At 39.2% G+C, this 72,089-nt stretch overlaps 1 pseudogene; it reads right to left on the bottom strand.

Annotated features, from left to right (window-relative positions):
- Window positions 1-20,886: 20,886 nt before the first annotated feature.
- LOC120234247 lies at window positions 20,887-51,121 on the bottom strand (annotated as a pseudogene).
- Window positions 51,122-72,089: the final 20,968 nt, after the last annotated feature.

Genomic DNA, 72,089 nt, shown 5'->3' with positions numbered 1-72,089 from the left:
CTCCTGACTCCTCTGGAAAAGCCTAGTTAGGCCTCTGGTAAAATCACCCAGGACAACCTTACCTATTTGGAACATGATGCCCTGCACCAGGGCCTGTCTGCTGGAAGCACATCGCTGCAGTGGGCTCTCTGTCTACCCAGTTTCAAGTGTTTCTTATTCATAATAGCTCTCTGCTGAGGCAAGTCCTTCAATTAGCCACCCTTCTTCCAGTCTCCTTTGGACTGTAACTGTTCCCAAAATTCAGCTCTAAAGCCATAGATTAGTAGACCCAGAAAGGTTCTCGGGCATATTTTGCCTCCGATCCTCCTTCTACAGGTGAGGCCCTGAGAAAGATGGTCACTTGCCGAAGTAACAACAAAGCCCTGACGAGGGTGGAACTAGAACTCAGGCCTGCCGAGTCCCAGTCCAGGGCTCTTCGTACTGAAATTCTGCTCTCCTCTCTCTCACTGCCTCCCCTGCAGGTGGGAAAGAGAAGTGGCACCTTTGAGGGAAAGGAGCCAGCATCTTTATTACCTATACACTATCGTGCTCACAGTTTAGATACCCCAATCCATGAGAATGTCAAGGGGCCCCTCTGCCCAGGTATCAATGAATGGACAGAGATTTCACGGATTTTAATTTGTGATATAACTATTCTTTTTAATTGGCTGAGTTATTTTTTAAATGTTTTATTTCTTTTCAAGAAAATGCAAGCTAGCCTGATGGGGGGCTTGAACTCATGAACCATGAGATCATAACCTGAGCTGAAGTTGGATGCTCAACATACTGAGCCACCCAGGTGCCCCGGATTGAGTCATTTTTAAAAACCTTTTGATGGCTCCCCCAAATAATAACTGAGTTACAAAGCCACAAAGGAGAATTTATTTAAAATATTTGGGTGTCTCCTATTAGAAATAATTCAAGGACAAATAAATAAAAAGCCTTACTTCATTCACCTAATTGAAAAAAAAAACCTCTCAATAGATCCTTCCTTGATGCCAATAACAGAAAACAGAATCCTCCATTCAATTTTTCAATCTGAAAAATAGTTCCTAAGCAATACAGACCTTAAGAAATCCTTTTAGCCTCAATCTAGGTTTTTAAAAAATGTTACATTACTTAATGTTTTTGCAAATTCCTTTTAGAGCACAGTCATAAATTTTAAGAATAGATTTTCATGGGTGGCAACACAAACATTTCAAAGGAAGACTACTGGGTCTTAGTTTTTAGTTATTTATTACCTGACTTGCATTTGGAGGATTCCCACTGCCTGCATGGGATAAGCTACTTCATTTTTATATCATGGAGAGAATTGCCAAGTTACAAGGTTAAACAGTATATGCATCAGCGTCTTAGAGACTGGCTCCCTCACCTTGTAGACCAGAGAAGTGAGACACAGGGAGGTCCTCAGACACACCCAGCGTGGAAGAGCTAATTAGCCTCAGAGCCAGAAATAGAACCCACATCTCCTGACTCCCCAGAATGTATGCTGTGACTCATTCTCAGTTTAGAAAGCCTCTTTTATTACCAATTTCCATGAGTTTTCATTTATACATGAAAATTATAATAGTGTTATTTCTAACAAATGTTTCCTCATTGTTACATATTCAATGTATACATATGTAACAGCAGAATATATATACTTTGTCAATGACTCTCCCCATAGGTCCTTAAAATTTCACAATTATCGTAGGGGGTGGGGGAAAGAGGCCCGGTTTAGGACTCAGACAGATGCAGTGTTTGAGCCCCAATTCTGTTGTGTGTAAGATAGTAAAGCTGGTTATTTGATCTACTTAAGCTTTTGAACCTCAATTTCCTCATCTAAAAATGGAGCAATTAATGCCTACTTTAGTAAGATTACTGCAAAGCCCCTACGATACTGTCTGGATTTAAAGGAGCTGAGGAGAGAATTTCTTTTGACATTTGAAATCTACTACATTTGAAATATTTCTGGTCTGTTTAAATTTATTCATTCATTCATAAGATATTCATTAGGCACCTTCTGTAACTGAACATTATTCTAGAGGCTGAAGATACAAGAGTGAACCGGATGGACAATACTCCGGGGGCATCAGGCAGGATCTCTGAGGGGACACACGATGAAGATGGTTTTACACGCGTTAGAGTAAGTACCAAATGGACTCAGCTGCTACGACGGGAATAACTGGGCCACCAGTGTAAAGAAACTGCCCAGATAGTGCTCTCAGAATCAGAGGGCAAGCAGAAAGGAAGTCCTTCTCCCGCCTCCGACCTCCAGGCTCCCTCTAGCGCCCCCTACCGACAGAATCTAGTGGAGAGCCACTAGCAAAGCAGAACCGCAGTTTGCAGTCTCCGCCCCAACATCACAAAGCAAAGTATCAAAGGTAGGTAAGGCCAATATTTTAATAACTGATACAGATACATCCTAAAGAAGCTAATCATTTGGCTTTCTTTAATCACAAGCCAAGCTGACTGGGTCTTAGTCTTTGCAAATTTGAAAAGGACACTTGCCAACTACTGCTCAGAATTCTAAACCCCATGTTGTGATACCAGTTACCTAGTGCACACCTGTGTGACTTATTTCTCTCAAGGAAACATCTCATATGAGTTTGTGTATTCTGAAGTATTTTAATATTGTAGTAAACTTAATCAAATGACATGTGGGAAAGGGGGAGGTAAGTGAAAGATTCAGAAGGTAGGAGCCACAGGGAAAGAACTGGAAAAAATATTGTAAAATAACAACTGAGACAAACTTTGGTAGGAAAACTGAAGTCTCTATGGAGAACTTAAGTTTTGCCAAGAGGTACAAAAACACTAGTCTAATCCATCTCCCTACAAAGTCTGCAGTACAATTTTCTTCCCTCACAAGGTTTGTGAGCTTGGATTTTAGTAGTAGTAGGAATACATACATTGCTAAAAGGTAAAAAGACAAAAGAGCATTATAATAATTAAGACTTCCTTACACCCCTATCTGCCACTTGATAGAGAATAAATATAATGGCAGGTGTATTGTGTCAGGGCTCATTTCAGAAAACAAAATCTATCTAATTAGCACAAGGAGAATCCTTCTAGATATTCAGTGCTGTAGCAGATCCACCGGGAAGGTGAACAAAACCCAAGCTAGGCTGCGTTCCCAGGAACACCTCCCAAAGGCTCAATACAGAATTAGGCCACCAATAGAGCTGCTTCACAGGGTCATAAAGTTACTAACCGCATAATGCCCCACATTTGACACAATCTATACCAGAATGTGGGGTTAGACAATGGCACTCTGCTATAATCACTGGAGAAAAACCAAAAGTGCCCCCTCTGTGTTCACCAGTAAAGACGGTAAAGAATAGCCTCCAGAATACTGTATTCCTCTTTTGCCTTCTAAATAGTAAATTTCAGGGGCACCTGGGTGGCTCAATCAGTTAAGCATCTGACTCTTGATTTCAGCTCAGGTCATGGTCTCACAGTTCATGAGTACTAGCCCCACGACGGGCTCTGTGCTAACAGTGCGGAGCCTGCTTAGGATTCTCTGTCTCCCTGTCTCTCTGCCTCTACCCTACTCACTCACTCTCTGAAAAATAAATAAACTTAAAAAAATAAAGTAAAAACTAAATAATAAATTTCAAACAGAACTGTAACTGTAAGAAAATCTAGGCAATGTGACCTTTAGCCTACTTTTGGAAAAGATTGAAATGGAAGTTGAGTCAAGCCTCTCCACTGGACTGCCATAGTAGAATTCCTCTATGAGATGGCAAAACATACGAAATTCCCTAGAAAAAAAACCATGTGGTACTAGGGGCCTCTGGGTGGAGCGGTTGGTTAAGCATCTGGCTTCTGCTCAGGTCATGATCTCACAGTTGGTGAGTTCAAGCCCCACTTTGGGCTCCGGAGACTCTCTTTTCCTCTCTCTCTCCCTCTCTTTCTGCCCCTCACTCACTTATGCTCTCTCTCTCTTTCTCAAAAATCAATCAATAAATAAATCAATAAATCATATGGTACTAGCAAAAATTTAGAAAAATAGGGCAAAGGGACAAAAATACAAATCCAGAAAGACACCCATTAACATATGAACATTCGTTGATATGAACACACTTAGTAAAAGACAGAGATGGCATTTCAAGGTGGTGGAGAAAATATAAGATATTCAATTAAATGACTGTTGGGACCACTGGTTAACCATCTAAACAACTATAAAGCTACACCCTTCTGACACCACACAGAAAGAAAAAAAAATCCAGATGGATTATAAAGAGCTAAATGTAAAAAGTAAAACTATAAAAATGTCAGAATAAATTATAAAATATTTGTATTGTCTTGGAATGGAAAAGCCCTTGTAAGCGACCTACAAACTCAGAAATCATAAAAGGATAAAAAGCCTGACACATGAGGGGCGCCTGGGTGGCTTAGTCAGTTAAGTGTCCGACTTTCGCTTAAGTCATGATCTCGCGGTTCGTGGGTTCGGGCCCCGCGTCGGGCTCTGTGCTGACTGCCAGCTCAGAGCCTGGAGCCTGTTTCAGTCTGTGACTCCCTCTCTCTCTGACCCTCCCCTGCTCGCGCTGTCTCTCTCTCTCTCCTAGAAATAAATAAAAATATTAAAAAAAAAAAGTGTTAAAAAAAAAAAAAAAAGCCTGACACATGTGACTCCATAACATTTAAGACTTCTATGTCCCAAAGCCAACCATAGTAAGTTAAGCTGAGCAACATCCTGGGAGAAAATAGTTGCAACATCCACAACATTAATAACCAGAATGCATCAGAAATATGTACAAATCAAATAAGAGAAGCTTAACAAGTGAAGGGGAAATTTACAAAGGATATACGGAAGCAATTCTCAAAAAAACTGACAAATAGCCAGTAAATATATTAAAAGGCATTCAACTTCAGTAGTAGTCAGGGAATGCAAATTTTAAAAATGATACACCATATCCATCTATAAGGTGACAATAATTCAAAAGATTGAAAATATTCATACAAGGATGTCTGCATTTACTACTCTATTAAATATTGTACTGGAAGGCTTAGTCTATGTGAAACAGCAAAAACAATGTAACATAAGAAGATTGGAAATAAAGAAAGAAAGCTGTCTATAAGGCAAATCTCAAAAATTTACAAAAATGCTAATAGAATTATAAGTGTGTTTAGCAAAGCTGCAAAATGCAAGGTCAGTATACAAATGTCAATTTCATCTCTATAAATGAAAAATTTTAAATTGAAATCTTAAGTAAAAAGCTGACATTTAAAATAGCATCAAAAATCATAAAATACTTAGGGATAGATCTAACAACGCATGTGCTCAATTTGTATGCTAAAGCTACAAAACAATGATGAGATAGATCAAAAAAGATCTAAGTGAATAAACATATATACTGTTTTCATAGATGGGAAGACTTCGTATTGTTAAACTATTAATTCTTCCCAATATGACCTATCAATTCAATGCAATCCCAATAAAAATTCCAGCCTACTTTTCTTGTAGAAATTAACTAGCTGAATATTTATATTTATATAGAAAAGCAAAGGACTTAGAATAGCCAAAATAATTTTGGAGAAACAAAGCTGGGGGATTTATACTACCTGATTTCAAGACATCCTATAAAACCACAATAATCAAGAGAGTATGGTGTTAGTATAATGAAAGGCATGTGGATTAACAGAACAGAACAAAGTCCAGAAGTAAGCTTATAGGTATATGGCCAAATGATTTCTGACAAAGGTATCAAGGTAATACAATGGAGAAAGGATAGTTTTTTCAATTAATGGTGCTGGAACAAATGGAAAAATGTAAACCTTAACATACACCATGTACAAAATATTAACTCAAAATGGATCATACACCAAAATGTAAACCCTAAAACCATAAAACTTTCTAAGAAAACATAGAAAAAAATTATTTGCAATCTTGGGTTAGACAAAGATTTCTGAGGTATTACACAAAAAACACAAGCTGTATAAGAAAAAATCAATGAACTGGACCTCATCAAAACTGAGAATTAGTGTTCATCAAAAGATATTACAAACTACAGACCGGAAAAAAAAATATTCTGTGATAGAAGTCTTGCACTCAAGGCTAAAATGAGCAAATCAGAGAACTCTAGATGCTGGCGAGGATGTGGAGAAACGGGCACCGTCCTACACTGTTGGTGGGAATGTAAACTGGTACAGCCCCTCTGGAAAACAGTGTGGAGGTTCCTCAGGAAACTAACAATAGAACTCCCTTATGACCCAGCAATAGCACTGCTAGGAATTTACCCAAGGGATACAGAAATGCTGAGGCATAGGAGCACATGGACCCCAATGTTCATAGCAGCACTCTCCACAATAGCTAAAACATGGAAAGAGCCTAAGTGTCCATCAACAGATGAATGGATCAAGAAGATGTGGTTTATCTATACCATGGAATACTACATGGCAATGAGAAACAATGAAATCTGGCCATGTGTAGCAACGTGGATGGACCTTGAGGGTGTTATGCTGAGCGAAACAAGTCAGGCAGAGAAGGACAAATATCATATGTTTGCACGTATAGGAGGATTAGGAGGAACTTGACGGAGGAACAAGGGGGAGAAGAAGGGCGGAAATGGTGGGGGAAAGGGAGAGAGGCAAACCATGAGAGACTCTTGAATGCTGACAAAAACTGAGGACTGATGGATGTGGGGGGGAGGGGGGGTGGGCATGGAGGAGGGCACTTTGGGGATGAGCACTGAGTGTTATGTGGAAACTAATTTGACAATAAAATATTTGTAAAAAAAATAAAAAAAAAAGAAGTCTTGCACTCAAAATATATAAAGAGCTCCTTCAATTCAATAATTAAAAAATCCGTTTTTTAAAGTGGGCAAATTGTTTGAACAGATGCTTCACCAAAGAAGAGATACCAGTATTAGATAAATACCCAAAATAATGCTAGACATCATTAAAAATTAGAGAAACACAAACTGAGGCCACAGTGAGATTCTACTCTATACCTACTAGAAAAGCTAAGATTTAAAAAAAAGGAAAAAGAAAGAAATATGCCTGACAATAGCAAGTGTTATTACAGATGTGGAGCAATTGGAACTCTCAAACTTTGCTGGTGGTAATACAAAATGGTACAGCCACTTTGGAAAACATTTTCACATTTCATTTAAAGTTAATCATATATACATACTACCTAGCAACCCCACTTCTAGATATTTAATGAAGAGAAATGAAAATAGATGTCCACAGAAAGAACTATATGTGAATGTTTATATAGTAGTTTTGTTCATAATTATCAAAAGACTAGAAACAACTGGCCAGCTGGTAAATGGATAAATTATTCTATATCCATACAATGTAATGCTGCCTTGCAATAAAAGATTGAACTACTCAAGTACGACACTGATAAATATCAAAAGCATTATGCTAAGTAAAAGAAGCCATTACCTACTGTAATTTATATCACTTTATAGAAAAGGCAAAAGCTATAGGTCACATCAATGGCTGCCAGAGGCTGAGGGGTGAGACAAGAGGTTGATTACAAAGGGACATGAAGAAACTGTTGGGAGTGATGAAAATGTTCCACATCTTGGTTGTGGTCTTGGTTACACGATTTTGTATGACCTTGACAAAGACCATTGATTGTACACCTAAAAAGGATGAGTTTACTATGTAAATCTGACCTTAAAAAATCTATATGTACAGTATAACCTTTTTTAACTCTAGGCTTTGAAAGGAAAAATTTTTTAAATATGTTTCTGTGCTCTTTTTTACCCACTTCCTTGTATGTGAATTCCTTCCAATTCAACAAGAAACTGAAGACTGTTTCAGCAAAAATACAAAATGAAAGAATGATTTGGTGTTAGCAGAGGACTTATAAATAAGAAAGCTTTTGTCCATAGCAAGAAGAGAGGAAAGAAGGGGATGAGGGAAGGGTAGGAGAAGAGAAAGTCTTGAAAGCCAAAATATATTAAGAATGAAAGCCATTACTCTAAAGATTCCCTTATAAACCAAGGCTTGGCCAGCTGAGCTTAAAAATTTCAAAATCCAAACATAAAGAAAATTCAAGAGTTAATACCCACCTAAGGAGGAAGTGACACCATTTTTTATAGACAGAGAAGGAGGAGAGAAGAAAAGGATACAATATCAGATGCCCTCGGGGTTGGAAGAGTGGAAGGGAGGGTCATGAGGAATTCCTAGGGAAATCCTGTTCCCTTGGCAAAGCCAGGGGACCCAGAAAGCTCAGAGAAGCCTCACATTAATCAGAACACTGCAACCAGAAGAGCCCAGAAAAAAATGGTTGAAAAAAAGTGGCCACTCTATGGCTTGCAATCTGTAGAAGGGTTGTGGTGTTCCTGACCGCCCTCCAGAAAGGGTTCTGGAGAGATCCCCCAAAAATGTAACTAGTGAGCATCAATCAGTATTTGTGGCACTTGGAGGAAAGGCAATGGAAATCAGACTTTCACTTTTTACTCTAAACTTCTATATTGTTTGGCTATTTTATTACAGTGAAAATATGTGTGTTATCACTTGTATAATTAAAACTAAATTTGAATTGTTCTCATTTTTACATTTTAAAAGAAAATCAGTAAATACAGGAAAACATAAATGGTGAGTTTAAAATTATACATGATCCCAGCTTCCAGAAATAATCATTGTTCACATCTGATTTGTAGAGTTCCAATGTCATCTAGAAATATACTTTAAAAAGTTTTTTTAAGCTTATTTAAAAAAAATTTTTTTAGGGGCACCTGGGTGGCTCAGTCAGTTGGGCATCTGGCTTCGGCTCAGGTCATGAACTCACAGTCTGTGGGTTCAAGCCCCACGTTGGGCTCTGTGCTGACAGCTCAGAGCCTGGAGCCTGCTTCGGATTCTGTGTCTCCCTTTCTCTCTGCGTCTCCCCTGCTCGTTCTCTGTCTCTCAAAATAAAGACATTTAAAATTTTTTTTTAAAAATGTTTAATGTTTTATTTCTTTATTCCAGAAAGTTTTGTTATTCCAGAAAACTTGAACTAATTTTCACCTCTGTTAGTATGTAAAAGCTCATTTTGCATTTTATACTAAGAATGTGAACTCAATAAACCTCTTCTGCAGGAACCAGAGAAAACACCATCCAGGCACATTGCTTTACAATAGTTTAATGGCTATTAGACAGGTGGCACCTAGCCACCAGTCTAGCATGCAGTATTTTAAAGCTGGCATCACAAGCACCTTATAAGCATCATCTCATATAATCTTCTCAATTCTCTGAGATAGGTACTATTCGGGACACCCTTACGACAAATGAAGAAATTTAGACACAGAAAGGATAAAGTTCTCAGGGATAGTAAGTGATATGACCAAAGTATTTTACAGGCCCTTAAACTGTCTCTTTCAACTGACCAAACTTCTTGCACTCTTTGAATGGCTGTGCACATCTGTTTGTTTCCCTGGCTGGAATGTAAGACCCCAAGGCGATGCCCGTGTGTTCATTCTTCCACAGCTCACCTCTCCATTTTCCTTTTCCCTCACTGGCAAATGGACTTCCCTGTTGGGATCACCACAAGAAATGAGCAAAACTATGGTGAGTTTTCAAACTGACGAATGGAATCCTAACTCTTGTCATTACCTTCTATAAAAAAAAAAAAAAAAAAAGAAATTGTAAGTCACCTACTCCAACCCAGATCCTACAGCCCACTCTACCAGCAAAATAGCCACTGGACATCAATGGGCAAATAGAAGCACACCACTTCTTTTTCACCACCCCTTTCTGTGGGCATCTTGGATACAGAAACCTGCCAGTTGGCACAGTTTTATATCATAGGTCCTAAGACTTTCTGAAGGGTCAGCTACCCTCACTAGTTCCCTCTGTATCTTGGTTACACTCACCCAAAACACCAGCCTCCAGTTCAGAAGGCACTTGATACTGTATAGTGATAGGGACAGTGATATTATTAAGTGATCCGGCTTCTAAATCTGAGAAACATTACATGGCCCCACATTACCCTGCTTTTAAAATGCAACATTCATGTGTCAAGGTCAATGCTAGGTATCCACTTACTGGCCTTTACATTGGAAGTCTAAAAGGAGGTTACAGTTTGAAAGCAAATTGAGTCAATCTATTTTTATGGATACTTTACTTCCTTTAAGTTGAAAACAATGCAAAAAGATCATTAAAAAAGGTCATTATTTTTTTTCCTAAGCTTTTTCAGGCTGTGTCATAATTAGTAGCATTAAAACACAGGGATGAAACATGACAGATATTTTATGCGAGCACCATTAGAGCTCATGGTAAGCTCTCTATAAATGTTTCATCCCATCTTCTCTGCAAAATTATTATGTGTTGATCCATATGCCATCCAGTACAGCAGGCAAATACAGGAACTAAAAGGAACAAAATACCAAGGTGGAACAACAGCACCTAATACATGTTTTTACTGATTAAACCACAAGAGTTATTTGAGCCCCTATCACCGCTGGTGTTAAATGGGAACACTTCTTCCCTACTCATGACTCCTGCTGTACTGAGGAAGTTCATCTAGTTTAATACCTTTGGCATCTCTCCACAACTCGCTTACCCCGAGGGAAAGTGGAGTGACACAGCTGAGCTCAGACACCTTATCTATCATTTTCTTTGGGAGTGAAATGTCCACAGGGTGTAGGAATAGTTCCTTATTTTCCTATGACCCCAGCGTTCCCTAGGAAGTTTCTCATGAGAGTGGGGAGGGGCTGCCTCAGTCCTGCATTGCCAGTGACTAGAGGGATCAGTCATCTTAATTCTTTTTTTAAAAATATTTACTCATTTTTTCAGAGAGAGACATAGAGCATGAGTGGGGGAGGGGCAGAGAGAGAGGAAGATACAGAATCCAAAGCAGGCTCCAGGCTCCGAGCTGTCAGCACAGAGCCCTACGCGGGGCTTGAACTCAAGGACCATGAGATCATGACCTAAGCTGAAGTCAGACACTTAACGGACTGAGCCAGGTGCCCCCAGTTACCTTAATTCTTGGAATCAGATTTAGGAAATCCATTTGACTCTCAATAAGTTCATCCTCAACTCTGTTTATCCTAAAAAAGATGCATTTGGCCTTTAATCTGCTGCTGTTTAACTTTTATCGTAATTTGTTATAAACCCAGAAAGGAGGCTATACTTTGTTTGGTGCGTTGCCAATGACTGCAACATTTCATGGGCTGGGAAATGAAAATTCCCACACTAAAAATTAAGCAAAAGTATGGCATTGGGGAGGACAAAATACTCATGCAGAGAGGCTTTTGGTTGAGCCAGGAAATATAGTTGTGAGCCTTGAACTTTAGTGGGTAGGCAAGGCATTTTTATCTTAGTGGTTTAAAGAAGTTTATATTAAACCAGCTTTAGCTGCTGTGGCCCAGGCCAGTGGATGGAAGGCTCTAAGCTGGCAGCATACTATGTTGACCTTGATGGGTGACTATTGCTTATGGTGGTTTTTAAAAATATTTTTTTAGTGTTTATTTTAATTTTGAGAAAGAGTAACAGAGCAGGAGTGGGGGAGGAGAAGAGAGAGAGGGAGACACAGTATCCAAATCAGGCTCCAGGCTCTGAGTTGTCAGCACAGAGCCCGATGTGGGCTCAAACCCATGGACCACGAGACTATGACCTGAACTAAAGTCGGCCACTTAATTGACTGAGCCACCCAGGTGCTCCTATGGTGGCTCTGTCCATAGGCTAAAGACTATTTCTCCAGAGGCAACTCATCTCAGATTCTGTAATGGTGTTTTAAGTACCCTTTAGCATGGCATTTATTACTGAGCAGAGCCATGTTTGAGAAAGGTTTCATGCAGCCACAACCATGACCTAATATAAAATACAACTTGATGTCAGTAATGCATAGGAACTTCAAAAATGAACAAAAACATATGTATAGTTCCATTTGTATCTTGTTTATACTGATGCAAAATGCCAGCCTCCCAGTATAGCAGCTGCCAAAGATATTCAGAATGCATGCACTGAGCACCTATCCTGAGTCAGGCCCTCTACCAGGACCAAGAAATAAAGAGATGAGCAGTACAGAGCTCCCTAAGCTCACGATGCGAGGTCTCTTCCAAAAGTCATTACAATACAAGATGGTAAGTGCCATAATCAAAGCAGATGTGGAGAGTTACAAAACATGAAAATTTCCCCCATGCCGACTTAGCAGAGAGAGCCTGCTCAGAAAGCTTCCACAGAGAAGTGAGTCTTCATGGATTGGAGACAGATAGTTGGCAAAAGAAAGAGAAGGAAGGAATATTCAGAAAGGAGTTACCTTTTCTCAGAGAAGATGAATTCAGGGAATTATAAATAATCTAGCTAGAGGGAAGGGAAGTCCCAAAGGGTCAAGGAAGAAAGAGTTTCAGGTAGGAGAGATAAACAGAAAACAAGAACATAATGGTGAAGGATTTTAGCCAGAAAGGGACAAAATTAAACATACATTTTAGAGGATTCTTGCTGCAGAGAGAAGCAAAGTAAGAGGAACTAAAACTACCAAGGCAAGGGAGGGTGTCTGATGGATTGGGTGAACAAAGGGGAAAGGACTGATCTGAGAGCCATATTGGTTTTGGAGTCGACAGAAATTGGTAGACAATTGTGCTGTTCGTGGAGCTTAGAAGGAGGATGGAGGAGGCAGCTGAAGGAAAAGAAAATGTTGATAATGAGCCCTAAGTTTCTGATTTCAGAAACTCTGTGGCCCAGAAGTGCCACTATCACAGAAGTTAGAGCAGGGCCCACTGCGCCCCCTGGAGTTTACAATACTCCGTGCATGGGGCTGGGACTAAATAGAAATCAGGGCCAACTAGCTAATAATATTAGTAGTAGTTCATAAAATAATTTGTATAACTAGCTGCTACAGTCTGAATGTTTGCATCCCCCTCAAAATTCATAAGTTGAAATGTCAACCCCCAAGATGATGGTATTAGGAGGTGGGGCCTTTGGGACATTAGCTTGTTAGGAATTAGTGACCCCAGAGAGATCCCTTCCAGCATGTAAAAGCAAACCTACACGAGACATTGATTCTTCCAATGCAATAATCTTCAGACTTTTCAGGCTTCAGAACAATGAAAAAGAAATGGTTTTTGTTTATAAGCCACCCAGTCTGTGGCATTTTGTGACAGCAGCCTGAACAAAGACACTAACAATTATTGAGTGTTACGCCAGGCTTTGTGCTTAGAGAAGTAAAAGAACATGCCTAGGATTAAACAGCAGGAAATTGTACTATTGGTCCCAAACCATGTTATTCTAAACTCTTTGCTTTTAGTCATTTTGCTCTATCACGTCCAGCCAGTTCTGAGGCCAGGGCACCAAATTAAATCATTGTGTCTTTGTCTTCCCCAGCCAAGGCCCTCACTGAGGATGCTGGCAATTCCATCAGTCTGATTAACACTGTGGGAAGATTTACTATGAAACTGCAGTTGATAGAGAAAACAACAAAAACATAAAAACAACCTAAGAAGAAAGTAGTAATTTGTACTTTGCCTGAGAAACCCTTATGTTTGACCTATAAATCAATACACCCCAGCCCCAAAATGTGGGACACCATGGAGAGCAGCTTCAAAGACAAAGGTAGAAATCAAGTTGAAAGTCTTTAGGAGGAGGGAAAAAGGCATTTGCTGGTTAGGCTGTAACTCTAAATCCTTTGCATATCATCCCATCTATAAGTGACACAAAGGTCTTTCCGTTTCACACATCGTTTGTACCAAGCGATGGCTTCTGTGTTACCCCCTCATTTTTAGAAAACAGGAACAGCATCTGCATCCATTTTCTTTCTCTTAATCCTGCCTAGAACAAGACTCTCTTTGCCAGCAGCACTTGTGAAAGAATTACTCTATAAAATAAAGACAGAAAGGAGAAAAAGTGTTTACTCAGAGAGATTTGAACTTTAAAATGGGAAAGAAGAAACAGGAACTTTTCATTCATATTTGTCAATTACTGGTGAGCTCTGGCAACCACTCTGAGAAAATCATTTTCTACCCAGGTGGCTTTATCAGCTTAAATGATCCCTTTATTAATCAGAATTTCAAAAGGCAGTAAAAGCCAGTTCAAAATAATGGGATTATTTTTGGAATTGGTGGTAAGTACTTAAATTGTAGCCTTCTGATATGTCCCCCTTTTCTTTTGAATATTTACTTTGAAATGTAGCTGTCAAATGTCTAAATTGTGACAGTGTCCAGTTAGCGACAAATTGTTGAGAGTTCTGCTCTTGGTCTGAGATGATCGCTTGATCTCTTGCCCAGATGACAATAATCACTTCTAAATTGGTCTCCCAGCTCTCAACCATAAAACCCTAAAGTGTTTTCCTCACAAAGCAGCCTGTTCATTCTCATTGCTGCACAGTATCCCACTGTGTGGGTTTATCTTGATTTATTTAGCTCTTCTGCTGATGGGCATTTGGGTGGTTGGGCGATCACAAATATCCTATTCATTTTATTGGTAAGCATACAGACGTAGTTAAGTTAGTATATTCCTGGGAATGGATTTGGATTTGCTGGGTCATAGGGTATATATATATATATATATATATATACCCAATGTATGTATGTATATATATATTCATATACATATGTTCCTTTTCAGTAGGTGCTGAAAATAGTTTTCTAACGTGGTGATCAACATTGTGTTTTTGTTTTACTTTACCTTTCTCCTTATTCTATTCAGCCTTTTACATACCTTGTTTTTCCCTTATATTTTCTTTCAATGTTTAACACTAAATAAAAATTTTAAAAATTCCATTCTGAAAAAGTAAAGGTTCTTCACAACTGAGGGTATTCAAAACAATATGTGTCAAACTCCAAAGGCATTTCCATGAGGCAAATTTTCTGAGTGATGGTGCATTGCTGGCAAAATGGGCAGCCACATATCATATCATTTTGTAGCAAACACATGAAACAGTCCTGGAACGTTTATCGATACAGTCATACGACAGTAATATCTTATGAGTAATTTGAGATTATCTTTGCCATTGCTTCACCCCATTAGCAAAAATAACTGACCATGATCGTTATCCTAAAGCATCTAAAACCTCTGTTCTCATTCATGTCCAGGTGTATTTATGTTTCAAGATGACACAGGTTTAAGTAACATTTACCTTGATTATATGGATTTGAACCGTTTCTTTCTTTGTCCCTGCTGTCTTGTCCTGATCAGTTTGGATCTTCCTCCTAGTATTTCCTCCTCAGTGGAGGCTTTGACCTTGAGAGGTATTCTTATATAATGGTTTCAAGAGTTCCTAAGTCCCAGACCCCAGACTAACTACCCTAAGACCTTCCCACAGTCTATGTACATTCACCCATGAAGTAGAGCCTATGAAGTATACTTCCAGCTTGCACTGAAGATGTCATCATGAGGCAAAAGGAACTTGGGTCACAGTAGGATTCAGGGTACCAGTAGGAAACGCTGGCACACTCAGAAGAGAAGAGAGTTAACGTATAAAACAAATGAACATAGGGTAGGGAAAAAAGAGAAGAAAACCAAGAAACAGACCCTTAACTATAGAGAACAAAGTGAGGGTAACCAGAGGGGAGGGGATGTGGGGAAGTGGGTGCTAAACAGGCTAAGGAGGGCACTTGTGATGAGCACCGGGTATTGTATGGAAGTGTTGAATCACTAAATTGTACACCTGAAACTAATATTACACTGTATGTTAACTCACTGGAATTTAAATAAAAGTTAGAAAAGAAAAAATAAATAAAGGACTATTGACCTGAGCAGGCAAAGTTAAGGGAATCTAACAAAGGACAGTGAACCCCCTGGGACTAGGAACAATGAAAAGTTGCTCTTACACTCAGGCCTGAAAGGAGGAGGAGATGCGTAAGCCAATGTGTCCCCTGGTGAGAGCTGTCGTCACAGGAGAGGGGCCACGGAGAGGAATGAGCCATGGCTGAAAGAGCAAAGACCCTGACCTCTCTCCTCACTGTCCAGTGTCCCATTGGTGCCTCTCATTGGCAAAACCCACTGGAAGCCACAGGATAAGGGAATTCATGTGATGGAGACTATTGGAGCACAGAGCAGAGTGGGAAAAGTGGCAAATGGGGGTGTGGTGGGGCAAACACAAATTATCCAGCAACGCCCCTGAATCACTGCCTGGAAGAGGGCTGTCCCGGACAGCAGTCTGACCAATAGCACTTGCGACTTCGTCTCACATACTTCACACACGTTATGTATCAATCTGTTAAACACCTGAGATTTAGGGGTTGTTCGTGCCACAGTTACCCTACCATAACTAATGTATCTGGTTTATTTGCATTTTCACATTATGTCTTTTCTATTTAAATTGTTTTTCCAAAACTATAAGGGGAAATGTGTAACAATCCTCTAAAAATGTAAATGAGTAAAATTCACAAAGATTTTTTACATAAATTGTTAATAATTGTACCTTGAGATTATAAATAAGTAATCTCCCGTTAGATGTTCCAAATAGCTGCTTCACAATGACAGCTCCAAAGGGGAGACATTGTAGAGGGGATAAAACAGCATTTCTTCAAATATGAGACTATAGGAAGGAGAAAATACCATCGGAAAATAGTCAAATGAATACCATTGGAAAATTCCTTTTAAGACTGCCCACTCCATTTCAACTCACCCCCTTCCTCTTAGTCCTGCTTTCCCTTCTCTTCCCAGTGAAGTGTTTGTTGCTTTTAAACTGGTCCCTACCCACCAGGTTTCCCTAACAGCCTCTTCCCACCTCCTCCATTCCTCCTATTCTCCAGTCCTCCTCAGTTTACATAGAAACATCACCCCTGGGCCTTTCTAGTTGACCGGTTAGCTCTCTTAATAACTTTATTCAGCCATCCACTCATTTAAAAAAAAATCAATGGGGACCACTTAAATGCAAGTTATATTCTATGATGTTAAGACTATAAAGATTACTTTATATACATAGAAGTGGTCCCTTAACAAGTTATAATGCCGCAACAGAGAAAAGATATGGAAGCAGATAACCCTAGTATGAGGCAGAGAATGAGCAATGACACAAAAGAGGCACAGATAAAGTCCTAAAGGACTTTAGAAAAAAGGAAAGTCAAGGTGGCACCTACCGTGCTCCACCACTAGGGTAGGGAGAATGCAGACATTAGCTTATCTTTCTTACATATGGCTAATTCCTTCTTGTCCTTCAGGAATGTATTCAAGTGTCACCTCCTTGACCTCCATGCTCCCACAATCACGGCTTGATAACATTTTATTACCTTTCATCTCAAATGATGGCAAGTACTGGGAAGTGGGGGACAAGCCTTGTCTTTGTATATCTTCTGTGCCTAACTCTGAATCTGATGCACACCATCCCTTCAGTGATGGATGGATAGATGGATGGAGGGAGGGAGGGAGGGAGGGATGAAGTACTAGTAGCACATTAGAGGGAAACAGAAAGATGCAATCAGGAAAATAGAAGGTAATTCTAGGAATTTCAGGCATCCAGTTTGTCTGGCTATTGGAATGTCTTTCCCTTTTTGATAATATATTTGCTTTATATCAAGAGCTTTCTTTGCTTTAACCCAAACAAATCAATCTTACATTGTGGGCTTGAGCAGCTTTGATAAACACTTCTTTTTCCCAAAGTGCTCAAACCTGCATGTGTCTAGGTCAGCCTTGAATACAATGTTGTTTCCTAATTATTTTTCTTTCAAACAATTAGTCTTTATGCTACTCATCAAGCCAGCAATTGCATTATTTTGATGTAACACCCTGAAATTACTTCTGAACTGTTCCCCAAGGCCCAGCATGTGGTTACCAGCAAATGCTCAGCCACAGCAGGGAGTGTCATTAGTGACTTCTATATAAGATTCTCTTATGAGACAACATTTGCTGATAGAGATTCTAGTCTTTTTTTTTAGTAGAATTAAATTTTAAATGACACATTTGAATGAAAGCTTGCCATTTCCAATGATGTGGATAGAACTAGAGAGTATTATGCTAAGCAAAATAAGTCAATCAGAGAAAGATAACATACAATTTCACTCATATGTTGAATTTACGAAACAAAACAGGGCCACCTAGGCGGCCCAGTTGGCTAAGCATCAGGCTCTTGACTTCATGGTTTGTGAGACTGAGCCCCGAGCTGGGCTCTGTGCTGACACCATTGAGTCTGCTTGGGATTCTTTCTGTCCCTTGCTTTCTAGCCTTACTACACTCATGCTTGCTCTCTCTCTCTCTCTCTCTCTCTCTCTGAATAAATAAATACATATTTTTTTAAATAGCAAAACAAATGATCATAGGGGGAAAAAGAGAAAGGAAAACCAAGAAAAAGACTCTTAACTATAGAGAACAAACCGTTACCAGAGGGGATGTGGGTGGGGGAATGGGGGTGGGCGAAATAGGTGATGGGGATTAAGGCGTGGACTCATTGTGATGAGCACTGGATGTTGCACGCAAGTGTTGAATCACTAACTTGTACACCTGAAACTAATATTATACCATATGCTAAATGGAATTTAAATAAAATAAAATAAATAACACATTTGCCCAAGGAGAAAAAATATCTTTTAATGCTATAAGAACCTTTTAATACCTGATAAATAATTGAATAGATCAATATTAAAAATTAGACCACCACATATTATTCAATTTATCTGTCATAGGCCAGTCTTTATGACAATGTATGTGTACCAAGTCAACAAGTGATAACTTCAGACCATTTTAGATAAAAGCTGCATCTTAAAATTATAAAACTTTACAAGTAAATATTAAAGTTAAGCATGCAAATTCAGTTGATACTTTTTTAATTTCTTTCTTAATGTTTTATTATTCATTTTTTTTTTTTTTTTAATATTTTTTATTTATTTCTAGGAGAGAGAGAGAGACAGCGTGAGCAGGGGAGGGCCAGAGAGAGAGAGAGTCACAGACTGAAACAGGCTCCAGGCTCTGAGCTGGCAGTCAGCACAGAGCCCGATGCGGGGCTTGAACCCACGGACCGCGAGATCATGACCCAAGCGAAAGTCGGACGCTTAACCGACTACGCCACCCAGGCGCCCCTTATTATTCATTTTTGAGAGAGAGAGACAGAGCCTGAGCAGGGGAGGGGCAGAGAGAGAGATAAAATCTGAAGCCGCTCCAGGCTCTGAGCTGTCAGCACATAGCTCCATGTGGAGCTTGAACTCACAAACCATGAGATCATGACCTGAGCCAAAGTCAGATGCTTAAATGACTGAGCCACCCAGGCACCCAGATACTTTGTTTTTTAATAACATTTATTCTCTCTAGTATACGAAACATATTGCTGATCAGAAAAATAAATAATTGCAAAGAACACAAGTCCAATAAGACAGTATTACTGAACCACCTGGTATGAAAGGAGATAATGAAGTCTTTGATATTGCCTGAGTGGCCTTCTGGAATTACCTTTTTAGATACATATTCAGTAGAAAAGATTACTTTGAGATTAAAATATTTTGAATATAAAAGTAAGGCAAATCACTAGATTTGAGTCCTCTTTCAGCATTTTTAAAAATTCCAAGATGGATCATTGAGAAAACTCAAGTCCATGCATCACTGAACAAGAGATTGACTCGATTCTCATTTCCCTTGACAAACCACCCTCTCTTTCCCAAAGTCCATTCCTTGGTCAAGTACAGGGACAAAGAGAGCAATCTCCCCACTCTTCACGCTATGATATAGGCTCTTCTCTAAGAGTCCTAGGGCCATGATACAAAGCACTGTAGAAGTTTTGGGAGATGGGTGGATGAATAGATGCTGACCCAGAAAGCACTGGGATACCATTAGCCTTCCACGAAATGAGCTCACTTTTGGCCTTTGCTGAACTGTGGTGTAAACTTCTTATTTAAATTACAGGAGTCTTATCCCCTTCACCTGGTCTGGAATCATCTTTCTTTAAAAATTAATATATTCCTGACAGACTTGTCCTGCTAAACTAGTCATTATGGTTTCATTTTCTGCTCCAACAGCCTATATAAGTCTCTCTACCTAGTTCGGTTAACAGATATTCACAAGACTTCATAACTTCCTTTGAAAAGAGAGTTTCGGATTCTACTGGTTTCCTAGAGTCAAGTATGCACGTGGGTACTTGGTTTATCAGCATTTCTACAAATTCTGTTTTTCCACACATTTAATTCATAGGCACATAAATATATGTAGATCATTTTTAAGTTTCATAGCTGGAAGAAGATTCAAAATATTTTATAACATTTTAGTTAACTCTGGATGATCAAAGAGTAAATATCCAGCATTTAATTTATACTAAAAAATCTTGCATTCTAATACCTGCTCTAGGTAAACACTTGCTTTTTTTGCTATTGAGTATTCACTTACAGTCAACTTAATAGCTGCTTTGCTGATATCTTAATTCCCCTCATTTTTATTTTATAAACAGAAGAATGTTTTGAAACTCAAATATTTTACTACTATTATCTACGAAAATCTGGAGGAAGTAGGTCTTGCCTTCCCTCTGGAAGAAACTTGTCTATTCCCATTATGAATTCAAGAAGGACCTGAGCTTTGTTCACATCTCAGTTCCTCCAATATCATCTGTATGCTGTAGAGTCCTTTGAAACATAAATTCTCTTACCAAATGCCCTGCTCCAAAGGAAAGTTTATGAGCTTTGCATGTAATTCTTACCTCAGATACAGAAAATCTATCTATTCCACAGAGGAATTAACAAGATGTCTCTGTTGATCCCCACAAGGTGACTTTGATTAATGTAAATTTCTAGATCAGACACCCATGATATAAAAAGAAACATATTTATGAGCCCACTTTTTCACCCATTATTTTAGATTATTTGTACCCTCTCGTATCAATTCCTTATACCAAAGTATTATGAAATGTTTGAATGTAGTGGTTTATAGTTTCAGTAGTAACAGGTATTCTAATTCATGCTTAATGGTATCTTAAAGTATGAGATTTCATATCTCAGGCTAGGACCATACTACTAGAGCCCAAATCCTCAATATTACCCCAGAGCATCAGGCAGCTGCTGCAGGAGCAACCTGAGAGGGAACATTGAACCGTGTCACCATTGCAGCTTTGAAGGACACATGTAACTCAAAACCCTAGTCATTCAGAACAGTTGACACTGTGGTATTATTAAGCCTACTGCTCACAGAAGCTGAAGTCAGTTGGGTGCTCTTATTTATAGTGGGGACTCTTCCACCAACAATCTCATCAGTATTCCTCATTGGCCTCAGCAGAATAATGAAACACTTGAGAGCAAATATACAACCCAACAAACCACAGCTGAATGCCAAGACTGCAAATATTTCCACAGCTACTTTGAATTTGCCTTTGGTGCTCAGGTAAGCAGGGACAAAAGAGATGCAGACGATGAAAAAGACCAGAATCTCAAAGGTTAAGCATTTTCTTTCATAGTAATTATCTGGCAACTGGCAAGCAACAAAGGTTGTAAGAAAGCATAGCAAGGCCAGGAAGACATCAATCCCAAACACAGATTTGGGAAAATTCTATAGAACCTTCATCACATTCCAGAATAATCTTTATATTTCAAGATTCTATGTACACTCTTGTACACTCTTGGAGGCTCCAATACTAAGTAGGCTATGAGTATGAAGATCTCAACTAGAACAGAGATTAGCACAATGATTTTTTGATAAAGGAAGTGGATGGATAGGAGTCGGGCTTTGGATATAGAAATTCTGCAGGTTAAAAACAGTGAAATCGTCTTTCCAAGAATGCAAGACAGACAAATAGAAAAGCCCACTCACTGCCAAAGTGACATGGCGGGTCATGCAGGACCAGTTGTTCAGCTTGCCAATGAAAAGCATGGAAGATGGCAGTGTGATGACAAGAGAAAGCTGAATGAGAAAGCTCAGCTCCCAGTCATTGGCGTTCACAAGTGGAGTATGCCTGTGTATCACGTACACAATTGTGACTGCCAAGACCACAAGCACCCCAAAGATAGAGAGAATGGCAAGCAGGAATCCCAGGGCCTCATTGTAAGCAAGGAATTCCACCTCTTTTGGCATGCACTCACTCTTTTATGCATTTGACCAATAATCGTCACCACATTGTTCACACTCCCTTTGCCCTAATGAATAAAGAACAGAGGATTAATTCTGAGCAGTCAAAGACTTAGGGCAGGACTCATTGAGATCCCTTTATACAGAATATACAAAATCTAGAAAGAAAAAGGAAGGAAGGAAGGAAGGCAGGCAGGCAGGCAGGCAGGCAGGAAAAAAGAAAGAAAAAAAAGGGAGAAAGAAAGAAAGAAAGGAAGGAAGAAGAAATAAACAGCAATACAATCGTCTTAGAGTGTGCAACCAATATTACATATTGAGAATTATTTTTAGTTGTGGGAAGGTGGTCTGCCTTCTTGGTTTCAGCCTTTCCTATATGGGCCTTTTCCAGTAAGATGCCTCTTTTCTTTCTCTTCTCATTATCCCATTGAGAAGGGAGGTGTGTATCCTCATAAACCTGAGAATCCACAAATGGCTTACCATGGATGAGAAAATTAAAGCTACTCAGGTGAAACAATCAAGAGAATTGTGAGAAGGTTGATTAAAATACAAGTGTTTTCAGTCTTCCATTCAACATTACTGCCACCTAATGAAGGGAATCTTGTCTTTGTTCCTTCAGCTTTCCCCTCCCTACCCTCCAGAGGCTGATTCCAGAGAACAAGCATGAAGGACTGAGAATAAGAAGGGAAACAACAGTCCCTGGGAAACTCAGTCAGTTAAGATTCTGACTTTGGCTCAGGTCACGATCCCACAGTTTGTGGGTTTGAGCCCTGTTTTGGGCTCTTTGCTGACAGCTCAGAGCCTAGAGCCTGCTTCAAACTCTGTGTCTCCCTCTCTCTCTGCCCCTCCCCAGCTCTTCTCACGCTCTCTCACACACAAGTAAATCAACAAGCATTTAAAACAGTTTTTTTTTAAAGAAAGGAAACAAAACCAAAAACAACTGTGTTGACAAAGTTCCATAGGAGTGTGTTACAATGTAGAAAAAGGTATTTGAGATGAATTCATAGTAAATTATCAAATGGATCACTTCAATGTTCTTTCTAATGTACAGGTGATGATTGGAATTCCCTTTTAACTACTTCTCACTGCTGGACTAGACTTCTCTTGCTAAAACTCTTCAGAGACTGAGTCATGTGAGGTTCAGGGAGTTGTTCAGGTTACACTGTGCTTATTTTCTATTTGGGGAATTTTTACATTTTTAAAAATTCTTGAAATAAATTGTTATGGAGGGCCTTTGGGCAAAGGATAAGTACAGCTTTTGAGTTATCTTTAAAGATAGAGATAAGCAGAGATAAAAGTATACCTACTCCAAGATGCTTCATAAAGCTAAGCAACCAAACCCAGCCAAAATCCTGGCATGAAGAGCAGAAATTCAGCAGGTTGTGGAAAAGAATTCATGGAGCACTAGTTAAAGAATTCATCTGTAAAATTCATCTTACAAACCTTGAGTAATTATGGCCTTAATTCCATTGTCTTTGGGGATGGAATTCTAGGTCTTATAGTTCCAAACTGAGATAATTCAGTAGAACACAGAACTGTAATTCACCTATTTTTCCAATTATTCACAATTTTTTTACATAAATAATAGTTAATGTATTTTAGAAATTGAGATAATGTTAAGTACTTTTTATGAAGCCATTTATTCACATTTCACATTTCATTTTTAAAAATTTTCTTCTGTTAAATCCTTTCTGTTAAATTCCCAACAGTAGCAGCTTCAGAACTGAAACCCAACATTATGGGTTTTTTTCACACTGCACAGAATATCCAACAGTTCAAAGGATTGTAATGATTTTTGTTACAAGTTGTTTACACGTATTTATAAAGATAGCTCCTAAACTCCTCTTTACCAAAGCGTGCTTACTCTAATTGTATTTCAATATCAATGAAAAATATGATCATCTCTACCTGGTTCCCGTGACACATGTCCATCAGCACATGGGATGCAGTCAAAGCAACATATTGGTTCCCCTTGACGAATCTCCTTCCGGGTCGCAGGATGACATAGATCAATACACACTGAGTGGGGAAACCAGCAAAGACAAATTCAATCAATGCATATAACAAAACCTTTTGTCTCCACTGGAAAAAATAAAAAACACAAAAACAAAAACAAGGAGTTCATGTTTGGATTTCTATTGGCTTTGTGATATCTCAGGAAACCCAGGATAGCTAGGCAAGAATGCCAAAGAGAATGAATGACACCTGGAGAGTCTAGAGAGGAATTTTGCTAAAAGTCAATCTTATGGTTGATTCTAGAAAGTCAGATTCACCTTAAAGCTAGCTCTTTCCAACTTTGGGGCCTCAGACCAGCCTTCATGCCCATGATAGTCTGGGGAAGGGACAATTTGCCAAAACTGTTTCTGCTTGTGGGGAGCCTGTGACCCCAAGAATTATCTGGAGAGCCTGAAAAAGATTTCTTCTCACAAGGCCATCCCAACATAGTCTGTAAGTTAAAGAGGGTCAGTAGAAAAGAAAAACAAAAGATCTTTTCCATGGGAAAAATTGGCAGGGCAGAAAAGGAAACATGGACAAGGCATAACACTGGAATATTTTCTCACAAAAGGGAGTTTAGAAAGCTCAATGGCAAATGCAGGTCTCCCTTTATATTCTACATGGATATACACCTTCAAACCCGGTACAAATGCAGTGTTTATAAATCAGTCTATATCTTAATGTAAATGAAAAGCTTCCTATGTAAAAGGGAGATAAAATGTTGTTTCCATTAAGGAAAGATTTATTTTGAAAAGTGAATAATCATATTTATATTTATTCTGGAAACCAGAATCTTCCTATGTTGGGTTTTGCAGGTGAAATATGAATTAGATAACAATAAAAATATTAAACATCTCTGAGATCAGATATGGTACAGTAATATTACTGAAATATGTATTGTTATCCACAATAGATAGGCTTCTTACAAGGTGTGTGTATGTGTGTGTGACCACTGAATGAACTGGATTTCCTCTCTCCTGACCTAGTCTTCTGAAAAGAGCTCTTTATATACCTTTCTTTGAAAATCATCAGGGGCGTCTGGGTGGCCCAGTCGGTTAAGCGCCCGACTTCGGCTCAGGTCATGATCTCACGGTTCATGGGTTCGAGCCCCGTGCTGGGCTCTGTCCTGACAGCCAGCTCAGAGTCTGAAGCCTGTTTCAGATTCTGTGTCTCCCTCTCTTTCTCTCTGACCCTCCCCTGCTCACACTGTCTCTCTTTCTCTCGAAATAAGTAAAACATTAAAATGTTTCTTGGCGTGTCTGCTAGCTTTTCCTCTAGCTACATTCTCTGTTGTTTCTCTTCACTATCTGGCACCCTCGATCAACCTTTCCTTGAGATGCAGACTCTCTTGGCTTCCATTAGGCCTTATATTTATTTTTTCAGCTCTACATCCTCCACCTTCCTCATCACTGTGGGCATTTTCTTAGGTTTGTTCCTTAATCCTCTGCTTTTATTTCTTGATATAAAGCAGCTCATTCACTCTTTTTTTTCAACCATCAGTTCTATATAAGAACTCCCAAATCTTGATTTCTACCAGCATATCCCACCTGACTTCTAATTCCATATCCGAAACTTCCAACATATCCCTACTTTGCATTTCTACCATCAACTCCAATTCAACATGTCCAAAACGATCCCCATTAACCCTATTCCTCTTCCCAAATTTCCCATTTCTGTCACTGACACCAACATTCTCATCCATAACTTCCAACTTCATCTTGTATTACTTGCATATATATATCCTCCCCTTTACTCAGCTCCATCTGCTCACCAACCTCCAGATTCAGTTTTCCATCATGAGTTAAGTCATATCTGATACTGTCCACTAGTTATTTGATGCAGACACTTCCAAGTCCAGTAAGACATCCAGAATGTGACTATTATGTGCCACTTCCATCACATCTATCTTTGTTCCAGCACCCGCATTATTTTGGATTATTTTATTGGTCTTCTAATTGTTTACCTTTTTCTACTCTTATTCACCCCAGCCCACTCCTTCAGCCTATCTGCAACATGGCAGATAATTTTTTTAACCCTAAATGAGACCATTACTCTCCTCTCTCAAGACTCTTCTGTGGCTCCCCCTTTTCACTCAGTGTTAAAGCCAAAGTCCTGATGTAGCCAATAAGACCCTATGTGATCTACTCTCTCGCCTCTGTTCCTCATCTCCCATTATTCTCCTCCCTCCCTTCTTCTAGCCACAGTGACCTCTTTGCAATTTCTACAAAATGCCAACAATGCCCCTACCTCAGGGCCTAGAAGTTGCCATTTCCTCTGCCCAAAATTCTCCTCCCCTAGATAATGCATGGATTCACTTCCCTTTAAGTTTTTATTCAAATGTCACCTCAGTGAGTCCTTCCCTGACCATATAATGTGAAATTATATCCCCTCCTCCATCATTCCCTATCTTAATCCTTACAACTTTTTCTTTACAGCACCATCATCCTTTAAGATAACATAGGGGTATTTCTTGTTTATTGCCTATTTCCTCCCACTGAAATGTTAGTTCTGTTAGTAGAGATTTGTTCTGTTTTGTATAGTGATGTATCCCCAGTTCTTAAGATAGTGTCTAGCATCTATAATATTGTGCTCAATAAATATTGGCTCAGTTAATTAATTGATTTTATTGTAGGTGCTGTGAAGGCAGTATTTTGAGGTTGTGTGTGTGTGTGTGTGTGTGTGTGTTTGCTTTTGTTTTGTATTTCTTTCCCTTTATTTAGTAGTTTGTGAAATAACAGGTTAGTTCCAAAGAATCCTCCAAAGCTGATCAATTTTGGAAGGAGGAGAATATCATTATGAACTTAAGGATTTAAAAATGTGTTTTATTTTACTGCATTTCTTTTCTTTCTTGATGCTCAAATTATCCAATTTTTGACCAGGGAGAACTCCTGCTTTGATCCCACATTTTTTTTTCTTTTTTAAAGTATAGCTGACAATGTTATGTTAGTTTCAGACGTACAACATAGTGATTCCACAAGTCTGTATGTCACCCTATGCCCACCACAAGTATAGCTACCATCTGCCACCATACACTATTATAGTACCATTGACTATATTGCCTATGCTCTTTCATTCCCCATGACATATTCATTCCATAACTGGAAGCCTGTACCTCCCACCCCCCTTCACTTGTTTCATCTATTCTCCTCACTCCTCTTCTCTCTAGCAATCATCAGTTTGTTTGCCTTTCTCTCTCTAGCTTATTTCACCTAGAATAACACTTTCTAGGTCCATCTATGTTATTGCAAATGGCAAGATCTCATTCTTTTTTATGTCTGAGTAATATTCCATTATATACATATACACACCACTTCTTCTTCATCCATGGATGGACACTTGCATTGCTTCCATATCTTGACTATTGTAAATAATTCTGCAATAAACATAGAGGAGCATACATCTTTTTGAATTGGTGTTTTTGTTTTTATTTCCTTTGGGTAAACACCCAATAACAGAATTATTGGATCATATGGTATTTCTATTTAATTTTTTTAGGAAAATCAGTACTGTTCTCCACAGTGGCTGCACCAACTTACATTCCCACCAATAGTACACAACAGTACACAAGTGTTCCTTTTTCTTCACATGCTTGCCAACACTTATTATTTCTTAATATTTTTATTGTAACCATTCTGATAGATATAAGGCAATATCTCACCACAGTTTTCATTTGCATTTCCCTGATGATGAGTAACTTTGAGCATCTTTTCATGTGTTTGTTTGCCATCTGTATGTCTCTTTTTTTTGAAAAAAATATTTAGGTCCTTTGCCCATTTTTTTAGTTGGATTATTTGTTTTATGGTGTAAAAGTTGTATAAATTATTTACATATTTTGGACCCTAGGCCCTTATCAGATATGTCATTTGCAATATCTTTTCCCATTCACTGTGTTGACTTTTCATTGTGTTAATGGGTCCCTTTGTTGTGCAAAAGCTTTTATTTATTTATTTATTTATTTATTTATTTATTTATTTATTGCTCGTTTCCCTTGTCTGAGAAGACATATCTAGTAAAGTGTTACTAAGGCTGATGTCAAAGAAATTATTGCCTAAGTTTTCTTTTAGGATTTTATGGTTTCATGTCTCATAATTAGGTCTTTAATCCATTTTGAGTTTATTTTTGTGTATGGTATAAGAAAGTGGTCCAGTTTCATTCTTTTGCATGTCCAGTTTTCATAGTACCATTTATTGAAGAAACTGTATTTTCTCCATTGTATACGCTTGCCTCCTTTGTTGTCGATAAGCACGGGTTTATTTCTGGGCTCTCTATTCTGTGCTATTGATTCCATGTGTCTATTTTTGTGCTAATACCATGCTGTTTTGATTACTACAGCTCTGTAGTATATCTTGAAATTTCATTATACCTCCAGCTTTGTTCTTCTTTCTCAAGATTGCTTTGACTATTCAGGCTCTTTTGTGGTTCCATACAAATTTTAGTATTATTTGTTTTAGTTCTAAGAAAAATGTGGCTGGTATTTAATAGGGATTGCATTGAATCTGTAGATTCCTTTGGGTATTATAGACATTTTAATAATATCAATTCTTCCAACCCATGAGCATGGAATATATTTCTATTTGTTAAGCTGTCTTCAATTTTTTTTTATCAATGTTTTATAGTTTTCAGAGTCTAGGTTTTTCATGTCCTTGATCAAGTTTATTCCTAGGTATTTAATTCTTTTTGGTTCAGTTGTAAATGGGACTATTTTCTGAATTCCTCTTTCTGCTTTGTTACTAGTGTTTATAAACACAACCAATTTCTGTGTATTGATTTTGTATCCTGTAATTTCAGCAAATTCATTTGTTACTTCCAATAGTTTTTCGGTGGCGTCTTCAGGGGTTTCTGTGATTAGTATCAGATCATCTGCAAATCATAACAGTTGAACTTCTTTCTTACCAATTCATATGCTTTTATTTCTTTTTCTTTTCTGATTGTTGTGGCTAGAAATCCCACTATTTTGACTAAAAGTAGTAAGCATGGACGTTCTTGTCTTGCTCCTGACCTTAGAGGAAAAGCTCTCAGTTTTTCACCACTGAGTATAATGTTAGCTGAGGTGTTTTTCATATATGGTATTTATTATATTAAGGTATGTTCCCTCTAAACCAACTTTGTTGAGAGTTTTTGTCATGACAAATGTTACACTTTGCCAAATCTGTTTCTGCATCCATTGACATGATCATATGATTTTTATCCTTCATTTTGTTTATATGGTGTATCGTGTTGAATGATTTGTGAATATTGAACTATCCTTCCATCCCCAGAATAAATCTCACTTGATTGTGGTGAATGATCTTTTTAATGCATTGTTGACTATGGTTTGCTAATATTTTGTTGAAGATTTTTACAAGAGATCTCTTCACCTATCTTCCTTTTTCTAAACACTTTTTTCTGGAGCATCAGGGTGGCTAGGTTGGTTAAGCATACAACTGTAGGTCAGGTCATGATCTCACAGTTCATGGGTTCAAGCCCAGCATCAGGCTCTGTGCTGACAGCTCAGAGCCTGAAGGCTGCTTCAGATTCTGTGTCTCCCTCTCTCTCTGCCCCTCCCCCCTCACACTCTGTCTCTCTTTCTCTCAAAAATACATAAATATTTTTTTTTAATTTTAATACTTTTTTAATTTTGCTGTTTTGCTGGGGTGCTTTCCCTTACCTTCTTTTCCAGATGTCTGATCTGTTCTTCTACATCTTCTAATCTACTCTTGATTCCCTTTAGTGTATTTTTCATTTCAGTTATTATATTCTTCAACTCTGACTGGTTCTTTTTTTACATTTTCTATCTCTTTGTTAAAGAGAGTTCTTCCACTTTTCTCTCAATCCCATGAGCACCTTTATGATCATTACTTTAAACTCTTCATCAGGCATATTGCTTAATTTCATTTAGTTCTTCTTCTGAGGTTTTCTCTTGTTCTTTCATTTGAGGCATATTCTTGTCTCCCGATTTTGCTTAACTTTCTATGTTTGTTTATATACATTAGGCAAAACTGCCACTTCTCCTACACTTGAAGGAATAGTCTTATGCCTGGTTGTCCCCTGTGTAGGCTGTGCCTCGTGACTTTGGCTGGCTCGCCAGAGCTGTGTCTGGTGTGGGCTGGGGCTCCCAGAGTACTCTGTAATGGAGTTACCTGTAATGGAGCCGCCCTGCTAAGATGGCCAGAGCTGAAGTGGGTTCTGGGACTGGGGTGGTCCTGGCACTCTCCACAGAGAGGGTGCCTTGGCAGGACAGCTCCAGCTGAAGTGGGGATAAGCCAGGGTGCCCTAGGGTGCTGAGCACAGGGTTTGCCCTGGTGAGGCAGCTGGAGGAGTGTGGGCTGGGAGGTCCCAGGGGGCCCCATGCAGGGGCCCCCTGGTTGGATGGCTAGAATGGAGGCAGGCACACACCAGGCATTCCCAAGCCACTCTGCACAGGGGGCACTTTGGCAGGGTAGCTGGAGCTAAGGCAGGCATAGCCAGGAGATCTCAGACAGCACTGTACCAGGGGTACCCTAGCAAGCCATCTGGAGCTGAAATGACTTGGGCCTGGAGTGTTCTAGGGTGCTGTGTTCCTGCGTCATCTTGGTCTGAGTGCTGGAGCCATCGTGAGCACTGACTAGGGATGTCCTGGTGGGCACTGACCTATGTCCTCCTTGTGGGGTGGCTGGAGCTGGTGTGGGCCCAGGAAACACTGAGGCAGCAGGCCAGTAGGGTGCACAGATCCTGTTCCTGTTCACACTCTCAAGGTGGAGAGGAAACATAAACCCCCGCACTCACTAGCCCCTCCAGTTCAGAGAGAGCTCCAGCAGCTCCCCACCTTTAGACAGGGTTCTAGGGCTCGTCCCTTCATATTCCCTAGTTGCTCTTTTAAATCTCAGCTTTTTTTTCTATGTGCCCTTGGGCAGACAACCCTGCCTGAGGTCATCTCAGGGTACTATCCCTCCTCCTTGCAGCTTCCAGTGTTGGGGCGGGGGTTCCCTTTGTTACCGAGTCTCCATCTCTCCTGTGTTCTCAGTGTGGCCTCTATCTTTTGTTGTGCAGAAGCTGTTCAATCGCCCCATCCCCCCCCCCCCCCCCCCCCCCCCCCCCCCCCCCCCCCCGCCCCGTTCCTCTTCAGGAGGAACTGCTCTATAAGCAGATGTAGATTTGGTGTGTCCATGGAGGAGGTGAGGTCAGGGTCCTCCTATGTTGCCATCCTGGACTGGCATTCAGGGCAGTGGTTTTTTGCAGTGCTTAACAAGAGGTGGGCTCATAGTAGATGCTTAGTAAATTCGTATCGAAGTCATTTGAACCAATTTCAGTATCCAAATATGACCCCAATTTTAATAAGAAAAAAAATAAGATTATTATTTTCTAGTGAAACATTATTAACTAAAAATCAACTACTACATTTTATTATTCTTCCATTAAATTTTACTAAAATGAGGATTCTATGAACCTATACAAGCAGTAACAACTCTTTTTTCATGCAAAATAATTATATTAAGTACCTGCTATATGCCTAGCAGTAGGAATACAAAGTGAAAAGCCTCAGACTTCATTGAGGGAGAGAGCTCTAGACTACAGAAGATAGTTTATACTCTAGGCCTAAGGCAGTAGAAGTGTTTTATGTCTAGTACTGTACTCCTAGCCACAGGTGGCTCTTGAACACTTGAAATGTGGCCAATGTGACTAAGGAACTGAATTTTTAATTTTATTTAAGTTTAATTAATTTAAATCGTATAAGCTACATGTGAATGTGGGCTACTTATTTGGACTGTACAGCTCTAGGTCAAAGAAATAAAATACAGAAGAGAGCTGTGGCCCTTCCGGTGGCACACACTGATAAGATTTTCGTTTTATACCCTGTCATAATGTTTGAGTGCTGCCTAAGGATGGGCCAAGAAAGGGAGGGATGTGTGTGTAGGTGTGTGTGCTTCTGTGAGTATGTAGGAGTTTATAAATGTTTACTGCCACCCATGAAAAGCAGAGAGCAAAAAAAGAATAAAAAGAGATGAAAAGAGAGATTTAAAAAAAAAAAAGATCTTCTAGGTGTCTGGCATAGGACAGGAGCTCAGAAATCTTAATTTCTTTGTTATTTTATTCTTAGATATTTTCCCAGCAGGATTTGGAAGACTGTTTGGGTATATCACATCTCAGGTCTAAAGGGCCACACCAGGGGCACCTGGGTGGCTCAGTCGGTTAAGCCTCTGACTTCAGCTCAGGTCATGATCTCAGGGCTCGTGAGTTCAAGTCCGGCCTTGAGCTCTGTGCTGACAGCTCAGAACCTGGAGCCTGCTTTGGATTCTGTGTCAACCTCTCTGCCCCTCCCCTGCTCATGCTCTGTCTCTCTGTCTCTCTCTTTCTCAAAACTAAATAAAAATCAAAAAGAACTTTTAAAGGGCCACACAAGAAGAGAGAAGATACATGAACAAGAAACAAGATGAAAACAGACCCTGCACCCTGAAATAAGTCTGCACTGTTAAAGAAAAAACGCTGGCTGCACAGACTCCCATTTTCCGCTCTTTGACTCCTGCTGGATCCTTTCATTCTGAGATCCACATGGAAGATTAAATTGTCAGTGCTTTTCAGCCACCTGATCATTTTACTGTGACGTAGCAGGTCACCCTGTAGTAAACACTGAACTGGAATATCAAAGGCCGTAGTCCTGCTTTCCTAGAACTAATATTTCATGAAGGGTAAAAAGTTCAGCTATCTGGAAGTCACGGGGTTTCTTCTGGTAAGTGACAAGGTTTCCCCTATTTTTCTCCATTACTTCAGGGGCTGTCTTTCCCTAGTGTACCCAGAGGACCCAGTCTCTAGCTCACCAACTGCTTCTCAGTCCTGCATATCAAAGACCTCCTGTTGCTATAGGAAGAAGAGAAAAAAGAATATAATAATAGGGGCACCTGGGTGGCTCAGTTGGTTAAGGGTCAGACTTCAGCTCAAGTCATGATCTCACGGTTCATGGGTTCGAGCCCCATGTTGGGCTCTGTGCTGACAGCTAGCTCAGAGTCTGGAGACTGTCTTAGGATTCTGTATCTCCCTCTCTCTCTGACCTTCCCCTGCTCATGATGTCTCTCTCCCTCTCTCAGAAATAAATAAAACATTAAAAAATTTTTAAGAATTATAATAATAAAATAAACAATGACATAAACAACAATAATTCACAATCAATAAATAATAATAATGGGAAATATAAGGAATATAACAGTGTTTATGTACAGTAAACATTACATCCAAAGATAATGCATTTAACCCTCAAACTTTATGTTTACTACCTCTCAGAACAATTTTAAAGACAGTATTTTGGAAACTCATCTGTCTCTCCTATAATCTCTTGATAGAAGATTTATTCAATGATACATCAAAGCTTGTTGAACATCAAAGCTTGCTGAGATACATGTGCACACATCCACATACTATACTGGTAGCTAGTGTTCCCTAGCCCAAATCATATTATGAGTTTGTAAGTCCTCCCTTCCACAGTTTGGCCCTGAGAATAAATAAGGAAAAAAAAAGGATGCAGAAATTAAATCCCTCTAGAACTACCATCAAAAAGAGAGAGAAAGACCAGAGGATAATGGTAGGTGCTAAACTGTGACTTTTTCCACACATCCTCTCAAAAACACCACACAAACTTTAAAAACAAAACAAAATAAAACCACACATGACTACAACTTTAGTATAAAGAACCTGAGAATACTATGAACTCTGAAGTACTTGTATATAGAGAAATAGCCATTATTAAATCCCAGCAAGGCCATCTCTAGAGTTCCTCACTCATCTCTGGGTATGTGGAAAATGAATGGAATCTTAAGAAACTATGCAGAGAAGAATAAGGGGAACAGAGAATCTAAGTCTGATGGAGAACAAACGAATCACTCCTAGGAAGACAATGTCCCAGTCGGCATTGAAACAGGTTCAAGACCATGTAGAGACAGCACTGGCTACAGAAAGTGAGACTCAAGGTGCCCATCTCAGGACAGCACCACTTCTATGGGACTAGAAGGTATATGAAGAGGGAGAGGTGCCTTTCTGAGATTCAGTAGAAAGGGAAAGAAGAAGGGAAAATTAAGAATCCTACCAAGAGTGACTCATAAAACCAAGAGAAACATTAAGCCTTCTCTTACCACAAATGTCATTATCTTAAATGAACTACTCTTCACTCTACTAGTAGAAGACGACAGTTTTGAAATAGGGATTTGTAAAACACCAAAACTCCTATCTTTGTCTATGAACAAAAATAGAATTGTGCCTTTAGGTAAGTTTACTATAAGAAGAAAATAGAAAATAAAAATAAAAACATTCCAGCAGAAAAAAATTCCCGTAGATTTAAATTCCCATCAACACATATACATGCATAATCATTAACCAGAAAAATAATGTAATGGCATTTTATTTTTTAATTTTTTTAAGAAGTCCTCATGCCCAGTGTGGAGCCCAATGTAAGGGTTGAACTCAGGACACTGAGATCAAGACTTAGGTTGAGCCAAGATCAAGAGTCAGATGCTTAACCAACTGAGCCATCCAGGTGCCATAGCATTTTAAATAAATGTTCTAGCACTACAATTAAATATTCTCAAAAAAGCACTTGGAGCTGCGCAAAAATATGTTGAGTTAGGTATTTAAAAATTTAAAAATATAAATAAACACAAAACTGGAAAAAATTTTAAAAAATTATTTTTTAGTTCAGGAAAGAAACTAAAGACAAAATAATACCATTTCAGAAATTAAGATAAGGGGCGCCTGGGTGGCTTAGTCGGTTAAGCGTCCGACTTTCGCTTAGGTCATGATCTCAGGGTTCGTGGGTTTGGGCCCCGCGTCGGGCTCTGTGCTGACTGCCAGCTCAGAGCCTGGAGCCTGTTTCAGTCTGTGACTCCCTCTCTCTCTGACCCTCCCCTGCTCACGCTGTTTCTCTCTCTCTCCTAGAAATAAGTAAAACATTTTTTAAAAAATTAAAAAAAAAAAAGAAATTAAGATAAAAGTTACAAGGCACTCAAAAACAAATATACTTGAGTGAAAATTTAATAAGGGGCATTGAATAAAGGCTGGAAAACAGCCAAAAGAATAAGAGTGAAATAAAGAAAAAGGCAAAAACTATCAGAGAGAAAAACAGATAAAATAGAAGACAGACCAAGGAAATCATACCCTTTGATTGGAGTACTTGAAGAAAAGTCAAATGATAAAACTAATATTTAAAACTACAGTCCAAGAGAATGTTCCAAAAACAAAAGACCAGAATCTGTATATAGAAAAGATACACTATTCTTGAAAAGTATATTTGTACTTGTACAAATATTATACTTGTATTATATTTGAAAAAATTGACTGGAATAACTAACTCTCGATGTCTGATATTCCACAGTGCCTGAAACAATATAGACATGTAATTCGTTGTGTATATAAACAAAATAAGATGTCCAAGTAACTAACATTTAATGATTCAGTATTCCAAAATACTGTTGCATTCTTTTTCATCAGGAGCTCAAATGTAGAGTTTGTGAATATATATTCTCCAACCTTCACAAAGGCAACCTCTCCATTATCAACTAATTGCCAATTTAGAATATCATAGTACCCAGTCACATCTCCATTTTCATCAATTTCTATTCTCTCTCCATTATGGGTGGTAAACTTAAGTGTGTTCAAACAGTACATTTAACTAGAAAAAGAGGAGGCAAAAAGCAATTTGTAAATATTTGATTGCCTAAAAAACAGGGTTTATAAAGAAAATCTCAGAATTCATATCTAATTCATGTGACTGGATTTTTTCCTTTTCCTCCCTACCTCTGCTATCCAATACAACAACTTCTGGCCATATGCGACAATTGAAAACTTGAAAGTGGCTGGCCAAATTGAGATGAGCTTTAAGTATAAAATGCACACTGATTTGCAAAGACCTAGTTTAAAAAAGTGTAAACCATCATTAATTATTTTACATTATTTTATATATTATCATGATTATGACTACATGTTAAAATGCTATTCTGGATCAAATAAAACTTATTAAATTTAATTTCATCTGGTTTTTAAATTTTTTTTAATTTAGTTACTAGAAAATTTTAAATTGCCTATGTGGCTCATACATTCCTATTAAACAGCATTGGTTAGGCAGAGCAGTGCCTAATATTTCCTAATATCTCCATATCTAGGGAACCTTCCCCCCTAGATTTCTTCCACTTATGGATACCAGTCTACCCCCCTTACAATTCCCTTCCCTATATGTCTGATGGTAGAGACATGAAGATCAACCAGATCCACTCCCTACCTTGCAAAGCTTACAATCCAGTGGAGAGGTTAAACACATAAACAGGTACAAATAGTAAAATTCAATGTGCCTCTATGTTACTGCATGGAAAGAGTGTTGAAAAAGCATGGGAGAGAGAGTGGCTAACTAATTGCCTTAGGAAAATATAGGTTTCCCCAGGAAGTGGCTATCTGAGCTGAGTTTTTTAAAAAATTAGTAGGAATTCACCTGAAAAATACTGGGACAAGGAGATTCTAACCCAAGAGAATAACATGTGGGACAAGGATTCCTCCACAAACCAGGGAGGCCAAACAACTTGGTGGAAGCAGCCTGAATTATGATGTCTGATGAGCTGATATCATATTCTTGTTCTTTCAAATGTCATGACTGGGGCGCCTGGGTGGCTTAGTCGGTTAAGCGTCCGACTTTCGCTTAGGTCATGATCTCGTGGTTTGTAGGTTCGAGCCCCGCATCGGGCTCTGTGCTGACTGCCAGCTCAGAGCCTGGAGCCTGTTTCAGTCTGTGACTCCCTCTCTCTCTGACCCTCCCCTGCTCACGCTGTCTCTCTCTCTCTCTCTCTCTCTCTCTCTCTCTCCTAGAAATAAATAAAAAAAAACATAAAAAAAATTCAAATGTCATGACTTTGGGCAAGTCATATATCTTAACAAGCACTAGATTCCTGGTATGTAAGAAGAGGGCAATTATTCCTGCCCTACCTCTGTTATAGAAATTAATATAACTTTAAGTCTTTAGTAAGTCAATATACCAAGATAAGTATTAAAATAATCACCATTCACTCTGGAGTAGGACCACTCCAGGTCACCTACCCTTTTATCTCTCCTTCTTCCTTTTGCCATATGCTGTTCTCAACCAACATGAAATCTACATCAAAGTTCATGAGGGTGACTTTTACTGGCAAGTCCATTGGGAAGAGGAATTTTTTTCCCTTTCCAATCTTCAGAAGAGTTAAGAAAGGAAATGTTCAAAGCCTACCAGTCCCTGACCATTCTCTAGAACAATGCTGTCACAATTTCATCTGTTTATCACCACTGGATGGTAGGGTACAGCTCCCTACCACCCAGCTATACATAAGAATTTAGAGATATGTCCAAATAAGCCACAAGAGTAAAAGGTTTTTATCAAATATATATATTCTGATCAAATCTGCTAATGGGACAAGCTGAGAAGAATGAGTATGGAATGCATTGTCATTTTAGTTTTAAATAAATTTTAAAAATTTACTTCGACACATTTATGAAGCATTCTTTTTTTTTTTTTTTAATGTTTTATTTATTTCTAGGAGAGAGAGAGAGACAGCGTGAGCAGGGGAGGGTCAGAGAGAGAGACACAGACTCTGAAACAGGCTCCAGGCTCTGAGCTGGCAGCACAGAGCCCGACGCGGGGCTCGAACCCACGAACCGCGAGATCATGACCTAAGCGGAAGTCGGACGCTTAACCGACTAAGCCACCCAGGCGCCCCTATGAAGCATTCTTAATCAGCCTGTTAACCCTCTCTAGTGTGATGTACTGCTTTTCGGGTTTGACTTACTGACATCTTATGGGCTATGTGTCAGGGAGCATGAATCCTGTCATGGACTATCCCACAAAATATACCCTGACACTATGTGGTCTTTTGACCCTTACTAAAGTCTCTTCTTTGCAATTCTAATATGTATTTGTTGCTCTTTGAGTAATTTAAATCATTATATTGAAATATTAAAATAATGAATTAGATGATTGATATTTACCATATAGGATCCTTTTTCTTATAAAACAGGTACCCAAAGGATTTCTTTTAAAATGAAGGAACTGCCCCAAGACTTTAAAATATAACTTAATTTCTCATTCTGAATCTACCACAATTTCCCCAGTACCAAGAAATACACCTTGCACTCAGGTCTTGCTTTACAAATTTCATTCTCCAATAAATGGAAACAGGACTCTTTACGGAAATGGCTGACTTGACTATTGACCTAAGGCAGAGAAAGTACAAGATGAGCCTGGAACATCTTGGGGTTCCAGAAAATAAGAAAGTACTCAGACATGATAAAGATGTACCAAAAGGAAACAAGAGCTAGCTCAAAGTGGCTCTCAATAGTCAAATCTGGGAAATTCTGAGCAGCAGAAGAAATAATGATAGTTGTGCATTATTCTGCTCATAGAATGGAAATAAATATCATTGAGTCTACATTGATATAATTAAATCAGAGGGAGAGAGTAGAATTCCGGTTAATAAATGTAGAAGAAATGAAGGAAATAGAAAGTCACCATTTTTAAACAAAACAGTAATGGTTGTTTCAGGCAAAAATCATCATCAATGGATGTTAAAATTTGTGGGCAAAGTCATGATTGGAAACTTTATTTTCAGATCCTCAAAATATTGCCCCCGCAAGATAATTACAAAGGGAAACACACTTTACAGTGGAAAAGCCTGGTGACATCACTGTTACTTAGTAATGAAAGTTAATGTCAAAAATAAGACATAATGACATCATGTACCTCCTGCTATGAGGCATAAAAAAGATACATTAAACGTCTGACTCCTGGTTTCAGCTCAGGTCATGATCTCACATTTGGAAAAATCGAGCCCTGCAACTAGTTCTGCGGTGACAGCATGGAGCCTGCTTAGGATTCTTTCTCCCTCTCTCCACCCCTCTCTACTCACGTTGCCTCTCTGTCTGTCTCTCTCTCAAAATAAATAAACTAAAAAAGAAATTTTTAGGGGCGCCTGGGTGGCTCAATTGATTAAGCATCTGACTTCAGCTCAGGTCACGATCTCACGGTCTGTGGGTTTGAGCCCCGGGTTGGGCTCTGTGGTGACAGCTCAGAGCCTGGAGCCTGCTTTAGATTCTGTGTCTCCCTCTCTCTCTGCCTCTCTCTCACTTGTGCTCTGTGCCTCTCTCAAAAATAAACAAACATTTTTTTTAATTTTTATTAAAATTTTTTATGTTTTTTATTTATTTTTGAGAGGCAGAGAGAGACCAAGCGAGCAGGGGAGGGTCAGAGAGAGAGGGAGACACAGAATCTGAAGACAGAGACCAGGCTCTGAGCTAGCTGCCAGCACAGAGTCCGATGCGGGGCTCAAACCCACAGCCATGAGACCATGACCTGAGCTGAAGTTGAATGCTTAACTGACTGAGCCACCCAGGCTCCCCTAAAAAATTTTTTTCAGAAATTTTTAAAAGGATATACCATATCAAAAATATATACTTTTGCCAAAAATGCATAACCTCAATGTATTCATGAGAAAAAAATTAGAAAAACCCAAATTGAAAAATATTCTGTTTTTCCTTAGTTTATTTATTTATTTTGAGAGAGAGAAAGAGTGGGTGAGCAGGGTAGAGGCAAAGAGAGAGGGAGAGAATCTCAAGGAGGTACTGTCAGTGTGGAGCCCAACATGGGGCTCCATCATACAAACCACAAGTTCATGATCTAAGCCAAATCAAGAGCGGGAAGCTTAACTGAGCCACCCAGGTGCCCCTCAATTTAAAACACTTAAAAAACAACTGGCCAACACTTATAAAATAATAGCAAAGTCATGGAAAACAAGGAGGAATGGAGAACTACCACATACTGGAGGAGACTAAGTAGACACAAATTGATATGCATTGTGGGATCAATTTGAAAATAAAAATAAAGATGTGGTGGTTCAGACTACTGTGGACTCTGTTGGGAATGACAGGCAATTTGGTGTTGCTAGAGAATAAAGTGCTGAGAGTCATTGAAGGAACAATAAAATCATCTGGTCTGTGGCCATACCACAGATGCCATCCTTTATTGTTTACACGTAAGAGGGGAGGGACTGAAGGCTGTAAGCAAAGGAGCACTCTGATTAGGTGTGCTTCTTGCTGCGATCATTTGGGCTACTGTGTCCCAACATGAATTGCTTGGACATCAGAATTGAGACAGGAGAGAGGAGAGCCATATTTCCAAGGTGACCCCCATTAGTCCTCTCCTTCTGGCCTTCATGCCAGTGCGTGGCCCCTCCCACTTTGCATAAAGGCTAAAGTTTCCCTCACAGCTAGCTATGACCATGTAACTAAATTCTGGCTAATGGGATGTAAGGAAAATTGTATTTAATTTCCAGGAAATAGCCTTAAATGGAGGGATGTACACATCATTGCCCTTTCTCCTTCCTGCTGTACACAGTATGGACATGATGGTTGAAGTCCAAGTAGCCATTTGAGATGATGAAGTGAACCCACGTACTGAGAACTGTGAAACAAGGTAGAAGGAATCTGTAGCTCTAAGTCACTCTTTCAGTCCTAAAATGTTAATCTCTAAACTTCACTTACATGAATAAATTTTTTTAAAAAACTATTTTGCATAAGGTACTGTTTGGGGAGTATTTCCTATCATTCACAACAAACCTAATAAGAATTCTGTTAACAAACTGGGTGTTGTATGTAATGATGAATCACCGAAGTCTACTCCTGAAACCAATATTGCACTAAATGTTAACTAACTAGAATTTAAATAAAAATTTAAAAAGAAAAAAATTAAAAAATAGAAAAAAGTGTAAAGGCTCCAACCTCCTCCCCCCAAAGAGGAACTTAAAAATGCTCATTTAGGTCACACAAGCAAGCTATTCTTTTAGGTGGACATGTGATAAAATTATATCTATTAAATACAAAAGCAAGTCAAAGTTTTTTTTATTAGTATGAATTCTTTTAATGTCACGCTCTATCATGAAGTACAAGAAACAAACCAATAACTTACCTGCCAAGGCTCAAAGTCAGGTTTATATGCACAGGCGTTTCCTGGCATATATGGCCATGTCCTTCTTCACATCTAGTTAGACCATCCAAGGCGTAAGCCATAGAATATACAGCTCGTTTGACATTGTGATTCTTAGCTGAGACACATCCAGATAGGTATTTTTAAGATCTTCCAACTTCTCCTCTCCAGTACAAAATTCATCAGACATGGCATGTAATCTGTCTTCCTTACCAGTCGTATTCACTTTATGGTCAATATTGTAAGGAACACTAATATCCAGCCAAGTACAGTTAAAAGCCGTTTTCCAGAATTCAATGGTCAGGACATCATTTGGATCCTTTCCAGGATGTACATCATAAAGAAATTCTTTGAATCCTGGTATATCAGCTCTTGGTATTGCAAATCCAATGCCTCCACCAAAATATGGGAAATATTCAGGCTTTGCAATGAGGGCAGAAGTAATCCAGGCTCCACTCGTTATCCATGTTCTGTCAGTTATGTTATGGTGAGCCATTCCAGCTCATAAGGACTGAGGTCAATATCAGATGCATAAAGCACAACGACGCTGGCAGTGGAGTTCTTCACAGCATCAACAGCCTTCTGCATTTTCTCATTAGAATAGACTTTGGGAGTAATTTCAGAGAACGCAAGGCAGAGATTGGCACTCTCCATTCTTTCCTTAAAAGTTTTCACTCCATATTTTCCATAATCATTATCAGTTGCTAATGTGCCTATCCAGATCCAACCAAGGTGTTAGATAAGTCGTACCATGGCATCCGACTGGGTCTTATCACTGGCTACTGTGCAAAGGTAAGATGGAAACTGGTGTTTGTTACTAAGAATCGAGCGGGTAGAGGTGTAACTCACCTACAATTGAAAATATTCGCGTAGTTATTAGAAAACAATAGACCAATTTCAAATTATAGAACCTCTGAGTATTTTTATTGGAGAAAGAAGGGACTGAACAGTTCTCCTTTCATTCTCACATCCTTCCACAAACACCTTGTACTCCCTACCTCATGGGTGGGGACCGTGCGAAGGAACACTGGCCTCCCTATGTACCCTTTCCTCACTCCACCCCAGGGGAGTCAGAGTTGCCGATTATCAAGGTGATGACATTCAATGCACCCCTTTTCAGAGCTGGAGTCACAGCACTGAAAAATAGGTCACTTGCCTTTTCGTCTACGTTCTCATGACACTGGGTGTGGGGGTCAAGGCTCTTCCTCAGCTTTGTCTTCTCATGAGTGGACTCACAGTCCATGTGGAAGGTTCAGTTCTCTCTTGTTCTCCCTCCTTCCCTCTGCCTCTCTTGTATGTATGTGTGTGTGTCTTTCCACCACCATTACTTTCCCTTTCTCTTCTCTTTCCTTGTTTCTCTCTGCCAGGACTTGTGAGTGTTTAGGTCCTGAAACTTACTGGAGGAAGGTGGTAGAAAGTTCCACAGCACCTGCAGGTCTAGCTACGTTCTCCAACAAAGGTCTAGAAGCCCTCATTTTATAGGTACTTGTCTAAATAAATGAAATGGTACTTTTTGTTCATTTTGCCAGTGATCCTTGTATATATTTCCATCAGTACCATGATTTCCTGACAGTCTTACATGCATTTCTGCTGTACCTTATCCCCAGCCTCACTGACTCTGCAATGAGGAAGATATGCTACATTCTTGCCCACTCCATCTCTTGTTACTAATATGTCACCTTCAATAGGTATGTTATAATTCCATAGCTCCATGACTGTCAATTCCTATGTGAGTGTCAAAATATTCCTATTCTCTTTTCTATGCCATTTGTCCTCTTCTTACTCTATTAGCTGAAGCTTACATTCTTCTTTGGAAACTCACTAGCAGCAGCAGCATGGAAGTCATAGGTAGGAAAGAATCTCATTTAGGAAGCAGGGATACCTGATTTTTAATTCTGGCTACATAATCAGTGTAAGATTGTGGACAATTTACTTAAACCCTCTGAACCTCAGTTACCTCATATAAAATCAGTGTAATGATATCTACATCTTAAGTACCTTAAGTACACTTAATATATACTCAGGTTATTATAATGAATAATACACATATTATGCATATTAATATATAATATAAAAATGTTAATATGATCAGTATATTAAATGAAACAACCAATGTGAAAGTGTCATATAGAAGATTACTTTTACCATCTTTTCATATTTACTTCAAGGATTTAAACAAGAAAATCAATCTAGAGGTTTCTAGCCAGTGACTGGACCACCGTTGGTTTTTGGTGGAAAATAGAGCTCACAGCAACTGTTCAACTGAACTGCATGAAGCCCACAGCTAAGGTGTTAGCTGTGTCATCCAACCCCCATCCACTCATTTGACCTTTTTCTCAGTATTTTTCTGTTCCTTCTTCATTTGAATTTGCAACTTTGTAAGAAATGCTATATAAATGCTATGTTTAATGATTGTTTCAAATTCTCCCACTAATTTAGTAACACAAATAAGCTTAGTCATCATTCACATTAATAAATCCTGACTAGACTTTAATGACCCATCTCTAGAAAGTTTACTTATATTTTCTTAATAATCCATTCTCACTTATGTCATCTATTCTTAAGTTGAAACATATAATCTGTCTCTGAATTTAAAATAATCTGATGGTTACCAGAGGGGAGGTGGGCGGAGGGATGTATAAAATGCGTGATGGGAATTAAGGAATACACTTGTGATAAGGACAGAGTGACGCATGGAATTGTTAAATTACTATATTGTACTATAATATAACACTATTATATTAGTGAACTAACTGGAATTAAAACAAAAACTTCAAGTAAAAAATTTTTTAAGTTAAAATAATTCATAAAGTTAACAGTCCAAAATTCTAGCTATCTTGTGAAATTCCGAGGCTCATTTCAGTATGTTAGCATATGGAACAAAAAAAGTCATGAATATTTAATATAGGCAAGGAACAAAATGAATTCCTTATACCATCTAGCAAACAACTAACAGGTTAGTATTTCTCCATCACCTACTCTGTGCCTCTGTGTTGTGCCTAGTGAGGTGTTAACTTACAAATCAATAACTCACAGGCTCAAGCCAAAAATTAAAGTGGGGTCCTAAGGGATAGAGAAGAGTCTGAAATCACCTTTACGTAGTCCTCAAGTCACACTTGCTGAAGCTAGACTGAACAGAGTAATGAGGGGCAGTAACTTCACCATTGTCCCTGTTTGTCTCTGCAACTTACATCAGCCTCACCTGAGTACCTTACTATTTACTGCAGTTTCCACAAACATAGCTTTTGTTTGTTTATAAATTAGTACCCAGCATAGTATTCTGAGATACCTGAGTATTACCTGTGGTAAATAATACAACCCTAGCATTCTTGATAGCACAGCTGATAAGGACGATCCGCTTGCTCCAAAAATTCCTGCCAGAAATGCTCCAGTACTGTTTCTAAAATTGGTCTTGTTTTCTTGCTGCCCTGTAAAGAATACCAATGCTGATCCCACAGATTTGGAGATGCTGAAACAGGCATCAAATTCTGAAAGCCCAAAGTGATGTTGGGCAAAATATCCTTCCTCTTGTTAATCTCCTTGATTGTGTGGATTTGGTTTTCATCCAGCAGAATCCCTGAAATTTAAACCTGAAAAAGAAAGAGCTTTTGTAAGGCTTTGGCCAGTAGGTGGAACTTTGGGGTTCAGGAGAGCAACCTTTAGTGGGGGTGGTACTGAGAGCATTTTTCCAGAATATCAGCAGGCACCTCACTTGTGTGAGCATGTGAATATTGCATAAATGATATTGCAGACTTTAAGGGCTCACATATGAATTGTTTTCACTGTTGATTGGCTTGGGCTGAGAAGTACCTTTTTTGGACAATTTCTTGCTCTATATATCTTTCATATGATATAATCTCCCCAAACTGCTGATTATGTCTTTTCACAAAAGTATCTTTATATTCTCAATTCTCTCCAGCACACAGGGTACTAAATAATCCCTCCACACATCTTCCCCATTCATTGAGTGTCCTTGATGCCATAGGGCTCTCCTTTACCTCCTCTCTACTTTCCTATTAATTATAATAAAAAGTATGTAAGTATATGAAAATATGATAAAAGAGCATCAAAGAAGAATATAAAATTCATCTATACTATAGAGCCTATGACTCCAACTTAATCATTTTTCCTGCCATGATCTGATTGTAATGCTGAGAAATTTTTTAATTGAAAAATGAAAAATGAAACCATGATGAAGATGCCTCTGCCTTTATCCCCCAGCCATTAAAGGGAAAAATATTTCTCTTATAATCCATCACCACATTTTTGTTCAGTTTCTTCTCCATTGAAGAATAACTATTCTATTCCCAACTCCTGTTCTCCCCAGTTTTAACTAGATCTATTTAAAAGCAAGGACCTCAAGAATGTTTGTCTTAATATCTTCTTAGCTATAGTATCTAACTCTGTATCTTCTACTCAATAAATGTTTTTGATTAAATGTCTAATATCAAATAGCCCTGCTTGCAGATTAGTATTTCTTTAGTTGGGTTTTTTAATTTAGGCTGACTTTGTCTTTTATTTATTTAATTAAATAGTTACTGAGTCCCACTAGTGCTAGACCTTATAGGTATAACAGAACAAGATAGGAACCGCAGCGTACAGGTAAAGAAACAGAAAAAGAGCCAACCAATGCACCAAATTATAAAAATAATGAGAGGAATAAACATAGGGGCCCTGAGGATGGACTCCTCACCCTAGAGGACATAACGGCCAAGATGAGGCTTGAAGAAGGACACAAAAACAGGGATGCAAGCTGCAGACAGAGGGGACTATAGGTGTGAAGGCATGTTCTCAGAAATAGAACATGATACATTCTAGGAATGGAAAGATCAGTACGTTTGGAGGATAAAAGTGGGAGTGGGTGTGACACAGAGAAATGGAGACTGGACAACCAGAAGGTGCCAGAGCATGAAAGGTTTCGTCATCCTGTGATAGTTGGTTTCCAAATTTACATGGAGGCTATATAAATTGGCATATATATTTTTGAAATGAGTATAGCATATCTTTTTAATTCTTAAGTAGTTTATTGTCAAGTTGGTTTCCATATAACACCCAGTGCTCATCCCAACAAGTGCCTTCCCCCAAGCCCATCACCCCCCTTTCCCTCTTCTCCACCCCTATCAGCCCAGGGTTTCTTCTCAGCATTCAAGAGTCTCTTCATGGTTTGCCTCTCTCCCTCTCCCCAACTATCTTTCCCCCTCTTCTCCCTCATGGTCCTCCATTAACTTCCTCCTAATCTGCCTATACATGCAAACATATGGTATCTGTCCTTCTCTGCCTGACTTATTTTGCTCAGCATAACACCCTCAAGGTCCATCCATGTTGCTACACATGGCCAGATTTCATTCTTTCCCATTGCCATGTAGTATTCCATTGTATAAATATACCACATCTTCTTGATCCATTCATCAGTTGATGGACACTTAGGCTCTTTCCATGTTTTAGCTATTGTTGAGAGTGTTGCTATGAACATTGGGGTACATGTGCCCCTATGCATCAGCACTCCTGTATCCCTTGGGCAAATTCCTAGCAGTGCTACTGCTGGGTCAGAGGGGAGTTCTATTGTTAATTTTTTGAGGAACCTCCATACTGTTTTTCAGAGAGGTTGCACCAGTTTACATTACCACCAACAGTGTAGGAGGGTGCCCATTTCTCCACATCCTCGCCAGCATCTAGAGTCTCTTGATTTGTTCATTGTAGCCACTCTGATGGGCATGAGGTGGTATCTCAGTGTAGTTTTGATTTGTATTTCCCTGATGATGAGGGACGAGCATAATTTCATGTGTCTGTTGGCCATCTGGATGTCCTCTTTGGAAAAGTGTCTGTTCATGTCTTCTGCCCATTTCTTCACTGGATTATTTGTTTTTCAGGTGTGGAGTTTGGTGAGTTCCTTATAGATTTTGGATACTAGGCCTTTATCTGATATGTCATTTGCAACTATCTTTCCCATTCCATCAGTTGCCTATTTTATTGATTGTTTCCTTTGCCGCGCAGAAGCTTTTTATCTTGATGATGTCCCAGTAGTTCATTTTTGCTCTTGATTCCCTTACCTTTGGGGATGTGTCAAGTAAGAAATTGCTGTGGTTGAGGTCAAGGAGGTTTTTTCCTGCTTTCTCTTCTAGGGTTTTGATGATTTCTTGTCTCACATTCAGGTCTTTTATCCATTTTGAGTTTATTTTTGTGTATGGTGTGAGAAAATGATCTAGTTTCATTCTTCTGCATGTTGCTGTCCAGTTCTCCCAGCACCATCTGTTAAAGAGGCTGTCTTTTTTCCATTGGATACTCTTTCCTGCTTTGTCAAAGATTAGTTGGCCATACATTTGTGGTCCCAATTCTGAGTTCTCTATTCTATTCCATTGGCCAATGTGTCTTTGTGCCAAGCAATATCTTTTTTAAATATTTCTTTAATTTAAGAAATAGGGAGAGAGCAAGAGAGTGGGGGAGAGGCAGAGAGACAGGGAGAGAGAGAATCCCAAGCAGGAGTCTGATGGGAGACTCAATCCCATGAACCATGAGATAATGACCTGAGATGAAATCAAGGGTCTAGTGCTTAACTGACTGAGCCACCCAGTATCTTAGCAATATCTTTTTTAAGGTAACATAACAATATATTTCAAGAGCTAGGAAAGCGTTTACCTACTTTGAATCAATAATTCTGCCCCTGAGAATTTATCTGAACAAACTATTCTTCTCAAAGGAAAAGGCTATGTATGCCCCCAAACTATTAATTACAGAATTATCTATAATATTGAAAAACTAGAACTTACATATACAATGATAACAAATTATGGTATAGTGACTTGATGGGAACATTTTCCATCATTAAAAAAACTATAATTAGATTACACAGCAGCATGCATATAATATTAAGTGAAACAGGCCATATGCAATGTTATTTCCATACTATAATTAAAACTCCATACAAATTATGTGAACATTTGGTTAAGTACCAACAGGGAATTTTTAAAAATTTTTAATGCTTGAGAGAGGTAGAGAGAAAGAGAGAGAGCGAGAGAGAGAGATACAGAGTATGAGCAGGAGAGGAACGGAGAGAGGGAGACACAAAATCTGAGCTGTCAGCACAGAGCCTGATGCAGGGCTCAAACTCACAAACAGTGAGATCATGACCTGAGCCCATGTCGGACTTAACTGACTGAGGTGCCCAGGTGCCTCTCAACAGGGAAATATTTTAAATGAGCACAAGATAATTACTGGAAAGGGTGAGATTTGGGATGATTTTTCTTTCATTCTCTGATTTCCACTATGATATTCAAGTACTGTTGTACAACATATACCTTTTCCCCCAGAAAATTTCTCTAAATCCTAACCTCATTTAGATCAACCAAAATAAGAATTAAAATACATTTTCACCTCCCATTTTACTGCCTTTCTCTTCCCTGAACAACATTTTCAAAGTAACAGAAAATTCTCCCTCTTTTGTATGCTTTAGCTGATGGCCAAGCAAAACTAGTACCTTGGCAACATTAGAACATGAGACTTCTCCAAACCCCAACTTAAATTTCTAGATCAGGAAAGGTATGTTGATGATGCTAAAATCAAGTATTTTGAGATTTGATTAGACCAGGCTTGGCTTCTGAGCACGTCCCAGGCCAGGCCAGTCTCAATGGGACTGTCTCACTGAGAGGGAAAGTTGCAACACAGGGAGCAGTGTTAAGAATCTTGGAGAGGGGCATCTGGGTGGCTTAGTCGGTTGAGCATCTGACTTCAACTCAGGTCATGATCTCTCATAGGGCTCTGTGCTGACAGCTCAGAGCCTGGAGCCTGCTTTAGATTCTGTGTCTCCCTCTCTCTCTGTACCTTCCCCGCTCTCACTCTGTGTCTCTCCCTCTCTCTCAAAAGTAAATAAATATTTTAAAAAACTTTTAAAAAGGAGTCTTGGAGAACACTGGGGTTGGACGGAGATGGGAAGAAACTGCTGATGGTACAGGTGAAAATGAATTATAATCTTGAAGACTATGTGTCAATTTTTAAAACATGGAAGGTTAATATCCAAAATGTATAGGTATTTTCAAGATGGACTAAGGTGCTGAGGAAAGTTTTAGCTTTGTATAGCATAAAGATGGACAATATGGGTTTCAGTCAAATGAGTCTGGAAGACCAGCCCAGCCCCCATAACGATGCCTTGCATTACTGAGCCACATTCAGGATGAGGAACTGGGTTTCTGGATGCCCCGGACCACATGAAATAAGCTTAACACACAATATCATGAATCAAAGTGTCACAGACTTCTCAGCAGTAACACTGAAAGTCAGAAGATGCTGAAGAAATCCTTTCAGAGACTCCTAAGGTTCAAGTTAAAGATGGAATAAGCACACACCTTATCTCTTCTACTGATTACAAAGAAAACTGCTGGACAGAACATAGAAAGCAACTATCAGACTCCTCTGAAAATTAAATAAGAACAGGTCAGTGGGTGGGGGGTGGTGCCTGGGTGGCTCAGTCGGTTAAGCATCCGACTTCAGTTCAGATCATGATCTCACATTTTGTGAGTTTGTACCCTGCATTGTGCTCTCTGCTGTCATTGCAGAGCCCACTTTGGATCCTCTGTCCCTATCTCTCTCAGCTACTCTCCCCCCAAAATAAACAAACATTAAAAAAAAATAAGAACAGGTGGCCTATGTAGGAAAAATATCCCTGAATAGTGAATTAGTTTTTAAATGGGACATACTTACTTCTCACCACTGTTTCAAACACAATGGACATGCCAATTTATTTTTTTAATGAGAGGGGTAGATTTTTATTAAAAACTTATATATTGGCTTTTTTATCTAGTTGGTCTTTGTTAGAAAGATAAGAATTTCTGATGAAAGGCGAGGAACAACTTAAGTGATTCCATTTACAAAATAATAGTATACAAACTCTAGTTTTCATTTTATATTTTAGGGATTGAATGTGTAAACTTCTGTGATAAATAGTTAACTGACCCTACAACAATGTAGCTGTCAGCAAAAGCCCTTCTCATCCTTATTTCCTTTGTGCAGCTGTAAGATTGGAAAAGAATTAGAAGGCCCAGGAAAAAAATAAGTAGTTATAGATTGCAATCTTTTCCTTTTGCCAACAACATTACTGTTTATCTACTCTTCTAATGATATTTCCAATATGTAGAATGAAATAAGATAAAAGTAAAAGAGTTGTGATCAGTAAAGATTTAATTGTATAAGAAGGTGCTAAGATTTTTACAGCATGCATTTATAACCATAATTATCATCCAGCTTACTATATAATGAATCGTGTCCATGCTATGGTCACAACAATGTAAAAATTACAGCTGCATTTGTATAAAGGGCTGAGAAAGAATATAGGAAAAGGGCTGCTTTGTAATGGTAGTAACATAGTGGACAGTTGTTTTCCTTTGTTTCAATTTCTGGCACTTTTCATATCTAAAGTGTGTGTATGTGTGTGTGTGCACGCATGCATGCATACGTGCATGCAAACCTAAGCCCTGTTTGTCTTTCTTACAAAGCATTATTAGTAAATCCAGATTATCAGTCATGGGACCCATTTCCTGACATGGCAATTTTGGTGAGAGACAAGTAGGGCAGAAACCTCCCAGGGGAAGGAATCTTACTATGAATATCAGCTCAGAAATAAAATCGGTATCCTCACACTGTGTTTTCACTTGAGGAGATTTTAGTCTACTGACAACTCACAGAAGGCTGCAACACTGCATAACTCTAGACTGGTACTTCCCCAACTTTAACGTACATGAATCACCAGGAAGCCTTGTCAAAATGCTGATTCTGATTCAGCAGATGTGGGATGCAGCCTGAGAGTCCACATCTTTAACAAGCTTTTAGGTGCTGTTGGTACGCAGACCACTCTCTGAAAAGCCATGTTTTACAGTTATACAAAGCCTGTCATTTTTCTTTCTGCAGTACGGGAGTAGGGAAGGACACACTTGAGATCAAGATTTTCTTGTTTCTAAGTAATCCTAGAGTGTCCACCCTGGAGAAACTGAGACCTGGAAACAGATAGTACCTATCCTGCATCAAATAAATAGTGTCACAGTCAGGGCTGGTTTCATGGTGCCAGCTCCAGACTCTGACTCCCACCCCTCACACACTCCTTCATGCCCACCACTGTGCTTGATGTGAAAAGAAGACAAGAAAAGCAGTTTACCCTTCACCTTTTGCTAATACTGGCTCCAAATCAGACTCATTTGATGGGATGGTCCTGTAGTGAATAGGCAACAATCCTCCAGTAACAGGTGAATGGTTTCTGGCATCTACATACCCGTTCAGATCAAACTTGCCCAGGAAACGACGGGTGTGTTCTTCCTCTTTCTCTTCTTTGTGTTCAATGCCTAATTCAGCCCATAAAAAAGCAAGAAATCCTAGAACCAAGCATTTCTTTCTGCTGGCCATGTTAATAAGGTGAGTTTGGCAGAAATGTCCAGTGTTAGAAGTTTTATGGAGGCACCTTAATAGAGTGTTACAGTGAGTGTGTGCATGGGTCCCTGTGGGCTCAGCTTGACCACTTGCTACATAATTGCCATGTCTCAATCAATCACAGGGCCTTCCACTCACCTGCAGTTCATCAACCTGGACTCGAAGCTGAGTAATCCTTTTGAAATGAGCCTCATAAAAGTCTCTTTTGTGCTTAGCAATAATATATGATGGCAAAATAGTGGGTTTTGAGTTTGAAAGAGTGATTTCATTTTGTAAAAACTGTCCCTTTCTTGTTTATTCTATCTCGGCCTCATTCAGTCTCACTTCAGCCATCCTTGTGGGAGCTGCTCTTGCCCCAAAGGTGAGGACGGGCATTCTGCTTCATCACCAAGTATTTTAAGAAAGGCCAACCTCTTTACTTAGAGGTATAGGAAAAGTCAAGTGGAAAACCATGGAGGACTTGGAAGACGTTGTTTTGAGTCTGCATTCTGTCACTTGCGTTAGCGTGATGTGGACAAGTCGCCTCACTTCTGGGCCTCAGGTCCTCCTCAGTGACTCCCCGTAAGCCACCCTAGAACAGTTTCATAAAGCCCATAAGAGTTCGATCAAGAGTTTATTTTCCACATACATCATTCTCTTTGACCTTCTCTTCACGGTGAAGTGCTGCCCTCAGCTCACTTTGCCCACTTTTGTCACCGGTTCAGACACAAATGTCTGAGACTTTTGGGGTGCTTTCATGAGAAACTCCTCTCCTGCCTTCTTGCTAGCCCCCTCTGAGAGATGTCTCCCAATTTCTTCTTTCTTCAGGTCAACTCGTCATAGATCCCCAGGCTCCATCTTCGATGCTACTCAAACATCTCCTTTGGGACTATAAATTCATAGACTATTTTCAGAGAACTACCCAATAAAATGTATCAGGAACACGAAAAATGTGTATACCCTTTGATAACGTGATTTCACTTTGAAATAGTTATCTCAGGGAAGGAATAGAGATTCACACAAACATGGTGTATAAGGATTTTAAGTACAGTTTTATTTACAAAAGTAAAGATGGAACTAAAAATATATACAATAGAGAATTTCTAAGATCAATTGTAATCTATATTCACATGATGAAATGCAAAGGAGCTATTTTTTAGAAAAATATTTACTCATGAGGGAAAAGCTCACAATATGCTAAAAGTGAAGATAACAGAGAACAAAGCGGTATATACAGGTACGAACTAAATTTATAAAAATTACCAATCTGTTATTGTTCTTTTTCATCCATATATTTCCATTAAAAACACAAGAAAATAACACTGCAAACTGAAATTGAAAAAAGGAAAAATGACCAAAAAAAATCCCTTTCCCCACTATTTGAACAAACCAATAGTTGTCATATTTCCGTGTTCACTTCCAGTCCAGATCAACATCCATATAGTACTATTAATTAATTTTCGGTGGTAGAATCAGGTGATTTTAATTTTCTTCTTTATATCTTTCTGTTTTCCTATATGTTCACAATACTCTTATATTTCTTCTATAAACAAAGAAAGAATACTGAAAAAAATCCCACATCTTTAAGAAAATTTTTTTAATGTTTATTTACTTTTGAGAGAGAGAGACAGAGACAGAGCACAACCAGGGGCGGGGCAGAGAGGGAGACACGGAATCCGAAGCAGGATCCAGGATCTGAGCTGTCAGCACAGAGCCCCACATGGGATTCAAACCCAGGAACCAAGATCATGACCTGAGACGAAGTCAGACGCTTAACTGACTGAGCCACCCAAACACCCCTCCCACATCTTTTTATAACTCCTCCACACATGCACATTCAATTCCAATACCACCCCTGACACACACACACACACACACACACACACACACACACACCACCCTCATATCATTAGCATTATCAGTCATGTGCATCCCGCCAACTTCCACACAGAAGTTATTTCCTTCACCTCAACCCACTGAAGGATTTCCAGCTCATATTTGTTGGTTAAGTGTAATCTCTACCCTACCACGGGGAAATCCCAAAAGAGAGTCTCTCCTATTATTACTTCCCATGCCTCAGTCTCCCCACAGCCAGCAAGGCCTTCACAGGTGAAAATACCCCTGGCCTTTGAATGACATCTGCTGACTAGGCTCAGCTTTCTTTTTTTTTTTTTTTTTTAAATGTTTTTTTATTTATTTCTGAGAGAGAGAGTGTGTGTGAGCAGAGGAGGGTCAGAGAGAGAGGGAGATACAGAATCTGAAGCAGGCTCCAGGCTCTGAGGTAGCTGTCAGCACAGAGCCCTATGCGGGGCTCGAACCCATGAATGGTGAGATCATGACCTGAGCCAAAGTTGGACGTTTAACTGACTGAGCCACCCAGGCACCCCTAATCTCAGCTTTGTAAGATGTGGATGGTCCACAGGTTCTACCCTCAGACTTTCAAAATGATACTGAAAAGACTTAATGGAAAAAGACACATTTCCAGAGGACTCTCTTCCCAGATATGCTTCAGAGTCTGGCTTCATCCAAACAAATTGGCACCCTGGGTGACAGACCACTTCTCACCAATAGTCTGAGAAAACCTCTCTTGAACCGCAAAGGTTTAGTCCATGGTCTTTCTGGGAACTATTTGGAAGTATTCCTCACTCCTTTTTGCTCTCTCTCTCTCTCTCTTACCAGAAAGAAGGCAGCTGTTTCTATGCAATTACCCCTCTTGTTGCCAAGGGCTACCCTTGTACAAAGATATGTTTATCACCAAAGCTGATTTGTCTTAATCCTCTGGGCAAAAGCTGTTCTAGGGACCACTACAAAAATCACTAAAATAGATTAATTTACATTAATAACAAAAACCAGCATTTTTATAGCATTTTACATTTTGCAGATTGTTTCCACGTACATTATTCTTCCTCTAGGTCAGGAACAAGATTTAATGTTGATGAGCCTTCTGACTTGTGCAGCAGCCTCTGGTCTCCAATGTTTTTATAATTCCCAGGGTGATAGTATATTTTACCAGGGCCACAATGACTACAACCTCCAATGTAGCAGAATTCATCAAAGATGAGGCAAAGAATAGGAAAACAACATCACTGCTCTGGCACAGAGGGTTTTTATTAAATGCATGCTCAACACCTCATTTTTTCCCTATAACATCCTACTTGACTGGTTTTCTTTTGTTCATTTTACAAATGGAGAAATGTGAGTTCTCACAGCTAGGACATGATAACGTGCAGATCACAAAGCCCTTGTGCTAGAGAGGACACAGACCAAGTCTAAAGGGTAGGTCCTAGATCCAGCTTCTTCACTACCCAGCTCTCTCTTCATCTCTTTGGACTCTCAGCCCCCCAGCTCAAAACAGGTGGCTTTGGACTAATGGTCTTTTTCAGAGTCCATGAGTCCTAAGGAGTCAGTGATTTTCTAGTTCCAAGGCTCATATTCAATGATAGCTCAACAATATGCTGCCAGAGCAAGAAGTAGCAAGTTGTTTTGTTAACGGTCGAGATGAGATTGTTCCTTCAATAATACTTTGAACCTAGTTGCCATTTCCATTGGACTCTGATTTCAAGAATTCTCCATCAAAGCAAAAGATACCAGATGAATATTTGTGCAAATGGCCATGAATATTGAGTCCCATGTGGCCACATTCAGACTCCTAAATCTGAGTCTGTATGTTTTCACCACCTACCCCTGGACTTGTTTGGTCCTAGCTGTTCTCCAAGGGCCCTGGTGAAGGTCAGGCTCCCTTCCAGGAACAGTAACACATTCTGTACAGACTTGTCTCTGTCTTCAAGCAAACACCTGAGCCTCTAAAGTTTATGAGAACCATCTTATTAATAAAAGCCAAAAGAGTATTTAAAGGTTGTTATAAAATTTACAGGGAAAGCTCAAATTCCAAATCAACTGCAGATGACACTTCTTTCTGTTTGCTTCTAAAAAGCCCAAGCATTAGAGCAATCAGTGACCTCATGGCCGGGTTACAGGCACTTGGTCAGATACAGTTTGTCAGGTATTATTTGACTTTTACATTCCTGTCTATCATTCTCTTAGCTTTATAAGCATTTAGAATCCTAGGTAATATCCATGCCATACCTTCAGATGGATGGATACATTAATCCTATTTCATTTTCTTATATCTCATCCAGAGTTGTCTTAAGCAGTCAAGAAATAAGCATTATTTGTTTAAATTGCTGTTTTTGCTTTACAAAGTATATACTAGTGCTTTTTAATGTATGTCTCCAACAGTTAAAAAAAATTACTACTTGTATTGAATTTTGTGACATTAGGAAATTATGGTTTGCCTGTATCTTTATCATGAGAAGAAAGGAAGACTGAAAATAAATTAGTTTTCATAAGTGTATTTCTGGGTGAAGCACAAGTTGTTGATGAGTGGCCTTGGGATACATAAAAAGCAGGCTTAGGGAATTTTTTTAAAACATGTCAATATTAAGTACTTGTTACAGAGAGCCTCCTGTACATCTAAATAGAGAAAGCCCTCAATTAGAGTCAAGGAGAGAGACACTTAGATGTTGCAGGCATAAAAAATTTTAAACAGCTGCCTTGCTGAACTCAGAAAGCCACAGGTTACTATCTCTTCTGCTGCATCTATTTCCAGGGAAACAATTTGACAGCTTGATTAATCCCTTGCCTCTAAATCAGTTGACTCGCTAAGCAGCAAACTCTTACCATATAAAACCTAAAGCATCCTTTCTCTGCGGATGCATCACATGTGACAGAGCTACGGTGTGCTGTGGCTATAACAAACATTGTGAAGATGGTAAGCAATTGACTAGAGCTGGGAAACTATTATAATCACAGTCTTCTAGAGAATAAGCATCTATTTTTAATAAAACTTGAAATTAAAACAGCTTTAACTCACACCTGAAAAATTTAATATGCCTGCCTGCCTCCAATCCTGTCCTCCTTCTAATCTGTTCCCACACTGATGGAAGTTTACTATGTCAATCCCCAGTACACTCTTAAAAAGTATTCTTATATCTTTACTGAGATATAATCTTTTTTTAAAATGTTTTATTTATTTTTGAGAGAGAGAGAGACAGCAGGAGAGGGGGAGGGGCAGAGAGAGAGGGAGACACAGAATCTGAAGCAGGCTCTAGGCTCTGAGCTGTCAGCACAGAGCCCGACGTGGGGCTTGAACCCACGAACGAGAGATCATGACCTGAGCTGAAGTCGGAGGCTTAAGTGACTAAGCCACCCAGGCGCCCATTTACTGAGATATAATCTACATATCATAAAATTCACCTACTTAGAGCATGCAATTCAAATTCTTAGCATATTTACAGACTTGTGCAACCATTGCCACATCTAATTTTAGAACATTTTCATCACCCCCAGAAGCAGCCCATAACCATTAGTAATCATTCCTTTCCCCCACCTCTACTCTCAAACCTAATCTAATCAACCACTGGCTTACTTTTCTGCTGCTGCAGGTTTCCCTATTCTGGATATTTATATAAATGGAATTATGCACTATGTGATCATTCTTACTGGCTTCTTCCATATAGCATGTTTTCAAGGTTCATCCATGTTTTAGCATGCATCCGTACTTACTCTTTTTATTCTTTCCTTTTTATTGCCCGTTAACATTCCATTGTATGGATTTACCACATCTTATTTATCCATTCATCAGTTGACGGGCATTTGCGTTCTTTCCATTCTTTGCCTGGTACGAGAAATGCTGCCAGAAACATTGTCATACTAGGCTTTGTGTGGAAGTACATTTTAATTCTCTGGCGTAGATACCTAAGTGGAATTGCTGAGTCATATGGTTAAACTGTATGTTTAACATTTTGAGAAGGTGCCACACTGTTTTCTAAAGTGGCTGAACCACTTTAGAACAATTGTCTGCAGCAATGTATGACAGTCCCAACATCTCCACAGCTTTGCCACTACTTCGTATTATATTAGCCTTCTTTTACCATCGCCACTAGCAGGTATTATAGTATGGATATGAGGTGGTATCTCATTGTGGTTCTGATTTGCATGTTCCTAATAGCTGATTAGCTCAATAGCTCAAAGAAAACTATACATTTTCTTCTAGATACTTTCGAATTTTAACTCTTAAATTTAGGTTTACAACACATTTTGGGTTGACATTTATGTATGATACACAGTCAGGCCAAAGTTCATGCTGTCATTGTTTAAATTGTAAATAACTGACTATCCTAATACCATTAGCTGGAAAGATTATTTATTTCCCCATTGAATTATCTTGGCTCCGTTGTCAAAACTCAACTGGCTGCGAATGCAAGGACTTTTATTCCATTGGTCTCTATGTCTAGCTATCTTGATGCCACTGTTGTGCTATTTCATTACTCTAGTTTTGACATAAATTCTAAAATCAGGAACTTTAAGTCCTCCAAACCTTTTGTTCTTTTTCAAGACTGTTTTAATAATTCTGAGCCCTTTCTATTTCATTTTAGAATCATTAGCTCATTAATTTTTAGGGAAAAAAGGAAGAAAGACTCTTGATCAATGTGGAGGGGTGTCTGACTGGCTCAGTTGGTACAGCACGTGACTTTTTAAAAAATGTTTTTATTTATTTCTGAGAAAGAGAGAGAGAGAGAGAGAGAGAGCATGAGGAGGGAAGGATCAGAGAAAGAGGGAAACACAGAATCTGAAGCAGGCTCCAGGCTCTGAGCTGGCAGTCAGCACAGAGCCCGACGTGGGGCTTGAACCCATGAACCATGAGATATGACCTGAGTGGAAGTCAGGTGCTTAACCAACTGAGCCACCTAGGCGCCTCATAGCATGTGACTCTTGATATCAGGATCATGAGTTCAGGGCCCACACTGGGCATAGAGCTAATTTTAAAAAAAGACAGACAGACTAATATAGATCAGTGTGGGGAGTGTTGCCGTATTAGCAACATTAAATTCATGTACTAGAAGACCCCAGTCATTTTCAAGGGCTCTGCAATTGTCTTAAGATAAAATCAAACACAACAGGCCTTACAAGGCCCATCTTGATCCAGCTCTTACTTAATTAACCAGCTTCCTCTTTTGCAGCACCCCCCTCCTACTGACAACTCAAATACTCTATTAGCCACATAATCCTGCCATCAGTGCCTGAAACTCAGGACACTCTCTCATCTCTAGGTCTTTCCTCACTCACATATGCACCACATTCCCCATGTCAGGACCTTTCTCCCTTAGGCCTCATCACCTGAGCCACTTCTTTTCCTTCATATCTCTGCTTACTTTTCACTTCTTCTGAGACTCATATCCTGATATGCACCAACCCACCCCACCCCCACTCTACCTTATTTACTTTGTCTTTACATGGTGGACTTTGGGTAAGTGGTGGAAAACAGGCTGGTCAAGACCTCAAACTGGTTGAAATGTCTTGGTTAAAATGGACACTGCTGGTCCCTATTTTAAGCAGTATTGGAAATTTTGGAAGACTTATGTCTGCTCCTAAGTCTTTAAACATTGTTACCACTTTTCATAAAATTTTCAGGATGATTTTTCCTATCATTTTCCCCAGACTATTTTCCTGTTCACATTATTTATAATGTTTGTTTCTGGCTAGCTGAATAATGGCCCCTCAAGACATGCATATTTTAATTCCCCAAACCTGGGAACATGGTACATGATATCACAAAAGGCACTTTGCAGATGTGATTAAGGATCTTGAGATTGGGAGTGTAGCCCGCATTACCCAGGTGGGTCCAAGGATGTACTCACAAGTATCCTCATAAGAGAAAAAGAGGGGGAGATACCATACCAAAGAGAAGGCAATGTGACAAAAGCAGAGAGTAGGATGCTGGCAGCCTCTAGAAGCTGGAAAAGACAGGGGAATGAACTGTCCACTCACATCCTCCAGAAGGAATCAGCTTTGCTGACATCTTGACTTCAGCCCAATGAAACTGATTCAGATTTCTGACCTCCAGAACTGTAAGAGAGTAAGTCTGTGTTGTGTTAAGCTACTAAAGTTGTAGTGATATGTGAGAGGAGCAATAAGTAATACAAGAGAATACAATAGTAATGAGTTGGAAATAATCTAATATCCAACAAAAGGGACCAACTGAAAACAACCTGGATATCCAATAAGAGGGTTAATTGGAAACAACCTAAATGTCCACAGGATGGAATTGGTTGTATAGCCTCTGATAATTTTCAAAAGAATAGGTGTGGTTTGATAATTTTTAAAAAATGTATTAACAATTATCTGGAAGGCTATCTATCAAGTTTTAAAGTATATAGAATAATTAGTATTCATTATGCTTATCCTTTTATTTGTCTTATCTGCAGTGAGCCTAAGGCTGCACTGTTTCTATAATAATAAGGGAGAAAAGGCAAAAAAATAAACTTAATGAAAGAAATGAGAAAATAAAGGAAAAAGATTCAGAATTTTTAAACCCTTGATTGGATTTGATTTAATTTCTAATTTCTATGTGTCCAGCTTTTCCTGTATAATTTGTTCAGCATTGCTTTCAAGAAATTTTCTGGCTTGTAAATTGGTTATAAATGAGTATTTCTGATCTCCAGTTCACATTTTTATAGCTTTTGTAAGTACTATACATATCATCTTAGAACCTCTATTATTTATGCACCATAAGACACAGTGCCTGCCTAGAAATGATCATTTAGATGGAAAGAATTAACAAAACTAAGTAAAATAGAAAATGAGGCAATATGCAATAACACATTAAGGTACACAGCTTGGATTTTAAAAGAATGATGGTGTGATGCTTCACAAAACCATATACATAGCTTTGCACATGCTTATTTTATACATATAAAGTCCTCCAACTGTTAGTTCAAAATATATCAATTAATAACAGTAATGCATACACGAGCAGGGGAGGGACAGAAAAAGTGGGGGAGAGAGAATCCCAAGCAGGCTCCACACTGTCAGCTCAGAGCCTGACATGGGACTCAATCTCAACAACCATGAGAGCATGACCTGAGGTGGAATCAAGAGTCAGACACTTATCTGATTGCACTGCCTAGGCACCCCTCCCTGACATTACTTCTAAACTGAGCCCATGCCATGGCACTCTGTTGAACAAGGTGCCATAACAAACTCAAGGCTTCCCTCAACAACATGTAGTCTTACCAGCCTGGATACCCTCTGACAGCCCAAACCTGTTTAGATGCTTAATCACATCCACCCCTGTTCAACTCTGAGGACACAGAGAGCCAAGAAACTCTTGTCTGGCTCTCCTCTCTCAGCTCCTTTCTTCCCATAGCATGGGAAGTATTTTCTACTTAACATTCCCTTCTGGAAGCAATTCTATGTCATAGCCTCCTTCTTACCTATCCAATGAACTTTTCCTTTTTTTCTCATTAATCAAAATTTTTATTGAAGTATAATTAACATACAATGTTAGGGGCACTGGATGGCTCAGTCGGTTAAGCATCCTACTTCAGTTCAGGTCATGATCTCACAATTTGTGGGTTTGAGCCCCGCGTCAGGCTCTGTGCTGACAGCTCAGAGCCTGGAGCCTGTTTCAGATTCTGTGTCTCCCTCTCTCTTTACCCTCCCCTGCTCATGTTGTCTCTAGCTCTCTATCTCTCCAAAATAAATAAATAAAATATACAATGTTATATTAGTTTCAGGTGTACAACATATTTATTCGACAATTCTCTAATGCATGACTCAGCCCATGAGCTTCATTTTTATTTTTTAATAGTTTATTGTCAAGTTGGTTTCCATAAAACACCCAGTGCTCATCCCCACAAGTGCCGTTTTCTACAGGTAGATGAATATCTTTTCCCTTCCTTAGCAGAGAAAGCCTTTTATGATCTAGCCCTAATGGTGGAAGGACTACAGAAAACAATTTGTTTTTTAATTCCCAAAAGGCAAGTTCATGAGGAATCATTTTAAAATACTCATTTCTTTACAACAGCAATGGTAAAGTTTGAGGCTCTGTCTCCAGGGTTTGGAGCCACGGGTGCACCACTTATCAACCGCATGACCTTGGGCAAGTCATTTAACTATTCTACATTTCAGTTTTCTGATACATAAAAAAATAGAGACAATACTAATCTTGTGATGAGAATTAATCATGACTATGAAATAACAGTTATAGGGGCGCTTGGGTGGCTCAGTCGGTTAAGCGTCCGACTTCAGCTCAGGTCATGATCTCACAGTGTGTGGGTTCAAGCCCCACTTGGGGCTGTGTGCTGACAGCCAGCTCAGAGCCTGGAGCCTGTTTCAGATTCTGTGTCTCCCTCTCTCTCTGACCCTCCCCTGCTCAAGTTGTCTCTCTTTCTCAGAAATAAATAAAACATTAAAAAAAAAAGAAATAGCAGTTAAAGCACTCAACATAGTCACTGGCACACAGTGGAGTACCTAGCTGACATTAGAAACTAAGTGTTTCTTTGTCCCCTAACTATGAAGGTAGTCATTCACTCACCTATTTGAATTTCATGTGCAGAAAAAAAACAGTGAATGAAGGATATCCATTATCTTCTTTTCCTACAATAACAATAAAACTCTACCTCCAGCATTTTAGATCTCCTTGAAGGAAGTCATTGCTGAGATGCCAGACTAACCGTGGATGGCAATGTTGCACTGGGTAGAATTTATTTATTAAAACCTTGGAAAATATGTTCTGGATTTCAGAGTAAGGGCATAGTTCAAACCAACAAAAATCTTGACAAAAATCTTAGGTGAAAATATAGGGGCTATCACACACATGCACATTAAAACCAGCCAGCAGATATAGCTAAAAAAAAAAGGTACATGTACATTTTAAATGATCTATTTAATACCATATGTTTTACTAGCATTGAAAATGTCTCTATATTATTTAGTAAGTGCAATTATCAGTATACAGTTTTCCATGTACAATTGTCAAGTATTCAGTAATATCTGATTATTGTGGCTTTATTGCCCAAGTCACTTCTGAATGGCTGAGAAGCACTTTGAAACCTGGCAAACCCAATTTGTCTCATTGTACAAATGCAGTTTAATAAAACAAGCTAATAAGTTTGCTTGGCTCACAATCATGCACTCTCAATCAAAGTTGCTTGAATAGCACAAGATTACCACACAACCCTGAACCAAATCCAATTCTTTAGAAATCACCATGATGGAGATATCTGGGGCATAAAATAAATTTTATTTAAGTTACTGAGAAACATACAATAACTCAAATCTGGCAATGATATTTCTTTGTCCATTGATTCATTCACTCAAACTGTGGTTGAGAGAGATCTTCAAAATGCGCCAGATTTGCAATTTCAATAACCCATAACAGAATGCACAATTTTTCCATTTTCCTCTTAGAACCTAGCAGTCTAAATAATAAATAAGAGTTTAATTTAACTAAATATCTTAATGATACTTCTTAGATGCCTGGGATATAGTTGCTGTTATAAGTCACACTCACCCCAGCACTACCAGAATCTTATTTATAGTACTAATTTTCACCATCTATGAAGAAAGGAGTTGCAAAGCAAACCTCAGACTAGTCCCTCAGGATTTTAAACTACGTGGAGCTTGAACTAAGGAGACTATATAGCATTTAGAATCAGAGCCAGAGCTGTTCTCCTAGAGGATACCCGTCTTCAGAAGTAATACCATCCGCTTCTTTGGCTTAGCAGAGTCTACATTTAAGGAAGTGTGGATAGTATTCTAATTAACAAAAGTTTTCTGAAATTTTTCAGAAATTTGGTCTTTCAAAGCAAAAGAGAGGACTTAAAAAAGACTTTACTGCCCCACCTCCTCCCTCTACCGGAACATATGGATACTGTCCCTGGGAAGAATCTGATTGATTCCAATATGTCCTTCTTATACTAAGTTTCCAAAAGCAAATGGCTGTTGTCTACAGACTGCAAATGAATTTTGTCAGGTAGAGGTACAAATTGATATCCATCTGTCTCCAAGAAGCCAGTTTTACATTTATTAAGCAAATTCATTTCAGCATTCCTGGTTGTCTATATACATGTCTGCTCTTTGAATTCTCTTGAACTGGTTCTACAGCTCACTGGTTCTACATTAACTAGTGAATCAAATAAAATCATTGCCATTTTTCATTTTACATTTGTATGAGAATCTTGATTTTTTAGCATTTTATTAAAATAACCTTGAAGCGCCTGGGTGGCCCAGTCGGTTAAGCAACTGACTTCAGCTCAGGTCATGATCTGACGGTTTGTGGTTTGAAGCCCTGTGTCAGGCTCTGTGCTGACAGCTGGCTCAGAGCCTGGAGGCTGCTTCGGATTTTGTGTCTCCCTCTCTCTCTTACCCTCATGCTGTCTCTTTCTCTCTCTCAGAAATAAATTTTTAAAAAACATTAAAAATTTTTTAAAAAATCTTTTAAACAGATCTGAGACATCCATATCATGCTCTTCACAAGAGGGGATTTCAAATTTCCCTTCCAAAATCAAAGGAAATATTAGCTCTAAAATTATACCTCAGAGAGCATCAGCAGCGACAAATCACACATTCCACCATCACTGCCATTTTTACATGGTTTCACTTTTAACTTAATTAAAAAATAAATTAACCCATAAAATTTAAATAAGTGTATAAAGCAAAGTTTGATGACTTCTTCTGAAACCCTTATGGATCATTTCCCAGCAGTAACCAATGTTAATAGTTTACCTCTCTCATTTTTACCTAGATAAAATAAAGTTTAAAATGAAGACTATGTATATAGATCTAGACTATAGGGAAGGTAATAGGGAGGAAGAAGGGATAACTTGGCCTTGGTGTTGGAGAGAAAGCCTGGTCACTGGACTTAAAGTCAGGAAATAGGAATCCTGCCTGGCTTTTGTGGGCTCCTCACACATACCTGTGTACAGATCCGAGCCTGACAAGAAGCTGCAGTCTGTATCTAGAATTGCTTCAGGCCCACACTCCATCACTTGCCCTCCCAGACAGGCTCCACTCCTTGGTTTTTGGTGGTGGTAGTGGCTCCCTCTTTTGTTTGCGTAACTTAATTCTTGTTCTTTATACAACTTCCAAAACCCAGTTAGGGACAGTCTGCCCTAGTGCTCAGCCTTGGTACTCCCTGGAATATGAGTTCCTTCTTTGCCTTCTGGGAAAGGGGGTGAATAAATACGCCCCAAACCAGCCCTACTGGCAGCTAGGCTGTGAGGCTCCCAAGTTGAAGATAAATCACACTCACAGAGTAGGAACAATGTTTAACTGAGGCCACTCCTTTACCATATTTGGAAGGGGACAAAGATAAGGCCACGCCTCAAACACAAAAATGATGAAAGATCCCCCTCTTCTGTCTAACAGAAGTGATTGCTACTCCTCTGCTTTACCAAGAACACCCATCCCTCTGTGGTTCTCCTATGTGACCAATAAGTATTGTTAAGATGTACAATCACAAAATTGCTCCTGCTTCTAGAAACATCCAATCCAGAATTGGCCTTCACTCTCTTCAACCCGTCTTGAATCATCCAACACACACTCATAGCCTATAAGAAGCTTCTCTCAACTCCTCATGGTTCTCTCGGAGTGCTTTCAGTATTGTTACGGCAAGAAATATAAACCTAATTTCTTTTTATATAATAAGTGTGCTCCTGATGACCTTCTGTGGGGTGGGCTTTTAATAGGGAATAACTTATTTACTTTATTAATGTTTTTTTCATTTTATTTATTTTAGGGAGAAAGTGAGAGAGAGATAGGGAGGGAGGGAGGGAGCAAGCAAGCATGAAAGCAGGGGAGAGGAGCAGAAGGATAGAAAGAGAGAATCCCAAGCAGGCTCCATGCTCAATACAGAGCCCCATGCAGGGCTCCATCCCACAACCCTAGGACCATGACCTGGGCTGAAACCAAGATTCGGTCACTCAACTTAATAAACCACCGAGGTGCCCAAACTTATTTACTTTAAAGGAATAGTAAATTTTATTCTGATCTTATAGGAACCCTCAAAAATGCTTTCCTCTGCATGTTTTGTATTCTCCCATTTCTACTAAAGTGTCTTATTAAAATGTACTTCTATATGCATTTTCTCACGATAAGCTAGCACCCAAGATGTAAAGCAAGTAAAATTGGTATTTTTGTCTCCAACACCCACTGAGGTTGAGACATATACAAGTTCATTCAGGGGGTTATGAAAAATGCCATGTGGAGCTCTGAATTCTCCACCCTGAGAATATTCTAACACAGGGAGAGTAGTGAAGGAAAGAGCCAAACGTTTAAATTTATCACCTCAAAAAATATACTGGGGATGCGGGAGCTCCTAGAAGGACACACTAATGGCACTGCGCAGGGCTTCAGGAGTAGTGGTCCCTGACACCTCAGCCATGGGCAGTCCAGCACAGAGGGGAAGACTAGCCAAGTAACATAGTTCTATTTCTCCTAGGTGCATAAGTACATCGTCTCATTAGGGGCAGTCAGACTGGAGAGACAGTCAGCACTGGAGGCAGAACAAGGCCTGCATTCAAGTCCCAACTCTGCCATTGAGTAATTTGTGAATCGTTCCTCCATTAGCACTTCCCAATCCCCACTTCTTTTAAAAACTCCATCAGTCCCTTTCTCTGACTGTCACCACACCTGGAATCACCTCATTTCCAACCCTCTGCTCTCCTACTTGCACACCCGCCCCAACTTCACTAATGCAGTTGAAGCTCACAAGTGCCACCTCAAGGCTTCAGACTAGCACAAGTGTCCCCAAAGAACCTCCAGCTACATTGTCCCTGTGAGCTGCAAAGTCAGTAGATACATAGCTGGGCACTAAGACTTCTTCCAAAGTATTGCTAAGCTCACCACCAAAGGATAAGATTTGACATGCCAAGCTCAGACACAGGCTGTGTCCAGAACCATTTCCTTCCCCAAGATAAAACTGGCATGGGGCGAGGGGTCACCTTCCTAGTAAATGACCCTTAGGGAGGAATCGAGTGGCCTTTCTCACACTGCTCACCACCTGGGATGATGTGAATGATCAGAAATGTTTTTATAACAGTTATCATGAAAAGAGGGAAGTATCAATCCTTGATCCTAGAAGGTTCTGTGCAAATGTGACTACCACTATCTCGTCAAATTTTGCACACTTCATTCTAAAGGGTATAGATTTAGAATCTAAATCTCATTAGCCTTGAAGTCCTTGCTTCTTCTTCTGAATCTACCAGCATAGACCAATGCAAATTTTAAATTACTTCAAGAAGAGATCATACCCGCATTAACCCAGCACTACCAAAGGACACATTCAAGCTCTATTGCTACCACCTGCACCTCAAATAGCATGGAGATATGTAAATGTAAGGAAGCTTTTCAATTCTTTTAATATATAATATGGCAAAGGAAATTGCTTTTCAGGGTATACACATTAAATAAAATCTCTTCAAGGCAGATTTTTTTTAAGTTTTTTTTTTAATTTATTTAAGTAATCTCTATGCCCTACATGGGACTCAAACTTATGATCCTGAGATCAAGTGTCACATGTTTCTGACTGAGCCAGCCAGGCACCCCAACTAGATTTCTATTTAATTATTAGCAAACACTAGAAATAACATGTTCCATGAGTTTTCACAAGATGGATCATTTACATAACTTTCACCTGGATATCAATTTTAAGTCACTAATATTCATATGTGAGGCTGTGTGTTTGACCCTAATTTAAAACTCAAGCATTGCACTTCCCCAAGAAGAAGGATTTTTGGCTTATTGAAAGCCATCTGGACATCAAGTATAAATACATTTTTAAAGAAAAGTCAGTCATTCACTTCCAGAATTGGAGGTACTGATGGAGAAGAGAAAGTTAACTTGTGCTGGGCGCCTGCGTGGTTCAGTAGGTTAAGGGGCCAACTCTTAATTTTGGCTCAGGTCATGACCTCAAGGTTCATGAGTTCAAGCCCCTCATTGGGCTCTACACTGAGAGCATAGAGCCTGCTTGGGATTCTCTCTCTCCCTCTCTTTCTTTGTCCTCCCCCTGCTGTCATTCTCAAAATAAATAAATAAGCTTTAAAAAAAAAAGTTAGCTTACACCTTTTAAGTTTCTTCTCAGAGGCACTTTCTCTGGTGATTATACATAGTATCTATGTCTCATAACTAGACTATTAGTTCCTGAGGACTAGGATGGGGCTTTCTATCCACCGTACATTTCTCTTAGAATGCCATAGGAGATGCTGACATTTAACGAGCATCTACTATGTGCTGAGCACAAACAGACCTCACTTCACTTCTTTCAGTAACTCCAATTACAAACATTCATATAACTTTAAGTAAACTGAGCCCCAGAAATTTAGGACACTTACCTAAGATCACAAAGGAAGTTAATGGGAAAGTTAATGCCTGAGCTATGTGAATCTGGGGTCCCCCTACTATATAGTACTGTACTATCCACCATACCACACCATACTACACCACATGATACGGTACCACACCACACCATACAATTCCATTCCACATTATTCTATGCCTTCCTCAAGCACAGCATGAAAGCAGGTAATATTTACTAAAACCTAGCAGTGAAGTTTACTATTGAATGAAAATTTAAGTCAGTAATAAGACACCCATATTTCTTCTTCCTGTCTCTAAGAATATCAACTCTCTAATAGTTTGAAAGGCATGTAGCAACTTGACGAGAGAATGGCCACTTAATTTCCAGCATTTATTTACCTGAGAGAACTATGATCAGCTCAGGCCAATAACCACAGTACAAATCTCATCACCCAAGGAAGAGGACAACCTAACAATTACCTGGCTGGAGTCAGAGCCACATACCGGACACCTATGTTCAGAAAACACTTGGTGAATGAATGAACAAATGAATGAATGAATGAATGAATGACTCAAAACTAGATTGAAAAAATCTTGCTGTTAAGCATTGTAAAATCAGTTCAGTTACTACTAAACTAGAAATATTAACACTAAGCATAACATATTGAAAAGATAGGCATAAGATACATTAATTCAATGGTTTACCACAAAAATCTCACCCAATAAGCGCGATGTCCCTTTGGCTGTGGAGGTGGGCATGACACTTAAGCACAGACTGCTACAGCTAAGTTGGAAAAGTTCAGCAATTGTTCTTGGATCCTGGAGGACTAAGCCTGCAGTGTTTTCTTACAATTTGGCTGAATTTCTCAGCTTTAAAGCCTGAACTAGTAAAACGTATTTGGAAATCCAAACGGTAAAGGAGAGTGAAAAGTCCAATAAATCCAGCCTGCCAGGAGGCTCTCTGCCCAGGAGACGACAAGCCCTACCTCCCAATCCTGCATGCGTGTTCTCTCTGAATTACCACAGTTGCTGCAAAACTTTAATATGAAAAAGGCCAGTAGGGGCCCCCCAGACTCTGCGAATGCGAGGCGGTATGACTCTTTAGAGGCCCAGATCTGGACTTATCATTAACACAGTTCCTTGGGGGATGCCTCACATACCTTTCCAGATCTGCACAGAGATTAATGTCAAAACAGGCAGAAAAGGAAGAAAGAGGGCAAAGGGGACTTGTAAAATCCAACCAACATCTGCTACTTCAAATCCAGCAGCAGTAAGGTAGTTTAATGTGCAGGAATTTTCCCTCTGGTTTCTACAAAGGCACTGCTTAGGAAAAGAGGTATAGGTCATCTGGCAGTTAGACTTTATTGGATGGAGATAAATGAACACACGAGGAAGACCACAGATAGATGTATGCCTCGGTCACAGGAAACGGCAGCGACCACTTTAGCATCTGGCCATGGAGCTCCTCGAGTCAGACCAAACCACGGAATTCATTCCATCCACGCAAGTTAAAAGGAAAAAAAGAAAAAAGACTAAGAGGGTTATCTTAGAACAAAAATTTAAACATAGCAATTTTTTGCTAATGTGTTTTATACCTTTAGGTTTACAGAACTGAATGGATCCTGCTTCTCAGTTCATAGTCTGCTACCATTGGTGGCACCTGCAAAGTTATTCTGTTCTATTTCAATTTGTCTTATTTTAATTCTCTTTAGTCCCAATCCCAATTTCTCCCCAGGTATAGACAGTCACTCTAATGTATTTAGAGTCTCATCATTTTTCATACGTGTTCTCTTACAAATACATGTATCCATATTATGATATGGAAATCTTATTTATATCAAGCTTCTGCCAGCTGCATAGCATTCCATTAAAATGCATTACCACATTCTACTTCTACATTCCCCAAAAGATGGACACCTATGTTATTTCTGTTCTTTTGTCTGTTAGAACATGTAATATTGCCATGAACATTGTAATATGCCTCTCTGAGGTCAATTTTTTTAACTCTATGCAAGTGGTTCTCTAGATATTGAAATTTCTTCAGGCAAGGAATTTCTAGGCATAGTATATGCGTATTCTTGATTTCACCTTGCATGGCCAAGACAGCTCACTGGAATAGCAGTTTATAGTTCTACCAGCAACTATATGAGGAGTTCTATGAGGAATCTCATGTCTCCCCAATCTTTGGCTGTTATTTGCTATTACCTGATTTCGTAATTTTTGCCAACCGGATTGTTGCAAAATGGAGTTATTTTTCTGATTATATTCAGAAATTAAAGAAGGATCCTTAATTTTGATTAGAAATAAATTTTTAATGTATAATGTTGACTATCTGGACTCTTGTTTAAGAATCTATCCTCAAGGCGCCTGTGTGGCTCAGTCGGTTAAGCATCTGACTTCAGGTTAGGTCATGATCTCATGGTATGTGGGTTCAAGCCCCACATCGGACTCTCTGCTGACAGCTTAGAGCCTGGAGTCTGCTTCAGATTCTGTGTCTCCCTCTCTCTCTGCTCCTCTCCCACTCACACTCTCTCTCTCTCTCTCAAAAATGAATAAACATTAAAAAAATTTTTTTTAAAGAATATATCCTCAAACAGCATGACAGATAGTCTCTTACATTTTCTTCCACAAACTTCAAAGTTTTATTTTTGATATTAAGGTGTTTAATCCATCCAGATTCCAAATAGAGAGCTGGAGATTCATGTTGCCTCTCAAGGGGGCAACAGCAATGCTCCAGCCAATTTTGCCAACGACGGTGTCAGCAAAAGTTGACAAACCTTACCATTTTTTAATAAAGGCCAGAAACCTGGGTTCTTTCAATATAACATCTCCTGATTTTTTTTTTTTTTTTGAAGGGGGTCGAAGGCAGAGACAGTGACTGAGAGAGAATCTCAAGTAGGCTTCCTGCTCAGTGCAGAGCCTGATGTGGGGCTCCATCTGACAACCGTGAGATCATGACCTGAGCTGAAATCAAGAGTTAGATGCTTAACTGACTGAGATACCCAGGTGCCCCAACATCTCCTAATATTTAAAACATTGTGTTACCCAAACAGAGGTATATATGGTCCAGATTTATCCTGTGAGCTGCCAGCTTATGGTCTTTGAATCATAAAGTATCTCGTTAATATTTTGACCTGACTTTTGAAGTTTTGTCCTCTAGCTATCGCTAGAACAAGCACTTCCTGCATTTTTTCTGCCCATTTATTAGTTTACCTATCTTGCACATGTTCCTAATCCTGCCTATTTAGAAATTTAGCCCCATCTATGAACAGATGGAATAATTCTGTCAGCATATTTCCTTCTTATTACACAGATGTAACTTGATGGCAATGGGGTAGCTACACACTTTTCAAGAGCCAAAATTTATGTGGCATAAAAGAGGAGTCATTTTTCTACCACCTGTCCCTCAGTGGAGATTCCAGGAACAAGGTTTACCCCAAGGACTTGCTGGAGAGCACTGTTTTGTGAATACCATGGGAGCCAGTGAGGTGTCTTCAGTCCCACCCGATGCCCAAGGGTGCCTCACAAAAGTATTTATCTGATGAGATCCTTTGTCCCCTCATCCTCTAGCAAAGGAATGTCAAAGAATTCAACCTCAAAGTAAGCATGGAGGTGGCCAATAACAACTGCCCAGTAGTCATCACAGTTCTGCAACAATATGGATAAGTGAATTCTACACAAGGGTGCCTGGGTGGCTCAGTTAGTTAAGCATCCAGTTCAGCTCAGGTAATGATCTTGTGATTCATGAGTTCCAGCCCTGTGTCGGGCTTTGGGCTGACAGCTCAGAGCTCGGATCCTGCTTCAGATTCTGTGGCTCCCTCTCTCTTTGCCCCTCCCCTACTCATGCTGTCTCCCTCTCAAAAAATAAACAAACATTAAAAAATGTTTTTTTCACAGAAATCTATCCCCAAAACCAAGAGCACACTGTATATACACTGATATGTTAGCCAACTTGACAATAAATTATATTTTTAAAAAATTTTTAAGGAGAATTTTACACAGACAATTCACTTCTGGGGCAAACTTGGTAGACCCATATAGTAAATTGTATTAATATTCAAAATATCTACACCCCTTTCTGTAGAAAGGTTATACCTCCCATCACACTGATGTCATGCTTGGCCATGTGACTTATAAGTACCTTTTCCTGAAACCCACCTTACTGAACTCAGGAGCATCCAGATGACTTGCTTTGAGCAAAGAAAGGTGAACAGAGGGGCTGGGCTGTGTGGCCCTCTTGAGCAAAATCTTCTCTTTCCCTCTGACTGGCATGTCCCATAGAGCACCCACTCCTTCAAACTATGTTGAAGAATAAAGCTGTGCAAAGGCTCAGCTGACCTGCAGGGGATATGCAGCATGAGTGAAAATAGGCTTGTGTTGTCATAAGCCACTGAGATCCTGGGTATATTTGCTACCACAACATAACAGCCTAAAGTGACAGATAAAATTGACTACAATAAATTCAGGTCACTTGCATGTTTTGACACTTTCCTTCCAAACTATTCATGGTGCTTTATGTTCTCTTGCCAATTCTCTTCAATGTTCTGGGTGATTTTGTTTTGTTTTGAGATTATCTGTTAATAAATACAATTACTGTCATGGCCTCTGTGCCCTAACACCGAGTACTCTTTTCACCAGACTACTAAGCACACTGCTTACTTAGTACTTTCAGAACTTAGGAGTGAGTTAAGCTTAAAAGGTTTTTATTTTAAGAGTTCTTTGATGTACCAGCTTCAAGTTTCTAGTCTGATATGTAAGGCACTTAGAAGTTACCATTTTGTCCTAACCAGCAAATAAAAACCTGGGCCCACAGAAAAACCAACAA

This window comes from Hyaena hyaena, unplaced genomic scaffold (genome assembly GCF_003009895.1).
Source record: "Hyaena hyaena isolate Hyena2069 unplaced genomic scaffold, ASM300989v1 scaffold_105, whole genome shotgun sequence".
Taxonomy (NCBI): Eukaryota; Metazoa; Chordata; class Mammalia; order Carnivora; family Hyaenidae; genus Hyaena; species Hyaena hyaena.
The sequence above is the reverse complement of the archived record's forward strand: the minus strand, read 5'-3'. Positions and strand labels throughout refer to the sequence as shown.